Source organism: Triticum urartu, chromosome 1A (genome assembly GCF_056163025.1).
Source record: "Triticum urartu cultivar PI428250 chromosome 1A, HENAU_Tu73, whole genome shotgun sequence".
In the NCBI taxonomy this organism is placed as follows: Eukaryota; Viridiplantae; Streptophyta; class Magnoliopsida; order Poales; family Poaceae; genus Triticum; species Triticum urartu.
This window is the reverse complement of record NC_141873.1, coordinates 263,837,738-263,909,826: the sequence shown is the minus strand read 5'-3', so window position 1 is coordinate 263,909,826 and position 72,089 is coordinate 263,837,738. Positions and strand designations below refer to the sequence as shown.

Sequence of the window (72,089 nt, the reverse complement as noted above, 5' to 3'; positions counted from 1 at the left end):
CAATGCCTTCCCTTAGGCTCAAAGATGGTGAAGTGTCATGTAGTCGACGTTCACATAACACCACTAAGGGAAACAACAACATACATATCATCAAAATATCGAACGAATACCAAATTCACATGATTACTTATGACAAGACTTCTCCCATGTACTCAAGAACAAATGTAACTACTCACAAATCATATTCATGCTCAAGATCATAGGGGTATCGAATAACATCATGGATCTGAACATATGATCTTCCACCAAATAAACCAACAAGCATCAACTACGAGATGTAATCAACACTACTAGCAACCCACAGGTACCAATCTGAGGTTTTGAGACAAACATTGAATATAAGAGATGAACTAGAATTTGAGATGAGATGGTGCTGGTGAAGATGTTGATGAAGATTGGTCCTCCCACGATGAGAGGATCTTCGGTGACGATGATGGCTTCGATTCCCCACCCCGGAGGGAAGTTTCCTCGGCGAATCTCTCCGCTGAAGAGCAAAAGTGCTCCTGCCCAAATTCCACCTCGAGACGGTGGCGCTTCATCCTGAAACCTTCCTTTTGATTTTTTTTCAAGGGTAAAAGGCAGCATATAGGAGAAGATGGGCCCCGAAGGCCTGCCAGGGATGCCGCAAGCTCGGGGGGGGGGGGCGCCCCCCAGGCTTGTGGCTGCCTGGTGGATCCCCCTCTGGTATTTCTTTCGCCAATAATTTTAATATATTCCAAAATAATTCTCCCTAATTTTTCATCTCATTTGGAGATGTTCAGAAAAAGTGCCTCTGATGTAGCCCTTCCCGGTCCAGAATTCCAACTGCCGGCAATCTCCCTCTTCATGTGAAACTTGCAAAATAAGAGATAAAATGCATAATAATTGTATCATAAAGTGAAATAACAGTCCATAATGCAATAAATATTAACATAAAAATATGATGCAAAATGGACGTATCAACGATGCATTTTCTGGACATCACCACTGATGAGTGATATTTTTACACTCATTCACCCTTTTTTAAACCGACATATTTCATTAAAATAGAGATATTCGCTCTGGTATTGCTACTAATGACTAATTGAAAGGATCGATATAGTTGACTAGAGGGGGGTGAATAGGCAACTAACAATTTTTAGCTTTTCTTCACCAAATTAAACTTTGCATCAAAGTAGGTTGTCTAGATAAGCAACTAGGTGAGCAACCTATATGATGCAACAACAACAAGCACACAAGCAAGCAAGGGAAATAACAAAAATAAGCTTGCACAAGTAAAGGTACGAGATAACCAAGAGTGGAGCCGGTGAAGACGAGGATGTGTTACTGAAGTTCCTTCCTTTTGAGGGGAAGTATGTCTCCGTTGGAGTGGTGTGGAGGCACAATGCTCCCCAAGAAGCCACTAGGGCCACCGTATTCTCCTCACGCCCTCACACAATGCGAGATGTCGTGATTCCACTATTGGTGCTCTTGGAGGCGGCGACCGGACCTTTACAAACAAGGTTGGGGCAATCTCCACAACTTAATCGGAGGCTCCCAACAACACCATGAAGCTTCACCACAATGGAATATGGCTTCGCGGTGAACTCAACCGTCTAGGGTGCTCAAACACCCAAGAGTAACAAGATCGCAAGGGATTAGTGGGGGGGATCGAATTTCTCTTGGTGGAAGTGTAGATCGAGGCCTTCTCAACCAATCCCTAGAAAATCAACAAGTTTGATTGGCTAGGGAGAGAGACCGGGCGAAAACAGAGCTTGGAGCAACAATGGAGCTTAGGGTTAGAAGAGGTGGTCAACTCAGAGAAGAAGACACCCCTTATATAGTGGAGAGACAAATCCAACCGTTATCCTTAACCAGCCCGCGACCTGCGGTACTACCGCACCAACCAAGCGGTACTACCACAAGGGCTCACGGTACTACCGCAGTGAGCCGCGGTACTACCGTGGCCACGGCAGGAGCTAGCCCAGGCCTATAGCAACTAAGCTGGGGCGGTACTGCCGCTCGCGCGGTACTACCACACCCCCTTGCGGTACTATCGCAAGGTAGGATTGGACCAGCGTGGGAAGGGCGCGGACAAATAAAGAAACGTTCGTGGCAACTTCCGCTGATTTTCAAACAGTGCAAAAATCCGACACGGTACTACCGCTCAAGGCATGCGGTACTACCGCACGGGGAGCGGATGTAAAAAATTACATCCGCCCCTACTTCCGCTTATGGTGCTGTGCCGGACCAGGACTCACGGTACTACGGCTCCCAAGCAGCGGTACTACCATGACCACCTGCGGTACTACCGCTCCTAAGAGCAATACTACTGCAAGCCCCAGAACAGCAACACTAGGAATTCTTCTTTTTGCACAAACACGAAGAAACGGAGGATGTTCCAAAGTGCTAAGGGAAAGGTGATGCAAAGAGGAGTAAACGTGTACGTGACGATTCCACCCAAACCTTTCCAAAGCGGACCCCCTCTTAATAGTACGGTTTTCCTACGACTCAAATCCATTGAAAATGGAACGTAGAAAACGCCGTCTTCAATAATCTTCGAGGGGCTCCTAACCGTCTTGTGCCTAGTAATGAAATATCTAAAATACTCGAGGCACACGATTAGTTCGCAAATGCATTTTCATCAATCACCAAAACACCTTAGTTATGAATATGCCCTTACAATCTCCCCCTTTTTGGTGGATTAATGACAATAGGGGATTTGCATAAGGGAGAAAGTATAGAACATGAGCAAACCATACATCTCTAAAATATAGACGGCCCCCCTAGATGTGTGCTATTTAGATAAGTGCTTTGGACTGCACGACACACATACTAGGATCAACACTCCCCCTATATTTTATAGACATGGCATATCTTGCAATAATAATGCTAACACTAAGCAAGATAGTAAATAAGAGCATAAACTAAGTAGCACAATATATCATAAGCTCAAGAAGGTGCGATAGATAGAGTGCATATGTCTTACACCATATGATAGAAAAGTCTCACAAGCTCAGCCTTGTTTAGTCATCCATTCGGCCTCTGGAGTGATGTGCTCCTTGAAGCCGCCAGAAACATCCTCTCCAAAAACCCTCATGATCTTCTTGTCGCGGCGGCGACTCTCCTTGGAGGCAACGTGAGTCCGGTACTGCCCCTTGGCCTGCATGCAGAACAAGGCCTTCATCTTGGCCTTCAGCTTCTTAGCCCATGAGGGCTCAGTGGAGGGAGGTGCATATCCAGCAGAGCTGTCCTCAGCAATATTCTCCTCCGCAATCTCCTCCTCATCAACAACCCTCTTAGCAGCCTCAGCCTCGGCACGAGTAGTAGTGTTAGCCCACTAGGGCTTGATGCGGAGTCTGATGAGGTCATGACGGATCCAGTCAGGGGCCAAAAACTCCTCAGTGGGATAGAGCTTCTCCCAGGTCTTCGATATCAGGAGGAACAGATATGGACCATAGATGGGTACCTTGTAGGTGAACACCGTGAACCGAAGCTCGCACCACATGATGTGTGAGACATCAAGTGGTTGAGTCTGAGAAATGCGCGCCTCCTCACAAATGAGCAACATGTCCAAAAGATAGGCATGCACCTTGTCCTTGTCCCCAATGCGTGGAAAAAGGGAGTGACGGAAGATTCGATGCATGATGTCAAGGAATGGGTTGAGCACCCACGTCGACTTGTCATTGGCCAGTTTCTTCTCAACATAGTATGACTGAAGCTTATCCTTGCTAGCTGACTCAGTGTTGGCATGAGGGCGAACACCAACAGGCGTGTGGAGCCCCTCATCAGGTACTCTGAGCAAATCCATGAACTCCTTCCAAGTAGCAGTCAACTGACGTCCATTGGTCATCCACGTCATCCGCCGATCCTCACCAGTATGGAAGTGGACCGAAGCAAAGAACTGGGCCACCAGCTCGGGGTCAAAGTCCAGGTGGAAAGAGATCACATCTTCAATGGCAAACTGCTCCACCAGATCCAAGGCCTCACCAAAGTAAGCACGATGCTTCTCATCCCTCATGTGATTCATGTCAATCCAGTGCACATCCACATACATATTCTTCTTGGCCTTGATCATATCCAGGTAAATGAGATTCTATTGCTTGGTCCAGAACAGTTCATTCCCTCTGAAGTTTGCACGAGGATTTGCATAGGGGTTGATCTTCCTTCGAGAAACAAACTCAGCAAGAGGTATCTCATCCATGCCCTTTGAGGGTTCCTTGAACTTGCTTGCAGTGGTCTTGACATTGCGCTTGGGGGCATTGGAGCCCTCTGGAACTTCATCTTGGTTGCGCAGATGTTTGGAGCCCGTGTCACGGCTTGGTTTGGAACGACGAGCAGGGACACCGGAGCCACCACCTAAGACACACACAAACCACAAAAACACGAGAGCGAGAAGGATCAATGCAAAGACCACACCAAAACAGGTGAAACAAGTAGAATGCGCATTTGGTAATTGCCATGAAGAAGATTTGACAGCAGCGGTAGTACTGCCTATTTGTGCAGTACTAAAATTTTAGTGCCGCTCCTAGGCGCGGTAGTACCGCGCGGTGGCACGGTAGTATCGTGGCTTGGAGCGGTAGTAGAACTTTTAGTAATGCGGCTCGTGCGGTAGTACCGTGCCTGAGGAGCGGTAGTATCGCACCTGAGACGCGGTAGTACCGCACAGCATCAGATCCGAACCAACTGAATCTGAGAACAACCGCGACAACGAGGCGGTACTATGGTTGATCAAATCTACCACGGGACAACATATCAAGTACAATTTCTACGCATCACTACTCTCCTACATCCCACTCTTGCAAAGATTCGGCCTAAAATCGCAAGGTCAACAAGCATCTCCCCCAAAACCTAGAAGCGAAAGGACGAATAAAAGAGAGAGGGATTTGGGGAGAAACCTTGGTCCATGGCAAGAGGAAGTGGTGGGGAACGATCCGGCGAGGGTCTCCGACGCCTTTCTTGAGCGAGAGAGAGAGAGAGACCACGGGGGAGAAAAGGACGAATGGGTATGGGAGAGTTGGAACTCCCCTTGCCCGCTCTTAACCCCCACGAGCCCACGGCAGCGTGGTAGTACCGCACGTCATCGCGGTAGTACCGCACGGACGGAAGTACCGCACCAAGGACAGTAGTACCGCTCCCCCAGGCGGCGGTAAAAAATTACTGCCGCGCTGGGTGCGGAAGTACCGTGTGCTCCTTACGCGGTAGTACTGTGGCGGGCCGCGGTAGTACCGTGCGCTCAAGAAGATGCAGGTTTCAAGAAGGGGAAAACTAAGCCTTTGCACGGCAACCTTCAAGCGAACGGACACCCAAAAAGCTGACACATGAGATAACTCAAACAAAAACGGCACGACGAATGGAAGACAAGAGACGAGAAGGACTAAGACACTCAACACAACCTCTCTAAAGAGAGGGCGGTGGATGGAGCCACCTATGTTTGAGGCAATTAGTATGGCACCGCGAAGAATTATCCTTGGGACCATGACCAAAACTCGTCTTTGAAGCACAAGTACCATAAAAAATGGCTAATGTGAAAGAGTTGATTAATTTATGCCTAATGAGGGGAGGGAAAGTTCATTGAGAGAACAACACTCCCCCTATGTCCATGCCTACACCTAAACGAGATAACAAGTTGAGTATGGTGGGATGTGCACGGGTTCAAGCAACATTGCTCAAATCAATGATATTTAGCTCATGCCTTAACTCGCGAAATCTTGCTTCATCCAAGGGCTTCGTGAAGATATCTGCAAGGTTATCAAGAGTGTTGACATAGTTGAGGTCGATCTCCTCTCGCCTAATATGATCCCGGATGAAGTGATACCGGATCTCAATATGCTTCATCTTGAAGTGTTGCACCAGGTTGAGAGAAATCTTGATTGCACTTTCATTGTCACACCAAAGAGGCACTTTGTCACAAATGACACCGTAATCCTTTAAAGTTTGCCTCATCCATAAAAGTTGTGCACACAACTACCGGCCGCCACATACTCCGCTTCGGTGGACGAGAGAGACACACAACTTTGCTTCTTTGAAGACCAACTTACCAAAGAGCAACCAAGGAATTGGCACCCTCCGGAAGTGGACTTCCTATCCACTTTGTCTCCCGCCCAATCCGAGTCCGAATAACCTACAAGCTTGAAGTTTGATCCTCTTGGGTACCATAAGCCAAAGTTTGGGGTATGATCCAAATATCAAAAGATTCGCTTGACCGCCACAAAGTGACTTTCCTTAGGTGCGGCTTGAAACCGTGCGCAAATTCCCACACTCAACATGATATCCGGTCTAGATGCACAAAGGTAAAGCAAGGAGCCAATCATGGAGCGATATACCTTTTGATCCACCGCTTTACCATTGGGATCTATGTCAAGTTGGCATTTGGCGGGCATAGGAGTGGAAGCTGGCTTGACGTCATTTAGCTTGAATCTCTTGAGCATGTCTTGAGTGTATTTGGCTTGGTTGATGAAGGTTCCTTCTCTTCGTTGCTTGATTTCGAACCCGGGAAAGAACTTCAACTCTTCCATCATGGACATCTTGAACTTGGAGGTCATGAGTGCGGCAAATTCCTCATTGAAAGCTTTGTTAGGGGAGCCAAATATAATATCATCAACATATAGTTGGCACACAAACAACTCCCCTTTGACCTTCTTAGTAAAAAGAGTGGGCTCGATTTTCCCAATTTCAAACCCACGATCTTGCAACAACTCGGTAAGGTGGTCATACCACACACCTGGGGCTTGCTTAAGGCCATAGAGTGCCTTATCGAGTTGGTACACATGATCGGGAAAGTAGGGATCCTCGAACCCGGGGGGTTGCTTGACATATACCAACTCATTAATAGGACCATTAAGAAAAGCACTCTTCACATCCATTTGTTGTAACTTAAAGTTATGATGAGAAGCATATGCAATCAACATGCGAATGGATTCAAGGCGAGCAACAGGAGAAAAGGTTTCATCGTAGTCGATACCCTCGACTTGGGAGTAGCCTTGTGCTACCAAACGAACCTTGTTGCAAATGATAATACCATGAGCATCTTGCTTGTTCTTGAATATCCACTTGGTTCCAATGACATTATGGTTCCCTGTTGGCCTTGGCACCAATATCCACACCTTGTTGTGCTCGAAGTTGTTGAGTTCTTCATGCATGACACTGAGCCAATCCGGATCCTCGAGCGCCTCATAGACCTTTTGGGGTTCAACACAAGAGACAAACGCGTGATGTTCACAATAGTTTGCTAATTGTCTATGAGTGCTTACCCCCTTTATTAAGCTTCCAAGTACATTTGTCATGAGATGATCTTTGGTGGATAGCTTGGATGCGATCTTGGCGGCACGATGCTCTAATTCCTCCTCTGGAGAGAGTTGACGAGCGGTCACTTGATCTTGATCATCTTGAGCGTCTTCTTGAGCTCGTTCTTGATCTTGAGCTTGCTCTTGATCTTGGACTCGCTTGAAAGGTAGAACTTGACCTTGGGCATCACTTGGTGATTCAACACCATCTTGAGGTTGATCTTGCCCTTGGTCTTGTTCATGAGGTTGAGGGCCTTCACTTTGTTCTTCAGAAGCGTGTGGGCCTTGAGTTGGTGATGGTTCCACATGAGTGGAACACTGTCCTTCTCCTTCGGCCACAAGGGGATCATCAATGGGTAGGATAAAACCAACACCCATTCTTCTTATGGCTTGGGGAGGAATTTCATCACCTACATCACAAGTTCCACTTTGCTCCACTTGGGAGCTGTTATTCTCATCAAACTCCACATTACATGTCTCCTCAATAAGTCCCATGGACTTATTGAGGACACGGTAAGCATGGGAGTTTGTAGCATAACCAACAAATATGCCCTCATGAGCTCTAGCCTCAAAATTAGACAAACAAACACCTTTCTTGAGAATGAAACACTTACACCCGAACACCCGGAAGTACTTGAGGTTGGGCTTGTTACCGGTGAGTATCTCATATGGAGTCTTGTTCAAGCCTTTGCGGAGGTAGAGCCGATTGGATGCATGACACGCGGTGTTGATGGCTTCGGCCCAAAAGTTGTATGGAGACTTGAACTCTGCCATCATGGTCCTTGCCGCATCCATCAACGTCCGGTTCTTCCTCTCCGCTAAACCATTTTGTTGAGGGGTGTAAGGTGCGGAATATTGATGTTTGATCCCCTCATCACTAATCTTATTGTCAAGATCTTTGCATTGTGTTGACGTTGAGCTTCATTTGCAAAGTCAATGACGGTTTGTTGGGTCTCACTCTTCCTCTTGAAGAAATATACCCAAATGTATCTTGAATAATCATCCACAATCACCAAGCAATACTTCCTAACCCCAAGACTATCAAAAGATGGAGGCCCAAAGAGATCCATGTGAAGGAGATTCAAAGGCCTCTTTGAGTAAATGATAGTCGTGGGAGGGTGAGCCTTTTCATGTAGCTTTCCTTCGATACAAGCACTGCAAGCACGATCTTTGGCAAAACTAACATTTGTTAGTCCACGGACATGGTCCCCCTTGAGAAGACTTTGAAAAGATCTCATATTGACATGGGCTAAACGGCGATGCCAAAGCCATCCCACGTCAACTTTAGCCATTAGGCATGTCGCGGTCTTAGTGGGTCGCTCCAAAAAGTTAATCACATAGAGATCGTTCTCGACATGCCCAACAAAGTCTACTTTAAGAGTCTTGCTCCACAAGAGGGCCACGGTATCAACATCAAAGAAGGTGACAAAACCCATGAGTGCTAGTTGACGAATGGAAAGTAAATTGTATGTAAGGGACTCAACAAACATGACCTTCTCGATCTTAAGATCATGAGAAATGACAAACTTGCCGAGTCCCAATACCTTAGAGGACGAGGCGTCACCCCACTCGATGTTGGTGGGCATGGATGGAATCTTTTGCATGTCCACCACGAAGTCCTTGCTTCCGGTCATATGATTAGTAGCTCCACTATCGAGCAACCACGATCCCCCACCGGAAGCAAACACCTACAAGAGATCAATGCTTGGTTTTAGGTAACCATTTTGTGATGGGTCCTTTGATGTTAGTAACAAGGGCCTTAGGAACCCAAATAGACCATTCAATGTACTCATAAGGAGAACCAACAAATTTGGCATAAACATGCCCATCACTAGCATGGCACAACACATAAGAAGGGTTAAAGTCGCCGGCTTTGTTGGGAAGGGAAGCGTTGTCCTTCTTGGCATCACTACCCCTCACGGTGTACTTCTTCTTCTCCTTAGTAGCGCCCTCTCCCTCCTTCACAAAGGTTTGCTTGAGAGGAGGAGGTCGTTTGGCCTTGTCATTCTTCTTCTTGTTCTTGGACTTGGGCACGTACCCAATCCCTTCTTTGGCCACAACTTCCTTTTGGTTGCTCAAAAGGTCGTTGAGGTTCTTCTCGCCTTGTATGCAAGGCACAAGACCTTTCTCAAGTTGCTCCTTCAACTTAGCGTTCTCCTCAATAAGATGCACATGCTCACAACATGGGTTAGTAGCATTTGCATTATCAATTAACATCATATGAGGAAATGTGGCTTTTTCCTTGGTTAGTTTTACTTGAAGTTGATCATGATACTCTTTGAGGCTAGCATGAGCACCCTTCAAGACCTTGTGAGCCTTGTCAAGTAAGTCAAACTCCTCTTTGAGTCTAGCAAGATCAACCCCAAGCTTGTCCTTCTCGGAGTTTAGCACACGAGAAACAACAAGAGCATGATCAAAATCTTTCTTTAACTTAGCGTGATCAACGTTGTGTGACTCCTCAAGAGCCAAACAATGACCACGCTCTTCCTCAAGAGCATTGGAAAGATCCGAAATCTCATCGGCATAGTCACGACTATGCCCCTCCATCTTGGAGATAGTATCTTCGTGAGCCTCGATCATGTCATTGGCTTCACCAAGTTGTTCCAAGGGAGCAACGAAGTGCTTCTTGGATTTACCCTTGAGTTTACCCATAAAGGACTCAAACTCATTCTCCTCCACATTAGATCCCTCATATCCATCAATGCAATCCGTCAAAGAAGGATTATTAATGATGGTAGTTTTGATGTTGGGGGTTACCTTGTTGGTGGCTTTAGCCATGAGGCACTTGGCAGTGATGTTCTCATTGGGTGAGTCAAAGAGTGACACCCGTGGAGTTGTCGCAATGGCAACGGAGGCCATGACAACCAACTCACCATCTTCATCATCATCATCCTCATTGTACTCTTCTTGTACCAGCAACGCCTTGGAAGGAGTCTTCTTGGTGAAGTTGCTCTTGTTGGGGAAAGACTTGGCTTTGTCCTTTCGGATGAGCTTGCCACCATTGTCTTCCCTCTTCTCATAAGGGCATTCCGCAACAAAATGACTCACATTGCCACAATTATAGCAAGTCCTCATACGTTGCTTGACCTTCGCGTCACTTGAGTTGTTCTTGTTGAAGTTGGGCCTTGAGTTCTTCTTGCTCCAAAATTGCCTTGAAGCAAGAGCCATGTGTTCATGATAGGCATACTTTGTATCTTCAGGGTTGCTCTCCTCTTCTTGCTCTTCGTCCTCTTCTTCCACCCTAACCTTGGCTTTTAATGCAAGGTTGGGCTTCTTTGCTCTTTGAGAACATAGCACCGCATTGTCGGCAGTTTTGTCCAAGATGCTCATAGCCACAAATTCATCCAACACTTCACTTGAGGACAAGGTGTGGAAGTCCGGCCTTTGACAAATGACGGAGGACATGGCCCTGTGGTAAGGCATCATTGCCTTGAGGAATTTGCGCTTGATCAAATTGCCATCCGTGTCCTTGCTCCCATGATCTCGGAGTGAGACCGCGAGTTTGGTTACTCTCCGGTAAAGCTCATGAGGTTCTTCATCTTCCTTCATAGCAAACTCATCGGCTTCATCTTGCACCACTTCATAGTTGGAGCGTTGAATGCTTGTGCTTCCCCTGTAGAGGGAAACAACTTGGTGCCATGCATCTTTGGCCATGGCGAAGGGCCGGAGGTGAGGAAGATCTTCGGGTGGAATAGCATCTTGGATGATGAAGATAGCATTCTCATTGAATTGATTATCCGCGGCTTCTCCAGGAGTGAAGCTGCTTCGGTCATGCAGATAGAAACCTTCTTCAATGATTCTCCAAAGATTAGTATTCACATGATTTAAATGATGCTTAAAACGATAGACCCAAGAATCAAAGTCCTCATTTTTCACAATCTTGGGGGGAGGACCGGCATGATTCAAATGAGTGGAAGGAATCGGTCCACCATAAACAAGTGGAGGCTCCACATGGGCAAAGATGCCGGTGCCATTTTTACCACTAGAAGAAGGAACTTGATCACTAGTAGATTCCCCCTTGTCAGAGTTAGCATTCGTCACCTTGTTAGTAGGATCACCCACTCTCAATGGTGCGGTGGAAAGTTTAAGCCCTTCTATGAATTTGTTAAACAAGCTTTCAACCTCGATCGTCATGGAGGTCTTCAATGTGTCCAAGGCCACATTGAATTCCTCACGAGAGATCGTGGTTCCCCCATCGGCCGTAGACGAGATTGGATTCACACCAGAGTGTTTCTCCGCACCATCTACGGTGTCAACCATACTCTTGACGGCAAAGTCATTAGTAAAGAGATGAGGCTCTAATGCCAATTGAAAGGATCGATATAGTTGACTAGAGGGGGGGGGGGTGAATAGGCAACTAATAATTTTTAGCTTTTCTTTACCAAATTAAACTTTGCATCAAAGTAGGTTGTCTAGATAAGCAACTAGGTGAGCAACCTATATGATGCAACAACAACAAGCACACAAGCAAGCAAGGGAAATAACACAAATAAGCTTGCACAAGTAAAGGTATGAGATAACCAAGAGTGGAGCCGGTGAAGACGAGGATGTGTTACCGAAGTTCCTTCCTTTTGAGGGGAAGTACATCTCCGTTGGAGCGGTGTGGAGGCACAATGCTCCCCAAGAAGCCACTAGGGCCACCGTATTCTCCTCACGCCCTCCCACAATGTGAGATGCCGTGATTCCAGTATTGGTGCCCTTGGAGGCGGCGACCGGACCTTTACAAACAAGGTTGGGGCAATCTCCACAACTTAATCGGAGGCTCCCAACAACACCACGAAGCTTCACCACAATGGAATATGGCTTCGCGGTGACCTCAACCATCTAGGGTGCTCAAACACCCAAGAGTAACAAGATCCGCAAGGGATTAGTGGGGGGAATCGAATTTCTCTTGGTGGAAGTGTAGATCGATGCCTTCTCAACCAATCCCCAGAAAATCAACAAGTTTGATTGGCTAGGGAGAGAGATCGGGCGAAAACGGAGCTTGGAGCAACAATGGAGCTTAGGGTTAGAAGAGGTGGTCAACTCGGAGAAGAAGACACCCCTTATATAGTGGAGAGACAAATCCAACCGTTATCCACTTAACCAGCCCGCGACCCGCGGTACTACCGCACCAACCAAGCGGTACTACCGCAAGGGCTCATGGTACTACCACAGCGAGCCACGGTACTACCGTGGCCACGGCAGGAGCTAGCCCAGGCCTGTAGCAACGAAGCTGGGGCGGTACTGCTGCTCGCGCGGTACTACCGCACCCCCTTGTGGTACTACCGCAAGGCAGGATTGGACCAGCCTGGGAAGGGCACGGACAAATAAAGAAACGTCCGTGGCAACTTCCGCTGATTTTCAAACAGTGCAAAAATCCGACACGTTACTACCGCTCAAGGCACGCGGTACTACCGCACAGGGAGCGGATGTAAAAAATTACATCCATCCCTACTTCCGCTTATGGTGTTGTGCCGGACCAGGACTCACGGTACTACGTCTCCCAAGGAGCTGTACTATCGTGACCACCTGCGGTACTACCGCAAAGGCCTGCGGTACTATCGCAGGGGCCTGCGGTACTATCGCAGGGGCCTGCGGTACTACCGCTCCGAAGAGCAGTACTACCGCAAGCCCCAGAACAGCAACACTAGGAATTCTTCTTTTTGCACAAACATGAAGAAATGGAGGATGCTCCAAAGTGCTAAGGGAAAGGCGGTGCAAAGAGGAGTAAACGTGTACGTGATGATTCCACCCAAACCTTTCCAAGCGGACCCCCTCTTAATAGTACGGCTTTCCTACGACTCAAATCCACCGAAAAAGGAATGTAGAAAAACACCGTATTCAATAATCTTCGAGGGGCTCCTAACCGTCTTGTGCCTAGTAATGAAATATCTGAAATACTCGAGGCACATGATTAGTCCGCAAATGCATTGTCATCAATCACCAAAATACCTTAGGGATAAACATGCCCTTACACTAATGAATGCAAAGGATTGCACAAATCCTCTCTTTGATGGGGTTTCACAGGAAATGGGCTAAAAGGGGAAGAAATCCATGTGAACATGGAAAGGAGTGGAAATGGAGATATAAGAAATCATCAGGAGGCACACAAGCAAAGATAACACAAAAGACAGTGTTCCATACGGCCGCAAGCGCTCGTATGAGCGGTTGTATGGTGCGAATTCTGAGGTGCCTCCTCCACCTAAACAACTTCTATAAACAGGACCACATCGAGATGTCAACAGAACATCGTCGGTTGAAGCCAGAACAGAACCATCGTCATCACCCTTCACAAATCCTAGACGCCGCCATCACCATCATAGTCCATCTCCCTCTAGTTCATACTTGTAATCGTGCACCGCACAAGGCATTCATTGTAAGACATATTTGCATTCACCGATCTTCAAGATGTGTTGTTTAATGTGTTCTTCTTGCGATCCGATCTTCATGCGTAAGTAGTTCGATAAGGTATGGGTTGAGGCATAGGCCTTGCAACCCTTTGTATTTGTTGTAGGGATCAATGAAAGTGCTTTGAATTAACATCCCGTATGTGTGAACGAAATTGTTTCATAGATGTCTGTTGTCTCGTCCGCGATCTTCATCCTCGCAGGTATCCAGGATCATGGAGACCGAGCCACGAAGAGGCTAAGGACATGGAGAAGGTGAAGTGTTATTCTGAACACTAGTGACAGAAGGGTTTAGTACAGTAACACAGATCCAATCCTTGGGGATTCATGAGGTGTAGTCATTAACGCCTAAAGCTCCTGTCTGATTATTTTAATCTTAGTTATCGAGGCTTAATTATCGACGAATAGGGCCTGCGGTAGGACAACTTATTCTTGATGCAGGACTCGTGTCAGTTAAGATGTTATTCGGACACATCCCCCACTTTGATTCATAACAAGTACATCTCGATGGGTGACTTCCAGCGCATAAATTAAGACCATATTTGGTCCCAACACAAATACATGATTGTAAGCATTAAGACCTTATACTCGTACCTATTTTTATTACAAGTGTTTGAATCACCATTTGCTTGATTGTTATGGTCAAAAGCTGAAATTGATCCTTTAACGAAAGCTTGCTAGAGACCATCGCTTCAAGGAAGCCTTCCTCTCGTGGGTTCGATTATCCAGGGTCACCTATGAAAAGATGCATGATACTTTCTGTTACTTTACCGGATCACTAAAAGAAGGTATGGGCCATTGCACCCACAATCCCCTAGAACGTCGAGTTCATCGATGGCCCGACCATTGTTTCTGGCAGCAAATGGCTATTGCGTCCTTCAATGGCTGGTTTAGTGCATTTTTAAGCTCCGAACGACAGTGTACTCTAAGGTAAAACACGAGCAATACGTTTTTGGTTGTAATTTTATATTTTGCAGGTCGTTTTGTGTCATTTTAATTGTATCAACTACTCTTTCTTGATAATTATCTAACATAAGTTGCCCAATGTCTTCTTTGAAATAGAAATTCATTATTGAACAAAAGTGGCGTATTTCTAGGCTTTGTACAAGGCCTTGGTGATTGGCGATCCGGAACTAAGTAGCTGTCAACCCGAAACTTAGGGCCTGTTCTGAAACTGCCCAGCTTCCCCAAAACTTCCTAGATTTAGCTTCTCGTACCGCTTCTCACTTCAGGTGGCGATTTAAAAAGCGTTCAGAACACAACTTCAGCTTCTGTCGTTAGGCATAGGGTTGCTAGCCCATTTGGCAGGATTAGTCACGAGGCTGTGGCCTAGTTGAGGCCCAAAGCAAATGGGCAACGTGAGAAAGAGAGAGAGAGTTTGGGAAAGAAAATCAAACCGGTATGTGAAACTCACTTGGCAGTGGCAATCTGTCGTAATTAGCCTGAACTCCAACTTCTTGGTTTCTACAGATCTGGAAAAGGGCAGCTTCCTCAACTCCTTCCTTTTTGCACTAAAACGGGTCGCCGGCTTTCTGGAGTTAGAGCGTTCGGCTTAGCTTCATGCATGGAGTTAACGAAGCTGAGAGCTGGAGCGTTGCCGAGCAGGCCCTTAGTAGGGCTAGTCTTCATGAGCTTCATTCATTACTTGCGCCATCCAAAATTATTAATCCTCTTCGTACTTAGTGTCAAATTTGATCATACATTTGACTACTAGTAAATCCTAAGTTCATGTAATAAAAATTATATCATTTGAAACATTATTTAAACATGCATCCAATAATATAATTTTTGTTGTATATAATTATTTTTTGCTAATATAAAATCTATGATCAAAATTTTAACATAAATCCGAGGGAGATTATGAACCCGGACGTGGGGAAGAAGTGGTCTGCATCATCAATGGAGGGAGAGAACAAAACCAACTCGGGACCCCACCGCCGATCTTATCCTCGTCTAGTGAGCTCGGGCGGCTCGGATTCAACTCCAGTGTAGAATGGACGGCCACGGCCCCTCCAGCGTCCCGTTCGAAAACAACCGTCCGAGCTGTGTATGCATTCCCAAAATATCTACTTTTATCGGCCCACAGATCCACAAGGAAACCAAAACTCCCCACAAATTTGATCTGATCATTTCAAAATCCCACACCACCTCTTCCAAAATCGCGTCGTCACACCAAGAAGCTCTCGGAATTTCGAGTTCTCCTCCAATTTTTCCTGTCATCGGGCGCGCAGATTTTGACCAGTTATCAGCTGTTCTTCTCCAGTCCCTCGAAGCGCAGAATTTTGTTCCTTTTTCCGGCTGTTTTGATCCGACGGTTCTTCCGAATCACTCTCTCCGCAGCTGACGTCCCTTTTCCGGGTTTTGCTGTTGCTGGGGGCGTAAAATCCCTCAAGCTGGCGAATTCGGCGTGTCCATGGACCAGCCCGAGAGCTCTCTCCCCCATGCCGCGGTCCAGAAGGGGCAGACCCCACGCCACGAGGAGCTCGTGCGGCTCATCGCGCAGTCGCTCTACTCCCTCGGTTACCGGAAGGCGGCAGCCACGCTCGAGGCGGAGTCCGGTGTGCCACTGTACCCCCCGGAGCACGACCGCCTGCTGCTCGACGTAATGTCCGGCCGGTGGGACGCGTGCGCGGCCACTATTGACTCTCTTACCGGCATTACCGAGAGGAACCGTGCGGTTGCCGAGTTTTTGGTGTGGAGAGGGCACTTCCTGGAGCTGCTGGGCACTGGGGACGCTGGTCTACGCCTTGCAACGGAGGTGCTCTCGCGTCGGATCGCCCCTCTTGCCATCGACAGAAGATGTGTGCACTGGCTGGCACGCGCAGTGGTCACGTCCGAGGGCGCGGTTGCACCAGAGGCTGTGGCTGAGTGCAGGATTGGGCTTTTCTTGGATTTGGTTGAGGCGTTGCCGCCATGGTTCCGGGTGCCAAGTGGGCGGCTTGAGCATTTGGTGGAGACTGCGGTTATTCAGCAGGTTGCTTCGTGTATATACCATAATCTGCCGGATGAGGTCACTCTATTTGAGGATCACAAGTGCCATGAAGAGCAGATCCCTTCTGACTGTAGACAGGTGTGAGTTCTTGTAATTCTTGTTTTTTCTTACCAGCTTCTCGATAAATTTCATAGCCTGCCAAGAAAATGGGAAATCGTGCGCCATACTCAGAAACTAGAGTTATCGAAGCAGAAATTTGAATACGGCAACTTCTATTGAGTAGTTCGCTGAGCACACTCCAGCATGTCTATTTACATAAGGTCTTTAAATTTCTGTCCCATGATGTTGCTATATCTGCAGCTTCATCCCTCCCTGTGTTGACTATTGGAAGCATATAATTATCATTCAACCGGAACTTGTGCTTCAGAAGTACCACGTGCTCCTTTTCCATCGGCGAGGCAGGACTTGTATCATTTTGTAATCTTTACACTTGAAGTGTAGATTAATCTGCTTCATTCGCTTGTATGCTTTCCATAGCCACCATGCTAATTCACATAAAACTTACTGTTCAGTACAGGTTTACCCTGGGTTTCAAACATTGCTTAATCCTAAGTGACATGGTTATGATTTATAATATTTTAAAACCAATATCCACACAATTATTAATTTTGTTTATCAAAGGGGACGACTGTTTACGCACACTATTTGTGTATCCTAAATGAATAGACATAGTACATGCTTGGGTGCTGGGGCCGTATTGCAGAGATGGATACTTGAAATTTCTATGCCTGTTTGCAGATATTGTGTGCTCATAAAAACGAAGTTTGGTTTGTAAGGTTCTCAAATGATGGGAACTACCTGGCATCATCTTCAAGTGATTGTACTGCCATCATATGGAAGGTATAGTTTTACACACCCTAACATTGACCTGAAAAGTAACGTGCCTTGTTACTTGCATAAATAATGCTAAGATTATATCTATTTTTCCTGGCACTAGAATTTTGAAGCAGAACCATCAGATTCAGGGCACAATAGAATAGTCTTGTTTTTCTGCTCCCAGCTATACCTGACATCATTAAAATATAAAGTGAATAAACTGTTTTACTCTGACAGCACTATTTAACTCTTGGAGCATTGCTCAAACAAGCAGTGCAATACGACATACTCCCTCCGTTCCAAATTACTTGTCTTGGATTTGTCTAGATACGGAGGTATCTAGTACTAAAATGAGTCTAGATACATCTGTATCTAGACAAATCCAAGACAAGTAATTCGGAACGGAGGGAGTATTTATCAGTACAGAGCTTGCTCCAAACTCCCAGAGTTGTAGATAAGCTGACTGCATTAAGTACTATCCGCAGTGAGATACTCTTTCAGTTGAACTCTTGGAGGTGTAGTATTCACCGTGACACATTTATATTAAGGACGCTCTTTACCTCTGCTGAATCTGACTATGAATAGTTTACACTCTGTCAACCTTATCAGATATCCTTGTTACATATGATCGTTGGCTGATCATTACTAAGAACTTCATTCATGATGGATACATTTTATTCAAGGCAGTGCATAGGAGAAATATGCATCTTTCTCTTGCTTCTGGTTTGGCTCCTAGTAAAGCACCCAGCCACCTACTCCCTCCGTTCCTAAATATAAGTCTTTTTAGAGATTCCAATAAGAGACTACATATGGAGCAAAATGAGTGAACTACACTCTAAACTACGTCTATATACATCCGTATGTAGTCCATGGTGAAATCTCTAGAAAGACTTATATTTAGGAGGGCCATGAGCCCTCACCCTTGATTGGCCACCTGGGAGCTCATCTCCCATGTTTGCCATGGCTCTGGGGCCTGGTTGAAGAAAAGTGGGATTCTAGAGAGCTTCTGATTATTTTTTATTCTTTGCTTAAGAAAGGATAACTGTTCTGTGCTTAAGGAAAGTTTTGCCATTTCCCTGATAAAAAAATCCCTGAATAAAGTTATGCATTTAATTATTTTTCCAAATTAATTAGTTAGTTTCAGAGTTTTCTCTGAATAAGAAAAGTTTTGCCATTTTGATGTTACCAGGCTGGGCCACCCATGAACAAGTCAAAATACATGATGTTTTCGAGTACATGTAGTCAAACCATTTCGAATTTAGCCACTAATTTGTTCAATCTTTTTTATTATTACTTGTACGACATAACACTGAATTACTTCCATAGTATAGTAGTATTTTATAGTTTCGTTATTTTATATTGCTATGGATATCGATGTGAAAAGATGATTGTTGGAGACCATACTGATTTCCACCTACGACTGGCAGTAGTTTTTCCTGTTCATACTTTCATTGCTTTTGTTACGGCCTTTTCTGCCGTCCTCTTGTATCATATTCCCATCATTCATCATTGGCATATGCATATTACCACGATATCTCTCTTCAGATGATTAATGTCGTCTTCTCTTCCAATTTTTATGCTATGATAGGAAGATGGGACTATATTCAACTGAGTAGTGATACAAACCTGGGCTTGGGAAGATCATGCTTCTCATGTGAGATCTTGGTCTTCTTTCTGGTTTGTTCATATACTTCATTTTAACCGGACCTGTGAAGACTTAGGCTCAGTTTGCGGTTGCTGAACTGTGCTGCGATGTGCTTATTCTATAATCTGGGAAAATAGTCACTAAACTAGAGACAAGTTGGTTAAATAAACACTAAATGCGGTCACGTGCATTTGTGTCGTTATGAAGATCACTGCATAAGTTAACTGGGTTCATGAAAGATCATATAGGCGGGTCTATTTATGCTAATTGAACTTCGTTTGTACAAGGGGTGCATGGAAAATGTACATCTTGAGTGAAGTAAATGACATTTCATAGCTCTCATGTACGCACTGTAAGATGTGTCAAAAGCCTACCACTGTTGCCTATGTTCCCTTTTCTGTTGATCATCATTGATGTTTCCTATTCGAAGCTAGTGGAGAGATGAGGGTGTAAGTATGTTAAGTATATACATGCACCACAAGGTGTGAGGTTATGAGTTATGACTATGCGTCCTTTTGATTTTATTTATTTTTTATTTTTACAGCTCGTTTAAAGGTAGTAAGCGCGATTTATAATATGAATATTGTAACCAGCCTTTTGTAAAATCACATGTTTTCATCCACAAGAATATCCTGTTTTTTATTGGCATTCACATGTAGTCTTTATACAATTTATGTGTTATGTTAACTCATTTCCTCGCTTGTATTACAACTTCAAATTGTTGTCATGTCTAACCCCTGGAGATGATGTAGGTGGAAGAAGATGATACATTAACCAAGAAGTACTGCCTCGAGGGTCACAAAAGTCCTATTTCTTTTGTTGCTTGGAGCCCAAATGATAGAATGCTTCTCACTTGTGGTAATGGGGAATCTTTAAAACTGTGGAATGTTGATACTGGTGAATGCAATCTTAAATTTGGTGCTGCAGTAAAACACATCATCGCGTCATGTGCATGGTTTCCAAATTCAGAGAAAATAGTATGTGCCAGCTCTGAACCTGAAAGTTCTCCAAATATGATTTTCACTTGTGACCTAGAAGGCCAAGAACTGGAAATGTGGGCTGGAGAGAGAATACCCAAAGTTAGTGATCTTGCTGTGACACCTGATGGCAAACATCTAATCTGTGTATGTCCCAACGAAATTTGGATTCGAGAACTTCGGAAGGGGCGGGAATGGAAAATTCCTGAACGGCAGACAATTTCATCTCTTTCTCTTTCAGGTGATGGACAGTCAATGATTGTCAACCTTAATAGTCAGGAAATTCATTTGTGGAAAACCAATGGAAGTTCTAGAGTGCCCGATAAATTCAAGGGGCACAAGCAAGGAAAGTTTGTGATTAGATCATGCTTTGGGGGATCAGACTATCATTTCATTGCTAGCGGCAGTGAGGATTCACAGGTACACCCTCTTGAAGAGTTTAACCTTCCCTTCGAAGAAATCTTGGCCTGCTTCCATTTCAACTTCTTGCTTAGATTCCATTCTCAGCCTGCGTATGCAATATAATCAACCTCTCGTACCTGAGCCTGTTAGGTGGTATTTTGAAACAAGGAATGGCATTTGTTTAGAATAAAGCAGTACCATGCGTTTGGAGGTTTTATTCTCTTGCACTATACCTTCTCCGTGAGGAGCGATGCTGAATTTGCAGACTCGCATAGCCAGAAGTAGTATTCTTTCATACCTGAAATACCAGTATTCTTGCTGATCATTGCAGACTCACCAAGTTTGTGTTGAAGAGGGCATGCTTTGGTTTGCAGTTTTGCTAAATTAGCACTATTAACTAGTGGAAGCAGACACATTAGTTGGCATGTACTCCAATACATGCAAACAAACTTGGTGATATAGTAGAATTTTAGAGGACCACTACAGACAAACCAACACAAACTTTTGTGATCAATCACACTAATGTTTAAATCAACCTGCTGTATGACCTTTATTATCTATAGAAATGTAGGATACAAATAGCAAAACTCGTGTCGAATGCGAAACAATGGGAAGAGTTCACATCTGTTTTCTTGTGCTCTTGTTGAGCGTTTCTGTTTTGCTGATGCGTAGAGATAATGGGCAGGTGTACATTTGGCAAAGATGCATGGAGATGCCGATAAAGGTCCTATATGGGCACTCAATGACTGTAAATTGTGTAAGCTGGAACCCCGCGAGGCCCCAGATGCTGGCTTCCGCAAGTGATGACCGTACAGTTCGAATATGGCTAGGGCGCAAACCCCACAGTTTGACTTGAAAAGTTTTGTATGTTTTCCCTGTGAATAGTTGTACATTTTGACTGTATGCACAAACTAGTTGGGGATCCTTTTCCCTCGTAAAGAGCTTTTAGCTACTTGAGAGAGGTAAACTTTAAGCAGCCAGAGATAGCAGGATACGGGTAAGTTATTTATGAGATGGCGGTGCCGGTTGGAGTTTTGCCCGCACACTCTGTAAAGAAACACAGTTGCATCAGGGCCTTGTACGCATGAGTGCTGTTGTTTAGTCTGGATGGCTTGTGCTTGGGTAGATTCACTTCTATTCCTGCCTACTGCCTATCTTGCGTAGAAGAAACTGGGACAGCTGAATTTTGTATGTGAAAAGTCCGTCTGTCCTTCCGGGTCACGAATTGTTTTTTCGTTTTGGTTGCGGGGGGACTTTTTTTTTTGCGGGGGGACTTCAAAGTTTACATTGTGCACATTGAACTATTCTTTGCCTCTGTAAACTAATGTAAAATCTTTTGGATCAGTACTTTAACGATCCACAAAAGATCTTATATCAAAAGACACTGTTTATTCATATTTTTTTGGAATCGATAACTCCCGAACGCCCGCGTTCACAGCCCCTTGGTCCGAATGCGCTGATCGACGTACGTCCAGTTTGCACGAATCTTGACGCGAGCCGATGCCACGTAGGACAGCCAGCACCCGTTAGGGGTAACGGTCTCTCGGTCCGAACTCCCCTCCCCCACCCCACTTCTCCTTCCCCACCACTCCGCCGAGCAGTTGTCGTACACCACGGTGAAACCGCCGCCGCGCGCCCCCTTTTCCCCTCCCTATTCTCCAGTTGCTCGCATTTCCCATCCGCATTGCACCCCTCTCCCCGCCGCTCCCCCACCGCTCGCTGGGTGGTTTCAGTACCGCCCGCACACTTCGTTCTCTTCGGCGAGATCTGAGGCAGTCGGATCTCAGCCGGCCGCCGTTGTTCTCGGGGGGGGGGGGGGGGGGGGGGGGGGGGGGGGGGCGAACTGCGGCGGCGAGTGGATTGATTCGTCCGGAAGAAGCTATCCAGCGGAGGTTGCGTGCGAGGTGACGGCGATTTTTCGTCGGAGATTGGGTGTACAAGCGCTTGCTCACCGGAGCTACTCCTCGGCGGATTTCAATATGTACAGACAATTGATGCTACCTTTGCAACATACACAAAGTACGTTTTTATCGTGTCTCTCTGCGATGTGAGATTCCTTTCATTCCTAGTGTTCACCCCGTTCATGCTGATGGCAAGTTTCTGACGTTACTACTGTCAACTACAATTTCGTACATATATACGTGTGACTTTCAGAGAGAGTGAATCGTGCGAACTATGTTTCCGCTTTCTTTATCTGCTGACTACGGCTTAGTCGATGGCAATTTACCACATGTCCCATCTATACTGTGGATGGAACTACAGTGCTATCATACCTGTTTGTCTTGTTTTTTTGCAGATATATTTCCATTTTTGATGGCAACTTTTGCATACTTAACATATGTACATGTCCTAGTTCTTCTGCATGTCATTTCTCACCACCTGCCGCACTGTTAGTGTGACTTCACCATCAGCCACATGGCAACATTCTTACTATTTGTGCTTCACATTTCTGAGCTGTCATCTTCTAGTACACATACTTAGTTCACGCTTTAGGATGGCAACTTTATTACCACTCAGGGTGCACTGACGTTTCGTGTTGACATTTTTTGGCAGCACTATGGTTCGGAACGCCCCTGACTCTGACGATGATGACTTCATGCCTCCCAGAGCTGAAGTTGCGGGTGCTGCTAACGGGAATGCAAAGAAGGTATGTACAGTCCACATGCCTCTATCTTTCTTTTTCATGTTAAACATGTTTTTGTCTGTGATGGTACCAACCCCTAAGCCCATATTATCACCTTTTCTAACTTAAATTTTTGCACATGTGTTTAACAGCAGAAAGCCGCACGCAATAGGGGATCACATGAACGCCTAACGGGACTGTATGAAGATTTCGATGATGCCCAGAAAGAAGCTGCAAAGGAAATCGGTATGCAGGCATTGATGAACATTCAGTGCACTAACTTAAATAACCCCATGTGTGACTGGTTTGCGAGGTTATACCATCCGGACAAGAGGGAATTTGTCATACCAGGACGTGGTAGGATTCCACTTGATGAGGAATCTGTTTTCAATACACTTGGTGTCCCCAATGGCGGCATGGATGTCCCATACAAGATCGATACGGAAGTGCAATCACGTCTTTTTCCTGAGATGTTCCCTGGTCTTACATCCCTCCCGGTGAACTCTGCTTTCGCGAACATGCTTGCTGCGATGGAAGCTGCTTATGTACCTCATCTCAAATGTGTTTGCTCCCATGACATCGTTATGGCCCAGCAGCAGATGCTTCCCTGTTTTGGTATGAACTTTTTGCCATGTACCCCGCGTGCACCTTACCTGCTTAGTCATTCATTTTCATTTGTTAGCTTTGAAGACCATTACCTCCTTTTTTTCACCAAAATAATGCCGCAGCTTACGCTTTTTTCCTTGTTCTTTTGTCATTTCCTCCATCTCACAGGACCAGATAGGGAATGTCGCCAACATGAACTGGTGCAAGTTCATAGTTGGTTTCCTTCACACTTGACTGTCAAACAAAGCGTTCAACAAAGGCTGTCGGCTGCATCTGATGGCAAGTTTACTTAATGCCATACCATCTTTCTTTTATATTCTTATTCGCACCCCCTCCCCATACTCGACTCTGCTTTCTTACTTATTTTACGCATTACAATTTTTTTTCTATGCCAGTGGCTTGACCTGCATGTCTCACACATTCTCTTCAGCTCATGTATGTCGATAAGCTTGACATCAACACTGTCAAACTTAACCCGGTTGGTGGACTGCCTGCACCTCACAGATTTGCTGCGTGTGCTTGGACTGATGCTGCAATCAAGGCTGTTCTCGCTGCGGACAGGAAGCCCGATGGGACATTTGGCAAGCTACAGGCTAGTCCTTCTATCCGAACTATACTTTATGGCCCATGGCCCAATTCTTTCCTGTCTTATCGTTAGCAATTTACTTTTCTACATAAATCATAAATTTTACTATACATTTACCCCATGGCAACTTTAACTCAGCTCACATGGCTTCATTGCCATGCTGTTGTACATCTATACAATTGCCCCTTACAATTATCACTTCAACAAGGCACACTTAGAAAGTTCTCCTGCATCATGGCAAACTCGCCGTCCATCAAATAGTTGCGACCATTTTTCACATTTTTCTTGCCATGAAAAATGACCGCTAATTGCCACTTCAAACGATAACTTCAACATGGGAAATTCAGTTATTTCACCATTGCAAATGCATTTTATCGATCATGGTCAATTTCATAATTGACCATGCCAAATTTAGTTCTCACATTTCATTGATGAATTTAGTTTACTTTCATCTTTTTACCGACTTTTCAAACTTGCCACCTTTTCTTCTTTTTTTCAGCTTATGGGAGAGCACAATGTTGACTACAACATCTTTGGGCCCCCCGACAACTTCGGCAAATGGATGGACAGTCACACAAACGATGCATGCCCTTTAACTGTTAGTACCACACAACTTTTTCTTATGCAGCAATTTTTCCAACATAACTCATACCCTTTGCTGAGCATTTTTGGCCTCTTCCATTTTTTCTTTCTGTGTTTTCCAAATGCAAGCGCGAAGTAACGTCGAGAATCTCGTTGGACAGTTTGCGTCCGGTATGACCAACCTCCTTGGCAACCTTGTATGGGGCTGGACTGCAATGTCGGCTGGTGACAGAGAAGAAGTTGCCAACCAGTTTCGTTCTTTTGTTCGCGGTGGCACTTCTCGTCCAACTGGGTCTAGTGGTAGATATGACCACAACGATTCGCAAGAGATACCCCCTAGCAATGAAGACTTATCAGTTGACGATAGTGACTTCAACGACGATGAACCGCAAGACGAAGCCCGTAATGATGGCGATAACAGAATGGACGGCAACGAGCATGACACGTCGCCTGAGCACAATTGCGGAGGTGCTGAGACATCCATCGTATAGGGTTTGGGCGGTCGTTCTGGTACTCAAGCCTCGAAAAGGGTTAGGGAAGCACAAGATGCCGACCTACAAGCTGCTTCTAAAAGGACAAAGTTGGACCCCGTTGCTGCTAGAAAGCGGTATACTTTCCTCTTCACCACTGCTTCTTGCAATTTTAAATCATTTATTTATTTATTACATCTATTTTCTGCTTCATACTTCCCACTCGGCAACTAATGCTTTTTTGTTTTTCTCGTAGGGAGGCAACCGCTGGCGGAAGAGTAACCACCGAGAAAATCGCCCAACAGCCTCCCAGATCTTCTGCTCGTGCAGGCAAGGCTCAGATGACTATACGTTCATCTCCTCGCTTCGTGTCCTCCAACACGGGAGATTCGGTTGTCCTTGAGGACATGAGGGGTGTGGCTAAAAGGTTAGCACTACGACATATGTACATTTTTTAAGTGTTATGTTTTTGTATGTCTACCTTTACATACATTTACATGATAACTTTTAGTTGTCCATACATGGCAACCTTTTACCTTGCACACTTATGTCACCCCCACTTTTTTGCTCTCATACCTGCTAAGGTGGCAACTTTACTTCATTACATTTTTCTTCTACCACATGTCCCAACTTTCGGGGTACCCTCCATGTGGTAACTTGAACCCCTACAGAAATGCCTTTTCATTACTACCTACTGATCCACATCATGTGCACTTTCTATTTCTGCTTCATCTTATCTTCGTTCATAGTTACAAATTATTAACCACATGGCAACTTTTCTGCTTCTTTCATACTTCCAACTTTTCCCCCTCTGTTTTGCAGTCCTTTAACCTTCATTTTACACCACAGTCAATTTTTTCACTTATGACTTTCATGCACGGCAACTTACAGCCTTTATTTGTTACTACCTTACTTACATGCAGGCTAAAGAAGAGAAGCAATGTGTCTGCTCATACGACTAAACATTCCAAGAAAGACCCCTTGCAGCGCATGCATGCTAAGCTTGCTTCATCTGACAATGTGGACTTTGTTAAAGCATCTGCTGCCACTAGTTCTCATGCAGCAGCCAAGTTGTTGTCATCTGTTGTTGCTGTGTTGACCGGCAATGAAGGTGCAACATCAGGGGGCTCTAATGAATTGATCTCCCCAAGATCAGCTGACGTTGCGCCGGCATTGGTATCGATGAGGCAAGGGCTCGAAGGTAGCCCACTACTGTCTGATCTTCCACACCAACCACACCAGCCTAAGGTGAATGCACCAAACTCCACTGTTGATACGTCTGACAAACCTTAGTCAGTAGGTAAAGATTGCACAAGTTTGGCTGCCTCAATTGCTGTTCAAAACAAGGGTCCGGCAGTCACGCAACAAGGACATCAGGCTGGCCCGCATGATCGTGCTGCTCATACGCACACTGTTTCCAAAGCTGCTCCACACGTTGCTGACAAGAAATCAGCTAAACAGGCAGTCGGTACCAGGAAGAGCACTCGGAACAAAGCTGATCAGCCAGGCAACGTGCATCGTCAGGACATAGGGTATGTGTCTGCGTCAACCTTCTTCCCGCCTGCCCCCAGGGCAAGATCGTCGATCTAGTTCAGACAAATGTACTTGGAGGTGGAAGGTCCAGGAACCGATAGTCCCTCAGAAAGAAAAGATTCATCCAAATCCAACGCTCAAGCACACACGTGTCCCACTAGATATGGGGGTCCCTTACACTCCAAGAGTTAACCATCAGTGAAAGGGACAACCAAGAAGGTGCCTATCGATATTCCGGACATGACTCCGCGCCCCACTTCCAATCCTAAGGATGCTGGATCAGTTGACAAGGACGTCTTTGTTGATCTGTCTCCGTTGGCAGCGTCTCTTGGTGTGACCGAGAAGCAGAATGAGCGCGAGTTCAGGCACCCTATTGTTTTCACGCCACCACCGTTCAGCCTCGAAATTGATTTGAGCCAGCCAATTGAGCCTGTTGATGCTATCCCAGTGTCTTATGCATTCCCGTCACAACCGGAGCAGATGATGGCGCAGCCAATTGTTGATGGCAGAAAGGCTGTCAAATTTGCCGAGCCTATTGTTCAAGGTACTATCCACATATCACTTTTTGCGGTGGCAACCTCATTTTTTTTCTTTTGTTGGCAATTCCAAGATGTTGTACTCCATGTGTCCATTGCCCTATTTTGTCATCTTTTTCTTTCTATTAACTGCATGGCTGTTTACAAATTGCCTTCCTGACAAGTTTGTTTACCACACGCAGGATCACCTATGGAGATATCATCATCAATGGATGAAGCCCTATGCAAGATGGAGCAGGATGTGCTCCTCCAGAAAAAAATGCAGCCAAAAGCCCCTTCTAGCTCACCTGTCGCACACGCTACCACTTCTGTAGATGTGCAGAGCAGCGCCACCCCAGGTTCTGTGCGGCAGGCAAGGGTTGTGCAACCCCCCCGGAAGTGGACTATGAACCTCCAATAAAGGCCACAAAGCAACAACAAGCACTTTACGAAATCATTAGGCGTTTTGGAAATGCGTGAAGCAATAGCAAGCATATGAATGCAATCAGAGAGTAAGTTTCTGCTCATCCTCCACTTCTTGTGTAGCGACCCGACCTTAAACGGTCAAGTCTCTGTGCTTCAGTGTCATCCCTGGATCGGTAATGCTGACACACAGTATTTGAAGGATTTATAACAGAGTAGCAATCACACACTTATTACATCGAATGTCTCAAAAGAGAACTTATTACAATAATATGGTTTAAGGCCATCTAATGCGATAATAACGGAAGACTTGGAAGATAAGTAAGTCCATCAACTCCAACGGCATAGCTGAGTTGCACGACAACGACCTAACAAACCTTACTCCTCGTCTGAAAAGTCTGCAACATAATACGTTGCAGCCCGAGAATGGGTCAGCATATTCCATGTGCTGACAATGTAACATAGTAAAGCAAGAACAGAATAATGCTATCACTATATGCATATTTAGCTGGTGGAAAGCTCTATGGTTATAATTTTTGCAAAAAGCCAATTTTTCCCTACAACAAAGGAATAGATTTTAATTTAACTATCTTAGTGGTTGAACAAATATTGAGAAGGTAACCCCAACTCAATCCCAATTAAGTAATTAACAACCCAGCAATATCCTTCTTCATACCAGTCCACCAGAAACGTTCCTTCAAATCCAAATACATCTTGGTGTTTCCGGGGTGTATCGAGTATGGTGAGTCATGAGCCTCCTGAAGTATTAACTTCCTGATCTCTGGGTTATTGGGTACATAAACTCGGTCCTCAAACCATAAGGTATCGTGCTCATCCTCACGAAAACCTTTGGCCTTTACTTGGCTCATCATGCTCATAAAATAGGCAGGGGCGTTAGTCAGTCCAAACGACATGACTGTATATTCGTATAATCCATACCGCGTGGTGAACGCCGTCTTTGGTATATCCTTCTATCGAATCTTCAACTGATGGTATCCCGATCATAAATCAATCTTCGAAAACACTTTAGCTCCTTGCAGCTGATCAAACAGATCATTGATCATCGACAGTGGGTACTTATTCTTGATCGTCACTTCATTCAAAGCCCGATAATCAACAACCATCCTTAGGGATTTATCCTTCTCCACCAAAAGTACTGGGGCTCCCAAGGTGACGAGCTTCTTCGAATGTAACCTTTCTCTAATAACTCCTTGATCTGTTTCTTAATTTCCTCTAGATCATTTGCGGGCATCCGATAGGGTCTCTTGGATATTGGCCCTGTACCTGGCAATAGCTCTATCAAAAACTCAATGTCTCTATCCGGTGGCATGCTTGGTAACTCTTCTAGAAAAACATCCGGAAAATCCTTCACTACAGGCACTTCCTCCTGAACAACTCCCGTGAGGGCATTCACTTGGCTCCTCCTAGGCACACGCCTAGATACATACTTAATCCTTTTTCCCTCCAGGGTGGTGAGATAAATCGACTTACTAGCACAGTCAATGCTTCCTCCATACTTTGACATCCAGTCCATACCTAATATCACATCCAATCCTTGTGACTCCAAGATAATTAGGTCGAACGGAAAAACATGTGTACCAATGGTTAGGGGTATCTGGTTGCACCATCGGCTAGCCATGTACTCTGCTCCAGGTGAACTCACTAGGAGAGGGGTCCTAAGGGTTTGGGTTGGTAGTTTAAACTTATCCACAAATTCCCTTGATATGTATGAATGCGATGCACCAGTATTGAAAAGAACAAGAGATGTAAATGACTTAACCAAAAACTTACCTATTACCGCGTTCGGCTGCTCTTCAACCTCCTCCATGTTAACGTGGTTCACTTGTCCTTTGTTGAATGGATTAAGCTTCTTCCCAGCGCTCCCTTTCTGTTTCCATTCCTTCCTTCAGGGCAATCATTGGCATAGTGCCTGTCTTCCCGCACTTAAAGCAAGTAACTTGACTTAGGTCTCTTTTGGCGAGTGTGGCTGGGTTGGAGCGGTTCTAATTGTTATTAGCTCCGTTCCCATTTTCATTCTTAGCACCATTGTGATTATGCGATCCTCCTCCAGTGTGGTTGTGACCTCCATGGTTATGAACAAGTCCTCCTGAGTTCGGGGTTAGGCGGGGTTTCTGCTGAGCTCCTGAGTTATACTTCCCTTGTTCGTACTTTCTCTTACGGCTCTCAATCTGCTGCTTCTTCCCTTCAATTATAAGAGCCTTATCTACCAACTCCTGGTAGTTGTTGAAGGTTGCTACCATCAACTGCATGCTCATCTCATCATTCAGCCCTTCCATAAACTTCTCCTACTTCGTGGCATCTGTGGCCACATCATCAGGGGCATAACGAGATAACTTGCTAAACTCATCCACGTACTGAGCCACAGTACGGTTCCCCTGGCGTAAGTTGCGGAACTCCCGCTTCTTCATTTGCATAGCTCCAGTCGAGACATGAGCTATGCGAAAAGCTTGCTGAAATTGGTCCCATGTCACCGTGGCTATGGGGTAGGTGACAGTGTAATTCTTCCACCATGATGCTGCTGGTCCATCCAACTGATGTGCGGCAAAACGCACCTTCTCAGCATCAGTGCATCCTGCAGTGGTTAACTCCCTTCCAATCCCGCGGAGCCAATCATCTGCAACTATAGGCTCAGTGCTACTGGAAAACACCGACGGTTGTAACCTTAGAAAGCGGGCTAGGTTGTCCACTGGTGGCGGGTTTTTGTTGTTGTTGCCCTGGTTCTGAACTAGCAATTGCATCAAAGTATTTTGCTGCTGGATCAACTGGGTGAGCTCCGGCAGGAATGCAAATCCGGAGTCACGTCTCAGAGGCATCTGATGGGTTTAGATGGAAGAGATCAGAATAAAAAGGGGGTCTAATGAGAAAGCACTACCCATATGCACATGAGACAAACACAATCATTTCACTCAATCAATCAAGCAAGGGCATACAAGCGGTCTAGAACTATCGCAAAAGTGATCAACTACTACTAAATACATGGGGGAATACTATTGATATATGGTGGTCATCTAGAAATTTTGATCGGTGGAAGACTCCATGATGTCTGCTCCAGCTTCGTCTTCAAAGTCATCCTCACTAGGATCAGAATCGGTGTCGTCGATGATGATGTAGTTGTCCGGGCAAGTGGAATCGTCGTCTTCTACTCCCGGTGCTGGTCCTCCCATGAATACTCTGATCTTCTTAACTAGGTCGTCATTCTTCTCCAGTAGTGTCTTGATGTCCTCCTCATATCCATCGCGTGTAAACTTGAGTTCTTCCTCCAGCTCGATGATCCTAGTCTTCGCCTTCTTCAAGTCTATCATGTCTGCGCACATCTAGTTCTCCTGACGTCGAATGTGCTGGTTTAACTCCTGGATGAAAGCTGCAATGGATCTATCCTTCTTGGTGCTGATAACTTCCCATTGCTCGTCTCGGCGCCCACATATTTGGTAGATAGTGTCCTTAAGTTCCCTGTTGTAGACTTCTCCAATGCGTCCCATGGTGATGTGAGCTGCCATACTCTTTCCTAAACTCCAGGTTGGTGCATCGAAGGAAACTCTATGGGTTTAGTGACTGGCGTGAAGGTCCTTCCTGGAACTTGTACTTGAATCATCCAGCGCTCCTCCTCTGGTAAGGTGGCGTTGTACGTCCCGGTGAAGCTTGGTATTCCAATGTTCAAGTACCTAGTGACTTCCTTCAGGTGGCGTCCAAATGGTGTGTCTTCATCCGGTTGTGCAAACTTGTTCCTTGCATCCGCCATCCTAGAGAGTAGAAAATGGAGAGGAGTCAGAAATGAGAAGAGAAGTGTGACCTATGGTTTAGCTTAGTGGTCATGTCCTACACTCAGCATGTGCTCTCATACCATCTTGTAGCGACCCGACCTCAAATGGTCAAGTCTCTGTGCTTCAGTGTCATCCTTGGATCGGTAATGCTGACACACACAGTACTCGAAGGATTTATAACAGAGTAGCAATCACACACTTATTACATCGAATGTCTCAAAACAGAACTTATTACAATAATATGGCTTAAGGCCACCTAATGCGATAACAGCGGAAGGCTTGGAAGATAAGTGAGTCCATCAACTCCAACGGCATAGCCGAGCTGCACGACAATGACCTAACGAACCTTACTCCTCGTCTGAACAGTCTGCAACATAATACGTTGCAGCCCGAGAACGGGTTAGCACATGGAATATGCTGGCAATGTAACACAGTAAAGCAAGAACAGAATAATGCTATCACTACATGCATATTTGGCTGGTGGAAAGCTCTATGGTTATAGTTTTTGCGAAAAGCCAATTTTCCCTACAACAAAGGAATAAATTTTAATTTAACTATCTTGGTGGTTGAACAAATATTGAGAAGGTAACCCCAACTCAATCCCAATTAAGTAATTAACAACCCAACAATATTAATTAAGAGTGATGAGATACATGTGATAACCCAAGTACTAGATACTCAAGATTGTCCATAACCGGGGACACGGCTAACCATGATTAGATTGTACACTCTACAGAGGTTTGCACACTTTTCCCCACAAGACTCGATCGCCTCCGTTGTATTTCTCGCACTACACGGTGTTTGAGAAACGGATGACCGAGACACAGTCTTTCAGAAACATTAACTCTCTACTCCGGGTAGACCATACCAAACCTACAAAACCCACTACCTGCTGATCCACCTCTTCGAGAGCTTCACGCAACTTACTCAACTATGGTAGAGCCCATAATAGCTTGTGGCTGCACACGGAAGTTTCTAGCATGAATCATCCCAGTTCCCTTTGAGCCTGGGTGGCGGTCCATAGGAAGATCACACGGGTACCCCGGGATTTCCAAAAAAAAACAGGCAACACTGGGTTCCCCAGGTGCCTCAATCCACCCAGATGTGTATTCAAGTTGCCACCTTAAGTTGAACCATTAATTAATAATCTCACATCTGTCATGGATTTCACTCAAATCCAAACCACGTCTACGAGCATAGCATAGCAATAAGCAACGCGCAGAAATAACTCCCAAGGGTTTGATAGTAACAGGGTAATAGGTTCTACCTCAACAACTACTTCCCAACCCACAAGTTAATGACTTCCTAATCATGCAATGTGTGAGGATTGGAACTAATGCAATAAAACTAGGTATGAAAAGAGTATGATCAATGTGCTACTTGCCTTGCTGACGATCCGCAAAACCTAGAGACTCGTAGTAACACGCTTCACACTTCGGGTGTTCTATCGCAAACAAACACTAACATACATAAGCAACAAGCAAAGATGCACAATCAAAACTCAAATAAGAGGGGTTGACCAGAAAGTTCAACTTAAGAACTCCGGTACGCAAAAAGAATCAAATCAAACGGAGCAACGAAATTTAAACGGCAAAAGAAACAAGATCCGTTTACTAATCTGAACTAAGGTCAAATTTTACAATAGCAAAAACTTGTGCAAGTTGGTTAAACAGAAAGAGGGTCTCGAGACGAAGATCCAGGCGCTTGAATCGCCTGATTCCGACTAACGAGCGAAAAGATAAACATAAACTAAGATCGGATCAGAAATCACGATCGAGAAAACCGCAGATAAATCCGATAAAAAGAAAACTGACGAACAGTCTAACGAATGAGCGTTCGTTAGCTGTGACTAACGGGCGAAAACCGTTCGTTAAAACGAACGTACGGACGAATGCCCGCTAAATAGAAGAACCAAGAAGAACCGGTGAACCAATAAAAAAATGAACTAGGGTTTCTAAAAAAACCCGAACGGTTTAAAAAAAACCGGCGGCTCGGGATCCTGTGCGGTACCTCCGGTGAGGGGCTCCGGTGTGGCGGGGTTGGGCGGCGTGGCGGCGGCTCGCGGGGCGGTGGCGGCGGCGGCTTGCGCGGGCGGCGGTGGCTGACGGGCGGCGCAGGCGGCTGTGGTGGTGGTGGGGGTGGGGGGGGTGGCGCGTATATAAAGGGGGAGGGGGCGATGACTTGGGGAAGGGGGCAAGGCGCGGCGGAGGCGGAGTCGGCTCGGACTCCGGTCCGAGCTCGGCGGCGGCGGCTTGGGCCAGCGGCCCGGCTGGGTTCGGCCCAGTCGGTTGGAGAGATTTTTTTAAAACAATTTCGTCGACAGAAATAAAATCCTAGGAAATAAAATAAAAATCTAAAAATGCCAAAACAAATTTTCTCCATCTAAATAAAATATTTAGAACGAGATGAACATTTTCTTGGCCCTAAAATGCAGTTTCGAAAACGTGTAATTTTCTAATGCAAATAAAATCCAAATAAAATCGAATAAAAACAAAATAAATGATTTTAATGTTTTTCCTCCAATATTTCAATTATTTTGGAGAAGTCATATTATCTCCTCTCTTATATTTTAATACGAAATATTTTTTGGAGAGAAAAATTGTTAAAATCAAAATCCTCCTTTCATTATTTGATAAAAAATCAAATATGAAAACCTGGAAATCCCCAACTCTCTCCGAGGGTCCTTGAGTTGCTTAGGATTTCGAGGATTGCGAAAACGAAAATGCAATAAAATATAATATGCATGCATGACCTATGTATAACATTCCAAATTGAAAATTTGGGATGTTACATCTTGCTACAACCTTTTTAGTTCAGACCTTTCTTCATCTGTACCAGTCTTTTTTATTTTTTTATTGCTCATTTATTCCAGCTCATGTTTGGACAGAACTAAGGTCATCGACTGCTATGAGACGTTTGTTCACATGGATGATCTCGTTGAGTCCCTGATGCCTATTGGGAGACTATCTCAGAATGTTATCTCTGCGGGTATTGGCTTCATCATCAGCCACGTTGACATCCATCCCGATAAGATCATTATGAGCACAACCATCACGAGGAGGATTTTTTATGGCGACTTCTCTCACAAATAAATTCGTAAAGCGTTTGCCCAGCATGGGGACTTCAAGCTCACAATGAAGAAATTTGTATGTAGCCTCTCCTTTTTGGCCTGTCACACTGCTGTTATTCTTAGTATCACCTCCCTGTTTTGTAAACTATCCCTTATGGTTCTTTTACCTTTTACACTTTCCCCCCGCGTATTGTGGAGGTGATGTTCGCGATGTTTCAATAGCTTACTCCCGAGGACCCACGCGAGAAAACTGGTCACTACTACACAATTTGCATCAACTTGGCGAAGCAACGCTTCGAAGTTCTCGACTCAATCCGTTCGGGAGATGACGAGTCGCTTCGCTCCCACGCAGATTTTTTCATCAACAACTTGAAGGAAACCTGGGCGCGTCACTACAGTGGCTCGAAGGTCCAGATCAAACATTTCCCTATCGAGTATGTGAAGTCCATAAGCAGGGAAACACGTAAGCTTCTGCCCTTCTTTTGTCTTTAAACCTTGACAACTTCGATTAAATGAACATGGCAACTTCACTACATTTTACATGGAAACTTTACTACATACTGCATGACAACTTCAGTTTTAGACCCATGGCAACTTAGCTACATATTACATGGCAACTTCACTACATACTGCATGGCAACTTTAGTTCTAGGCCCATGGCAACTTCACTTCTTCATTCTACATTACACCCTACAACTACAATAACATGCCAACTCCAACACATCCTACATGGCAACTTCAACCCCCCAATAGATGCCATGGCTTCATTCATAGGGTCAAGCCAATTTCTGCCAAGATCACTAACCCTTTTGCAACATGCTACGAAACCCCCTTCCAACGTTACTTCCACCCTTTCTCCTGTGCTTACTATGAATAGTATACTACATATAAAATGTCATTTTTTCTAATCCACTTCACACGACAATTTTTCTGTCTAACTGCGTTCTCCAACATTTACTACTCTGTTGCTTCCATTCTCACAACCATTTCATTTTCAAATTTATAAACATGCTACTTTTCTCACTACCACAATGTTTACTTACTCATCACACACCATCATTTTTTGCACTTGCCCCCATGCCATAATAATCTTCTAGTACCATATTTTTTTGCTTCTTTTAGCATGGCAACTTCTAATTTATTTTACCCTTTGTTCTCACAATGATAACTGAAAACAGCTATGACTGTGGTGTCTATACCCTCGAATATCTTGCATTGTGGGAAGGCAGGAAGGTGCCAACTTTGAACAAGGAAATAGCTGCAGAGCTTAGGAAGATCTATTTGTGGAATTGGGTCACAACTGTCAATTTCAACAAGCGGGAGGGTGCGCTAGCTTGGTTGGAGTCTGACGTCAAAGCTGCTATCAAGAGATACAAGTGACTGCATAAGATAACAAAACACCACTTTCTTTTATCTATGTACTTACATTCAATGTTCTGATGAATGTAAGGTACCACGCCTCTCCTTTTTTTCCTTTTTTCACTGTCACTGTTGTTATTGTAAACGCAAGACCATCGTCTATCTGTCGTGAACCTTTTGTGGTTGTAATTTGCAACATATAACTTCAATGTCAGACCTCGTTTCCGTAAGTGTTTCGGCTTGTCACGCTTGTGCTAACATTTTGTTTTTGTTCTTATAACACTTTAGGATCACACAATTTGCCATGAGGGTGTTAGTTTTTTTCTACATTTCTGTTCCGTAAAGGCCCGTTCTCACAACGGTGTAGTTTCTTCAAAATGACAAACAAACATTAGTTGGTTACTGCAACACTTTTTTGCAACTATCTCTTTATTTTTTTACGTTCATCATAGTTCCAATTTAGTGGCACCTTTTCCTCAAAAAGTCACACCTCTAAGCCAGTGTGAGTTTAATACATTTGTCAAGCAGCATGGCAACTCCTCATGTCTGCTCACAATGTCACCTATGTTTTTTGATTTTTGAAATGCTAAAAGTCACCCAATTGACGCAGACGCACGTAGAGTTGACGATAAGCACAATCATTCCAAATTATACAAACACATACCCCGTTAGTTGCCCCATTTTTCACACAACCCCATCTTACTGTTATTCTTTGCCACAGTCGAATAACTACATTTTATTTACAACAATGTGGCAACTTTTATGACTTTTTTTGATACCACAACAAATGTCTTTAATTTTAACGGCAAACTGCACCAAAATGCCACGGACGAAGCTACAGTGTACCATTCGGCCAACCATTGCACATTTTCAACACACACAACCTGCTAGCTATCTCACTTTTCTAAGTAGCCCAAGCTTCCGCCGCTGTCTTCTTTGTAGGCTTCTTGTGCTTTGCTTGGATCTCGAGTGCTGACTTGTACCTTATCTGCTTTGGTTGCCCTTTAGTGACTGTCCTTGGAGGGTTCCTCACGTGCACGTGCGTGTTGGATGCGCCGGAACCTACCTATGAGTTGTCTGTTGGTGGCCCTGTTGACGTAGGAGCGGTCTTGCTTTTCTTTGGGAATCGATGCAGTGCCTCCTCCTCCATTCTCCTCTTAATTAACTCCAACTCTCTTTCAAGCGCATTTGTGTGTCTCTCAACTGCCCTACTCATCACATCATTCTTGTAAGCCTCATCTGATGTGTTTGTAAATCTCCTTGTCATCACCACACGCCTGACTGTTTCCATGGTTGTGTTGGCCCCATCTTCATGCTCTACGAGTACTTGCTGTGATCCATGCTGGCAGAGTGCTTCATCTGCGTTCCAAGACCAACGCTGAAGGATGTACCTTGGTGGCACGTGTTTCACGCCATTCATGTCCATCACCCTCAGAATATGGTAGCAAATCATACCATCTCTTTCAAACTTGCAGCATTGACAGTAATACACCCCTTATGCTATGTACGCCGTCACCATGTAGTTTCTTCCCTTGTCCAGGTCTTAGGCTTCGGAGTCCGACATGTCCCTCATGGTGCAAACCTTGTACGTGAAGTCGCCGACTTGAAACACGGTGTAACCGGTTGACAGCCTTAGCTCCCATCGGAACCTGCAATTTTTATTATTTTCCATTGCAAGTTAGGTCATGGAATACCAGCTACATACGTGCGCGGCCGCACCGTGCACTCATGGCAATTTCATTCAATCACACATGGCAACTCCAGACATTCATTTTTAATGGCAACTTATGATATCCAAACATTTGCATTTTCCACTCTTGCCATCATTACAAGCCTTACCATTACAAGAAGCATGGCAACTTAATTCCTCTATTCATGATATCTTTCATAGTACTACACCCATGACAGATTTAAATTTGTTGCAGCTACGATGGCAACTTCTAGCTAATTCTTCCTACAAACATGGCAACTAACACTTCTGCTTGATGGCAACTATAGACATTCAGACAAGGCAATTTCACACAAAAAAATTCAACAATTTCAAGTCATGCATCTGTCCATCGGACACGAACATGGTAACTTTTTGGCTACATCAGCAGCGCAAGTTTTACTTTGTTAGAGCAATAATGCCAACTCTCTCACCATACAACGCATGGCATGGGTTTGCTGCCAAAGTCACAACAAATTCCATTGCCAAAGCATGGCAATTTTAGATCAAACTCTACACACATACATGGCAAATACTGCTTCTACAGAATGGCAACTAAGGTCAGTCATGCATGGCAAATTCACATGTCTACTTTCAAGAAGTATCCTTCATCTTTATCGTTCATCTACCATGCAGCTGACATTCAAACAACAAATGGTAACCATTGTTCAAACCAGCATGGCATACACACGTGCATGCAACATGCCAATCATTTCTACTAACAAGCAAGTCAATACCATTCCGCACCCAACATGGCAACTACCTTTAAACTACTAAGCAAACCAACTTTTGTCCTTTACAAACCCCCCATAAGCATGAATGCAAAGACAACTTACTTGTGGAATATTTGTCGGGTATAAACCTTCATCATTTGTCTCTCCATTGGGTTGCAGGTGAGCATCCTTGCGTTCTTCAAAGCTGTGTTTGCCAATGTTTGTAGCTCTACGCCCAATTTTTTTTGCTGAATAGCATTGTACTACTGTACAAACCTAAGAATTGAGTTCCCTGGGTTCACATATCTCTTCAGCACTGCGTTGAAACCTTCGCCACGCTGGGTTGTTTGGAAAAAGGGGTAGAAGCACTGCATGAAATAAGCTGGCACCCAAAACTTCATCTTCTCCCATAGGTTTTGTAGTGTTTTGTTGTCTTGAACCTAGTAATTATCTATCATTGCCTTCCAGCTCTGCTCGAATTCTTCTGGTGTCAAACTGTGGTCAACATACAATTCAAATGCTTTGTGTAGTTCCGGTCTTTCAACAAAAAAGGGACCCAATGTTTCTTCTGCTTTCTTAATAACATGCCACCTACAGTGCCTATGTATCGTGTTAGGGAACACTTCCTCAATACCTGTGCGCATACCAAAATCTTGGTCTGTTATGATGTTCATTGGTTCAAGCCCGCCCATGCATTCTTTGAAAGTCTTGAATAGCCAAATATAACTACCAGCATCCTCGTTCCTAATAAACCCACACCCGAATTGCAGCGATTGGCTGTGGTTGTTTATGCCAATGAACGGAGCACATGGCATCTTGTACATATTGGTGAGATATGTAGCATCAAAGGACACACAGTCACGAAAGTGCTTGTATGCTTTGCGCGCTGCACCATCTATCCAATACATGTTCATCACACGGTCCTCCGCATCCAGCTTGATTTTGTAGAAGAAATCAGGGTCATCCTTCTCTTTTTGCATGAAGTATGCAATTGTGTCCTCCATATCCGCCAGTTGACTTTCCCTTTGATACTTTGCCACTAGGTTAACGACATCTGAAGGAAGATACGGCATGCTGTTGAGCTTCCTTGTTTTGCTGTGTATCATTGATAGGATTTGGACCATTCTCCCAGGTTGGAGGTTGCAATCATGGAGCAGCTTCACAAACTGCTGCTCCTCTGGTGTGAACCCACGGTGAGCACTCAGAAACCTAACCAGGTCAAAGTTCTTAATCATTTCATGGTTGTGATGTCCCACATACTTTGTTACCACCCACCAGGCCCCTTCGACGTTCAGCTTCATCTTGGCAGCGCAATTTGTTTTGACCACAATGTCTCTTCGTCTCTGTCCGATGACTGGACCATTTCCTTTCTTCTTCTTCTTATTCCTTCTTGACTTGAAACACCTCAACTCAGCTCGGTTGTACTTTCCTGTTTTTACTAGTTTTCTGCGATGGTCAGTGTATACTGCAAAACCATTGGACTTTGCATAACTCTGGTAGTACTCCTTTGCATCTTCAAATGTAGCAAATTTCATGTGCACATAAGGAGGTGCTGGAGGTGCTAGGGATGATTGCAACTCATCCTCATGCGGCTCACCCTGTACCCCATCACCATCTTGTTCGCAATCATGCTCATGTGTCTCATCCTCCTCTTGATCACCATCTTCTTCATCTTCATCCTCATCATCACCAGCTGTCTCCGCATCTGAGTTTGAGTCGTCTGCTCTTGAGTTGCTAGATCAGATTCAAGACTGTTGTTTCTTCTGGTTATCAACGCTCCTGCTTTGCCTATGACAGTCTGCTCGGTGTAGTTCGGTTGAGAAGTTTGGTATGCGTGTGACTCTGGAATAGCAAGTAGCTCCCCAAGTGGTAGTAGCTGCGTCCGGAGGCCCTGCATTTCATTCATGCACAAATTAGTCAGCATTTTTTTATCATGGTACTGACATGATCCAGGTACCATTAACATCTAAATACTTTACACTAAACACAAAGGTTTGGTAGACAACAAGTTCATTTGTTTTACGGATGGCAGTTTCACTCATTTCCATCCACGTTTACATCATCATGGCAATATGGACGACAACTTATATTTTGTGAGTGTAATATGGAAGCTATCGCCATGTTATGCTTTCTTTGTTGGCTATTTTGTTCCATTTTTTGTCGATATAAATGCATGCGTAATTTTGCAGAAACACATGGTATTCACGGTTTCACACTTACTAGCACTCGACGTACTTGCGGTTGCTTCTGGTGTTAGCTGCTCGGCTAATCCTGATCCTATAAATGAGCCATGTATGTGCAGCCGGTTTCTTGGGTGTGACAGACTGCTTGGCTCTCCCTGATCATTCGTCCATCCACATCCGGTATGCGTGCTTCCACCCAATGCCCCTGCTTTATACATTTTATCCACACTAAGCACTTTTCATTTTTTGACAATCATGTTGCACTTTTTTTCTATGTTCACAAAAGAACAATGTACCTATGTCCAAGTACTGCTGCAGTAGTGGCAACAAAGGGCCAGTCGAGTTTAGCTCGTCATAACCATGCAAATCCCATGACGGTGCTTGTAAAGAACCGTACAACCAGGGATTCCCGCCATTTCCCGAATCCACTCCTTGTCCTCCTTTTTTGATCTGCACAACCAAAGCAGCCACAATCAATTACCCGCGCACTCACGCGCCAACAACCCATACAATGCCCACGGCAACAAACTATAGCATGCAGATGGCAACAAACCATCCAATTCACATGGCAACAACTATGCCATCAAGATGGCAACAACTAAGTCATACAGATGGCAACAAACTACATGATGGCAACAAACCATCCAGTGCACATGGTAACAATTGTGCCATTCAGATGGCAACAACTACACCATTCAGATGGCAAAAACTACGCCATGCTGATGGCAACAAGTTACATCATGGCATCAAACCATGCAATGTGCGCGGCAAAGCACCTATACCATGTAGATGGCAACAACTACGCGACGCAGATGGCAAGAACTAAGCCTTGCATATGGCAACAACAACACCTTGCAGATGGCAACAACTACACAACGCTGAAAGCACCACTTGCATCATGCACACAATGCTATCCACTACATCACACACATACTTCCAACTATAGGGCATGCACATGCCAACACCCACATGAAGCACATTGTTGGGGAACGCAGTAATTTCAAAAAAAATTCCTACGCACACACAAGATCATGGTGATGTACATCAATGAGAGGGGAGAGTATCGTTTACGTACCCTCTTAGACCGTAAGCAGAAGCGTTATGACAACGCGGTTGATGTAGTCCTACGTCTTCACGATCTACCGATCTAGTACCGAAGATACGACACTTCCGTGATCTGCACACATTCGGCTCGGTGACGTCCCGTGAACTCACGATCTAGTAGAGCTTCGAGGGAGAGCTTCATCAGCACGACGGCGTGATGACAGTGATGATGTTGCTACTGGAACAGGGCTTCACCTAAGCACCACTACGATATTACCGAGGTGGATTATGGTGGAGGGGTGCACCGCAGACGGATAAAGATCAATGATCAACTTGTGTGTCTATGGGGTGCCCCCTCCCCCGCATATAAAGGAGTGGAGGAGGGGGAGGGGGCCAGCCTCTCTAGGCGCGCCCCAAGGGAGTCCTACTCCTACCGGGTGTAGGATTCCCCCTTCCCTTTGTTGGTTCTAGGAGAGAAGGAAGGAGGAGGAAGAAGGAAGGAAAGGGGGGCCGACCCCCTCCCAATTTGGATTGGGCTTGGGGGGGGGGTGCACCCTCCTTTGCTTCTTTTCCCTCTCTTCCACTAAGGCCCAATAAGGCCCATATACCTCCCGGGGGGTTCCGGTAACCTCCCGGTGCTCTGGTATACTCTCGATTTCACCCGGAACCATTCCGATGTCCAAACATAGGCTTCCAATATATTGATCTTTACATCTCAACCATTTCAAGACTCCTCGTCATGTCCTTGATCAAATCCAGGACTCCGAACTACTTTCGGTACATCAAAACACATAAACTCGTAATACCGATCGTCACCGAACGTTAAGCGTGCGGACACTACAGGTTCGAGAACTATGTAGACATGACCGAGACATGTCTCCGGTCAATAACCAATAGCGGAACCTAGATGCTCATATTGGTTCCTACATATTCTACGAAGATCTTTATCGGTCAAACCAAATAACGATATACGTTGTTCCCTTTGTCATCGGTATGTTACTTGCTTGAGATTAGGTCGTCGGTATCTCAATACCTAGTTCAATCTCATTACCAGCAAGTCTCTTTACTCGTTCCGTAATGCTACATCCCGTAACTAACTCATTAGCTACATTGCTTGCAAGGCTTATAGTGATGTACATTACCGAGAGGGCCTAGAGATACCTCTCTGATACACGGAGTGAAAATCCTAATCTCGATCTATGCCAACTCAACAAACACCATTGGAGACACTTTTAGAGCATCTTTATAATCACCCAGTTACGTTGTGACATTTGATAGCACACAAGGTGTTCCTCCGGTATTCGGGAGTTGCATAATCTCATAGTTAGAGGAACATGTATAAGTTATGAAGAAAGCATTAGCAATAAAACTGAACGATCATTATGCTAAGCTAACGGATGGGTCTTGTCCATCACATCATTCTATAATGATGTGACCCTGTTCATCAAATGAAAACACATGTCCATGGCTAGGAAACTTAACTATCTTTGATTAACGAGCTAGTCAAGTAGAGGCATACTAGGGACACTATGTTTTTCTATGTATTCACACATTTACTAAGTTTCTGGTTGATACAATTCTAGCATGAATAATAAACATTTATCATGATATATGGAAATATAAATAACAACTTTATTATTGCCTCTAGGGCATATTTCCTTCAGTCTCCCACATGCACTAGAGTCAATAATCTAGTTCACATCGTCATGTGATTTAACACCAATAGTTCACATCTTTATGTGATTAGTTCACATCTCCATGTGACTAACACCCAAAGGGTTTACTAGAGTCAATAATATAGTTCACATCACTGTGTGATTAACACCCAAAGAGTGATCATGTTTTGCTTGTGAGAGAAATTGAGTCAATGGGTCTGCCACATTCAGAGCCGTATGTATTTTGCAAATTTCTATGTCTACAATGCTTTGCATGGAGCTACTCTAGCTAATTGCTCCCACTTTTGATATGTATCTAGATCGAGACTTAGATTCATCCAGACCGGTGTCAAAGCTTGCATCGACGTAACTCTTTACGACGAACTCTTTGTCACCTCCATAATCGAGAAACATTTCCTTATTCCACTAAGGATATTTTTGACCGCTGTCCAGTGATCCACTCCTGGATCACTATTGTACCCTCTTGCCAAACTTATGGTGAGGTACACAATAGGTCTGGTACACAGCATAGAATACTTTATAGAACCTATGACTGAGGCATAGGGAATGACTTTTCATTCTCTTTCAATTTTCTGCCATGGTCGGGTTTTGAGTCTTTACTCAACTTCACACCTTACAACACAGGCAAGAACTCCTTCTTTGACTTTTCCATTTTGAACTACTTCAAAATCTTGTCAAGGTATTTACTCATTGAAAATATATCAAGTGTCTTGATCTATCTCTATAGATCTTGATGCTCAATATGTAAGTAGCTTCATCGAGGTCTTGCTTTGAAAAACTCTTTTCAAACACTCCTTTATGCTTTCTAGAAAATTCTACATTATTTCCGATCAACAATATGTCATTCACATATACTTATTAGAAATGCTGTAGTTCTCCCACTCACTTTCTTGTAAATACAAGCTTCATCACAAGTCTGTATAAAACCATATGCTTTGGTCACTTTATCAAAGTATATATTCCAACTCCGAGATGCTTGCACCAGTCCATAGATGGATCGCTGGAGCTTGAACACTTTGTTAGCACCTTTTGGATCGACAAAACCTTCTGGTTGCATCATATACAACTCTTCTTTAAGATATCCATTAAGGAATGCAGTTTTGACATCCATTTGCCAAATTTCATAATCATAAAATGCGGCAATTGCTAAAATGATTCGGACGGACTTAAGCATCGCTACGGGTGAGAATGTCTCATCGTAGTCAACTCCTTGAACTTGTCGAAAACCTTTTGCAACAAGTTGAGCTTTGTAGACAGTCACATTACTGTCAACGTCAGTCTTCTTCTTGAAGATCCATTTATTCTCTATGGCTTGCCAATCATCGGGCAAGTCAACCAAAGTCCACACCTTGTTCTCATACATGGATCCCATCTCAGATTTCATGGCCTCAAGCCATTTTGCGAAATCTAGGCTCATCATCGCTTCGTCATAGTTCGTAGGTTCATCATGGTCAAGTAACATGACCTCCAGAACAGGATTACCATACCACTTTGGTGTGGATCTTACTCTGGTAGACCTATGAGGTTCAGTAGTAACTTGATCAGAAGTTTCATGATCATCATCATAAGCTTCCTCACTGGTGTAGGAATCACTGGAACTGATTTCTGTGATGAACTACTTTCCAATAAGGGAGTAGGTACAATTACGTTGTCAAGTTCTACTTTCCTCCCACTCACTTCTTTCGAGAGAAACTCCTTCTCTAGAAAGGATCCATTCTTAGCAATGAATATCTTGCCTTCGGATCTGTGATAGAAGGTGTACCCAACAATCTCCTTTGGGTATCCTATGAAGACACATTTCTTCGATTTGGGTTCGAGCTTATCAGGTTGAAGCTTTTTCACATAAGCATCGCAGCCCCAAACTTTAAGAAACGACAACTTGGGTTTCTTGCCAAACCACAGTTCATAAGGTGTCATCTCGATGAATTTAGATGGTGCCCTATTTAACGTGAATGCAGCCGTCTCTAAAGCATAACCCCAAAATGATAGCAGTAAATCAGTGAGAGACATCACAGATCGCACCATATCTAATAAAGTGTGGTTACGACATTCGGACACACCATTACGTTGTGGTGTTCCAGGTGGCATGAGTTGCGAAACTATTCCACATTGTTTCAAATGAAGACCAAACTCGTAACTCAAATATTATCCTTCATGATCAGATTGCAAAAACTTTATTTTCTTGTTACAATGATTTTCCACTTCACTCTGAAATTCTTTGAACTTTTCAAATGTTTCAGACTTATGTTTCATCAAGTAGATATACCCATATCTTCTCAAATCATCTGTGAAGATAGAAAATAATGATGCCCGCCGTGAGCCTCAACACTCATCGGATTGCATACATCAGCATGTATTATTTCCAATAAGTCAGTTGCTTGCTCCATTGTTCTGGAGAGCGGAGTTTTAGTCATCTTGCCCACGAGGCATGGTTTGCAAGCATCAAATGATTCATAATCAAGTGATTCCAAAAGCCCATCAACATGGAGTTTCCTCATGCGCTTTACACCAATATGACCTAAACGGCAGTGCCACTTATAAGTTGCACTATCATTATTAACTTTGCATCTTTTGGCTTCAATATTATGAACATGTGTATCACTACTATCAAGATTTAGTAAAAATAGACTACTCATCAAGGGTGCATGACCATAAAAGATATTACTCATATAAATAGAACAACCATTATTCTCTGATTTAAATGAATAATTGTCTCGCATTAAACAAGATCCAGATATAATGTTCATGCTCAACGCTGGCACCAAATAACAATTATTCAGGTCTAAAACTAATCCCGAAGGTAGATGTAGAGGTAGCGTGCCGACGGTGATCACATCGACTTTGGAACCATTTCCCACACGCATCGTCACCTTGCCCTTAACTAGTCTCTGTTTATTTTGCAACTCCCGTTTTGAGTTACTACTCTTAGTAACTGAACCAGTATCAAATACTGAGGTGTTGTTATAAACACTAGTAAAGTACACATCAATAACATGTATATCAAATATATACTTTTGTCCACTTTGCCATCCTTCTTATCCGCCAAGTATCTAGGGCAGTTCCACTTCCAGTGACCATTTCCTTTGCAGTAGAAGCACTCAGTTCTAGGCTTGGGTCTAGCTTTGAGCTTCTTCATGGGAGCAGCAACTTTCTTACTATTCTTCTTTGAAGTTCCTCTTTCTTTCTCTTTTCCCTTTTTCTTGAAACTAGTGGTCTTGTTGACCATCGACACTTGATGCTATTTCTTGATTTCTACCTTCGCAGATTTCAGCATCGCGAAGAGCTTGGGAATTACTTTTGTTATCCCTTGCATATTATAGTTCATCACTAACACTACAAAAAAATACACTTCCGTGATGATACGTGTTTGTCACAGTAGGTCACTTTTTTTGTCACGCATGTACATCCATGACAAATTTATGACAGAATCAAGATAGTCATACCTGTACTGTCATAGAAGTGTTCCATGACATTACCAAAATTATCATCACGGAAGTGTCCACTTCCATGACGATAAATCGCGCGTCACAGAAGTGCTTTCGTCAAGGGTGACCGACACGTGGCATCCATCGTAACAGAACGCGGTTAAGCTATCGGGTCGGGTTTTGGATCCGATAACCCGTTAACAGCCCCGACCAATGGGGATTTTCCATGTGTAAAATCACCATTGGCTGGAGGAAACACGTGTCGGCTCATCGTTGGGACAGATGTCAACCACTCATTGGACGGAAGGCGCCTATGATACGTCGACACGTGGCACAGCCTAACAGAGGCCCATTCCTGTGAAAAGGCCGGCCCGTTTGACTTGGTCAAAAGGTGGCGGGCCGGCCCATGGAAAGCCTGTTAACGGCATGTTCGCATATAGCCCATTTACAACCCGCTAACCCAAGGCTCGTTACGCCCTATCCGAATTAGGCCCAGTAGCGTCATCTGGGCCATCCAATATGATTCCATCCCGTTTTCATTTCTGGCCCATGTATGGCCCATGACGTCTTTCGGCCCATATGAGGCCCTATGTAACTCTTGGCCTATTAACGGCCCGTGGTGAAACTAGCCCGTAATGAACAGTGTATCACTTTACACCCATTAACGGCCCGTGGTGAAACTGGCTCGTAATGAACATTGTATCACTTTATACCCATTAACGGCCCGTTATTCCATTGGGCCGTTTCCAGCCCATGTTATCTTTCGGCCTTCTCAGAGCCCATTTATTCTTGGGCTCATTTACAGCATTCTTTTACTTACGGCCCGTTACTGTCATTTTCTGCTTGTGGGCCAAATTCAGCCCGTGGTTACAGTCGGCCCGTTTGTGGTCCGTTAATACGTTGGGCCATTTTCATAGCGTCATCAAATACGGCCTATTAACGATGGCCCGTTACGGTCGGCCCATGAACGGACGATTCCAACTCTAGCCCATTTACGGCCATAATGCGGCCTGTTAGTGGCCCATGTTTGGCCAATCGATCATACGGCCCGTATAAGGCCCATTGATAATACATCCCATAGAAGGGCCATTGTTTCTACAGCCCGTAGAAGGCCTACTATTTCTATGGCCCGTAGAAGGCCCACTGTTTCTACGGCCCGTAGGAGGCCCAGTGTCACTACAATAAATATTAGCCCATGGTTATTGTGGCCTAGTTTTAAAAAATAGGTTATTGCAGCCACTAGTTAACTGCGGAAAAAGAATTGCAATGACTACAAGCAAAAAAATAAACAAGACAACAAGGAAATAAATAAGCAAGCAACTAACGCTAGGCTATCACGGCTATTACACATATTACATCCACTGGGCATCAAAGTTCGCCACCAATGCAAATATAGGGAAGAAAGCAGCATATCATATACACTGGCCGTCAAAATTGGCCACCAGGGCAAATAAACGCGGTAGCAAAACAAGAGCATAACTGAAACAACTTCAGAAGAGCTCAAGAAATGTTATCTTGGGTATCCACCATGCTGGCAATAAGCTTAGCAAGCTGATTAGCTTTGTCCTGTTTGGCGCAAAAATCCTCCAACGCTTGTTGTTGCACCAGAAAGTATGCATCTGAATGCTCCAGGGAATTCCGCAGTCCTTCCGCTTCTTGTCGCAGCACAGCTGATCGATGTCTTTCAGCTTGTAGTTGAGACTCAAGAAACCACACTGATTCAGACAGTGAGTTTGAATAGCTTGTGCAAGAGGTAGTGGCGAGTAACTCCAACACTAAACCAAGACAAGATGTGTCACTATCCTGAACCTTATCCGCATTACTTCCTTTACCGTTGCTTAATAAGGCACTCTTCCCCAATATTCTGTCAGCATTGTAAAAGAAGAAACAAGCAGACACATAACAAGTTTAGCATGTACTAGTATATGAAACTCATTTCGGTGAACCAGTTCATTAGTAAGGTGGACAGGATTAAACTACCAAGTCTTCTATTGCCAAGTACTAGTACATAATAAAAGCATCAAACAAACATATATCTATGTCCTATGGTAGCAATGGAATCTTAAATTAGAACAGTTGTTCTTCAGGTTTAGGCACTTGTTCTACATGAACAGAGTATAGTAAGACGCAAGAATATAATACTTAAAAATAGAAAATGAGCTCATAGACCTTACCACATTCTTAGTTCGGGACCAGTACAGAACAAGGCGTTCCCAGTCATCGCCCAGTAAATGTGTCTCAGGAGAACGTAAGGGAATTTGATGAGTTTCTTTGCCAGTGAAGTACGTTTTCTTCAGGTAATTCCGATACTGCCACCAAGCATTCTTGAAGATAGCAGAGGTATTAGCACAGGTTACCTCATCCTGAGTTTCCAAATCGGTCCTTCTCTATAGAGAAAAATGGGAAAATTTGCTGTATTATAACCATCATGGAGGTAGGATGTATGGGATGAAGCAAAGTAATTACCATGAATAACATTACTTACACATAACTCCTGGACAAACACCTGCAACTGGCATTTTCCTTCATCTTCTGTATAATATTTCCAAGATGGGAAGATACGCACATACGATTTAACAACATCAAATGCGATAGATGCTAAACTACGACTAGTTGGTTGTGCTTCCTCCGCAGGAATAGGCGTACTAACTGGTGGAGTTGGGGTTCACCGTGATAGTACTGGCCCTTTGGGCACTGGAGCTGCCTTAATAACTGCTCTTATTTGGGAGCTCTGTGGTGGAGATGGTGCTGTGTCAACAGGAACTGGGTTACTATCGGCTGGGGTTGGGTTTAGATTGGGTGAAGCTGGTTCTCTGTCCATCATAGTAGGGGTACAATCTGCGAGAGTTTGGGTTATGTGTGGTAGGCCTGGTTCTTGTGCATGTACAACCGGGGTGCTATCTCCACCAAGAGGTAGCGCTGTTTTATTTGAAGACCGTGTTTTTAGTCCGCTAGATACTGGCATCACCCGCTCCAATTCAAATGGCTGATAAACAGGAAACATAGTTGAATGTACAGACATTGTATGAGAGACAGATGCAATAGATAGTGTGGAAAAAAGAGGGCATGAAATAGTTGACATGTATATTGTTTAACTAAAACGGGTAGCATGACATAATTTCACATATATGATGTCTATCTAAACTGGATAGCATAGCATAACATAATTCAAAGATATGATGAATAACTAAACAGGATCGCATGACATAATTCACCTACATGTTATCTAAGTAATCAGGATCGCATCATTTAATTCACATATGTGATTTATATGCTAAACAGAGGGCATTCGATATGATGTCTGAACTAAGAACATGGTGTTGAATATTGTGTATATGATGTCTAAACTATGCAATGCAAGACACCGTATGCATGATATGAGCAGTATAACCGTGCCAAGTTAGATCATACACCTCAGTGGGGGAATAGGACTGGTCATCTGTCTCTGAATCCATCTCTGAGGAGCTATCGAGACCCAACAAGAGATCTGCTTCGACAGGTAGCACTGTCTGCTCTGAAGGCCTTGTTTTCACTCCAGATTTTTCCATCTCCCACCCAAATGGCTGATTCACAGGAAGAGTAGTTTAATGTACAAACATTGTCGACAAATGGAAATGTAATGAAGAAAAAGATGGGCAAGATATCATTCAAATATATGATGCCTGGTTAAACAGGATGGCATTGCACATTTCACATATATTATGGCTGGCTAAAAGACATGAGACTGCATAATTCCCATATATGATATAGAAACTAAACAGGTGGCATTACAGAACATGTCTAAACTAAGCAGATGACATATATGATGTCAAAAGTAGGCACTGCAAGGCAACATATGCATGATATGACTAACATCATCATGCCAAGGTAGAGCAAACACCTTGGGGGGTAAATAGGAGTGGTCAGCGGCGTCCGAATGCGCCTCAGAACAGATATCTTCCTCTGGATTACAATCTGGAGAGGGGTGGGGAGGGTTTGCCATTGAACCCACCATGGAGCGGTGTCTGCATGACATTGTATTGCCGCGCAAAACTCTTCTCTTTTTCTCTACATGTTCAGCATGACTGTGTACAATATCTGACATGCATACGAAAAAAATATGGTGAGATTATGTAAGGAGAGCATGTAGAAATTTAGAGTGATGGTAACAACCAGTGGATCGATGTTTTTCCGTTGAACTAAAATAGCCCTAATGGATCGACGTGAATGTATAGTAATAAGTGATGCAACAAGTGTACAACCTATTTGCCGTAGCCGTGTCGATCTCAGCATCATTGGGTTGGTCGCTGAAGCGGTTGAGGCAGAGGTGGCTGTCGGAGGTGTGCAGGAAGATCTGAGGGCGATGTAGACAGCGTCCAGGGCACTGCTCTGTTGTGATGGATCATTCTGTCGTTGGAGCAGCTCCGGTGAGCCGTAAGACGTCAAGGCTGAAGCAGCACAAGACATACATCGTCAATCTCAAGTGGGATTCTAATAGCATCTCCAATAGATGATGTAAAATGGATGTAAAATTAACATCACCAAAAACCACCTGACTACAATAGATGAGGTAAAAACTGTTGACTCTGAACTTAACTGTCGAAACTGAAATTTACTGTGGAATCTGAATGCTACTGTCGAAACTGAACGCAATGGTAGCAGAGAGGCACTTGACATGTAGTTTAGGGAGGGCATGCAGTTCATCTTCAACCTGCACCACCCTGACCCGCCAGCCATCACCGGCCGAACCCCCGGCCCCAGCGCCGCCTCACCACCCCGAAACAACTCGGCACCGCCGCCCCGGCCAGCCCTCTAGGCCCCCCGCCCCCCACCCTGAACCCTAAGATATATAGTGGGGTACCTCTCCGGCGAGCCCCCGTCCCCGCTGCGGGTGGTTCTTCCTTAACTCCGGCGAGCCCCCCAACCCTTGAAAATCGACTGACCCAAAAGTCGATTTAGTCGACTGAAGTGTGGCTTAATCGGAGCAAAGCAGCAGCACGAGCGAGGGGGAGAGCAGCAACAGCAGCTGGGCGAGCGAGCGATCAAGCGAGAGCCGGAGCAGCAGCAGATCCGGCTGGTATGGACGCCGCCGCCGAAGGGGCCTCGCACTGGGGGAGAGCCGCCATGGAAATGTCGCCCGCGGCGCCGGCTTCAAGGTAGCCGCTCCATGGGGGTGCGGGATGGAGCACCGTCGGCGCCGGGAGGTCGAGTTAAGGAGAAGGTGCGATGCGATGAGTGTACAACCTCTTTGGTGGCGTCGAGTAGGCCTCGGCTTCGTCCGAGGAGTCAGTGAGGATGATGCGGTTCCGGTGGAGCAGGTTAAGGCGGCGCTGTGGGGATGGAGCAGCCCCGATAGACGAGGCGATCGTCGGAGCAGCTCCTTGGAGGTGGAGGACGGGGCGGCTGAACCGGCGGGACGGCGAGATGGACGACGGATCCTCATCTGGGGATTTGGACGAGGGGCGTCGAGCTGTTGCGGTGGACGATGTTGTCGAGGAAGAGGCTCCGGCTGGGCAGCGGTGACGTGGCGGACGGAGGAGGGTGGGGTTTCGCGACTGGAGCGGAGAGGTTATGGCGGCCTGGGATTTCGAATGGCGAAAAGGGGGCGATGGGAGGGGGTGAAGCATGACTTAGGAACGCGCTTGTCCAAAATGTAGGGTGTGTTACAAAAGTACCCCCCACCGATTTGAACTAGCGGCCCTTTCGACTCAGGGTTATAAGGGGGATTTCGTGTGTCGTTATTTGCCAGCTGGAGGGAGTTTTCGCGCGCGTTGTAATTTCGGGATAGCAAGGCGCGGGTTGTGAAGGCACCAGTTTTGGGAGCACGATATCTGAATTTTTGGGATATAACAAGACGCGGGTTGAATTTTAGGGACAAGGCTAACGTGTAGTAATATTGTACTTGTACGTACCAAATCAATTCGCACTTCCCTCAACCAAAAAGAAAACGAAAAAATAAAACTATTCACACCACACAAAGAGAGAGTCTTGCCCCGTTTTACTATACAAATGCTATTCAAAGCTACTCCCTCCTTCCATCTATATAGGGCCTAATGCGTTTTTCGATGCTAACTTTGACCAAATATTAGAGCAATGATATATGACATGTAACTTACACAAAGCACACCGTTAAATTCGTCTGTGAAAGGTTCTTTCAATGATATAATTTTCACATTGTGCATGTCATGTACTATTAATCTTGTCAATAGTCAAAGGCGGTCTTAAAAATCTCATTACGCCCTATATAGATGGAAGGAGGGAGTATGAATCCATGTTATGTCCGATTAAATTTTTTCGCTTGCTGTATAATGCATGTAACCTACTCATACCAACATTTTAGTGCATTCCAAATGTCTATACTACCGCTGCAATTCGAACTAAATTTGAATTCGTTTCTCTATTTCAATAAGAATCTACAATCATGATTGTTGCCAACTTCAACCATCATAGTTTCCTTGCTATTCGCCGGATATAAATCAGACGGCCTATAATGCAGGATGGCAGGCACACCATCATCAACAACTCCGTTTTTTATAAGAATAGAGATAAAATATATTAAATGTAGTATACCATGTTCATAACCACACCATGTGTATCACCGTTATATATATTCACACATCCGTCGGTTTGCACTATGATAAATTCTTCAAATATCTGAATTCTCTTTTTATAATGAAGTATATATGATCTCTATTCGTTTTTTACACCCACACAACCCTCTTATCTTTGTAGCTAGTGCTAACTTTCTCTTATGCATGCACACGCCCGCATCCCTCTCACCCTCCCTCAGCATTCTCTAGCTCCATCGCGCAAATTCGTCTTTTCACTTTAGGTCGTTCACCCACGGTGTATGTAGGCCCCCCAGCTCCTTCTTTACAGCACACGTCGATCGATATGCCTCTCTAGCCAGGTGTGCCTAGCAAAAACACAAGCTTCCCCTCTTCTCTTGTCACCGTCCATGCCTCACTCCCACCACTCTTTTCATCGTTCTCGTACTCGCACACTCCTCCCCCTCGATATAGTATGCCTCTTGTACCACCTCCTACATGCATCCCTCTCTCTCTATCCTTCTCCTCGTGCCTCATTTGCTTCTAACACACACATGCATGTATACCGATCGATCTCCCAACATATACCTAGATCGACTTTAACTACCCCCCCATCGATCGACGTACCTCACAAGTTATGTCTCTCCTTTCTCTTACAAAGGGCGATTGATCTTCCTATGTAGTTACGTCTGCTTACCATAGACACATCGTCCCCCCTCATCATTCGTGCATGCCTCCTGACCCGTCTCTCACATGCACGTGCACAGACAACAAGCAGCCATCTCCTCTCTTATTGATCTTGCGGGCGTGCCCTCCGTTTGTCTAGCAAGCCTATCCCACCATTTGTTAGAAGCAACTCCACTACCACCCCCTCCAACACTCTAGCTCTGTCTCTCTCCCAACCTTATTCATCTCCTGCACATATGCATGGATGCCGATCGATCTCCCTTAATACATGAGGCAGATCGATCTCCTTAATACATGAGGTAGGCCTCTCTCCTCCTCCACACATATACCAGCCATTGTACCTCTATAGTTAATTGGGCCTCCCTCTTCCCCCACCACACACCGATAGTCGAGCGCTGCAGGTAGGTATCCATGCCACAGAGACAAACTGCACATGTCCCATCTCACGTTCCAGTAGGCCAACCACTCTATATCTTTGACGTGGGCACACAAAAATTCGATGGCACTCTTTATCGATCGCGCGCGCACACACACACACATCATCCCTCTCTTCGATTCTATGGACACCTCAAGCCGATGATACCTCCACTCTCTTCTCGTGGATCGCCCCCTCTATATATATGTTATATCCAGGACTCTATTTCACACACATTGCATATGTTAAAATTTTTGATTGACCCCCCCCCCCCCACAAAAAAACTCTCAAGAACCCACACACTATATCTCTCTAGGTTTTTATCTATCTCACACAACCCCACGCAGGTGGTGTACGTATACAAGAAGAGAATAGGTGCACCGTGCACGTACTCACGCTTCATGCCCAGCCACACCTGCGCGGGTACACGGTGGAGCTCATTTCTTTACGAAATGGCAGCCCACGTGCTAATTTCAACGCCTGTAGTGGTTGTTTACCTAGGGAGGTCGTGTACCACGCGTGCACGAAACAAAGTTCGACTTGACGCGTTGTCGCATTATTTTTAAATAAAGTTATAGTGCTCAATGGCACGTACACAGAATATAAAACGATTTTTATGGAGGAAAAGGTAGTCCGCTCTTCAGAGTATCTCACACAAGGCTCCAGTGGCCTCTCTCTCTCTCACCGTTGGTCACTGATCCGGCCGCATCCCGTCCGCCGAGGGAAAGGGAGTGCGGTGGCCTCTCTCTCTCACGTTGGTCACTGATCCAGCCGCATCCCGTCCGCCGGGGGAAAGGGAGTGCGGTGGCCTCTCTCTCTCGCCGTTGGTCACTGATCCGGCCGCATCCCGCCCGCCGGGGGAAAGGGAGGAAGTGCATCGTTTCTCCGTTCGACGGTGCCGAGGCAGCATGTCCCGATCTGCGGTACACGCTGTTCTCTCTGACCAAGCTCCGGCGCGGCAGGGCTTACGCCACCTGCTCGCAGATTCCGCCCGCTGCCGCTCACCTAGTTACATCCCGACGACCTCCAGGTATCCCCTCCGGCCTTGCTCCACTGCTTGTTTTACCCGTCGCTGCATGTGGATCTTCCATAGTTCTTTGCCCAAAACGTAGCTCGTCCGGCGTACTTTCCATATTGCATTCTCGTCCTCACACTGTTTTAGACAAACACAACCGTGTTGTTATCTTCCCTTATGACAAGGAATATGCTTCTTTTTTGTCATCGCATGTGTCATCAACTGTTATTGGCCAGTAATTGTTTCCTTTCTACCTCTTTTTTGCAAACATGGCTATCCATTTCACGTCATTGCTATTGCGACCTTTTGGTGAACTGCACAAATCACTTTTTTCTTAAGAGTGTTTTGTGAAGTTGTACTAAAATGTCACACGGGCAACGTCTCTACATTTCAGTGCGACTGCACAAAGGGAGATTGGTTTTGCTCTATCCTCCTCATCCAACTCTGAGCCTAATCTTCTCCAACTAATTAGTCTTAAGAGAGACTCCAAAGGTGACCGGCTTCTATTTGTGTGTTTATTGTTTCATCAGCAGTCCTCTATTATCATAATCACACTTGATATCTTTGGAACAGGGACGCTCAGCTCTATTTTTAGTGGAACTGCACAAAATGATCGGAATGTTGCATGCTCCAGACATCTACTTTTTTTCCCAACATGCCTTATTGATTTAGACAGAGCTGGGAGGACGTTGCTGCTAATGAAAGTATGGATCAATTTTAATTTAACACCTTCTCACAACTTTGTCTTCAGTTGTGATGTAATTATTAGCTCCGATCTGCTAATAATTTACATGCATTAGCAAGGAAGTTAGTTTTTTATTGTTTCCGAAAGAGCATCGATGGCAAGACATGCAAAACAAAAGCTGAAAGCTCACATCATTGTACAATTTCATGTCGCTGGAAAATTATTTGTATAGTACGTCAATTATGTAAACAAGTGATGGAAGCTTGATAGCATTTCCAGAAGCCTCTTCATCATCCGGGTCCATGTGCCATGCACAAAATTATACTCCTTCGTTCCTAAATATTTGTCTTTTTACAAATTTCAAACGGGCATATTTTACAGTGTATTCACTCATTTTGCTTCGTATGTGTACTCCCTCCGTTCCTAAATATCCTATTCGTCTTAACAGAGATTTCAACAAGCGACTACATATGGAGAAAAATGAGTGAATCTACACTCTAAAATATGTCTATATACATCTGTATGTGCCAGTCCATTTGAAATCTCTAAAAAGACAAATATTTGAGTAGTCACTCATTGAAATCTCTAGAAAGACAAATACTCTGGAGTATATTTAAGAACCGAGGGGGTAGTGCACAACCGCATGGGAGACTCGGCCCGGTCGTTGCGCCACATTAATAGTGAGTAATGAGCAGTCAAATCATAAGCCCCACCTTTCCCACTGTAAGTTGCTCTGAAGAAACAACCATCAATACGCTCTTCTTTGAATCCGCTCATACTACTCCATCCGTCACTGTTTATACAGCGCGGTTCAGAAAAAAGAAAAAAAATCTGTGGGACCAAGGCGACTAGCGATCGGCCTGAAAAATAGCATTGGTAGTTATAGCACGACGTCTATTACTAGAGGGAATAATGCGTACACACATGCATGCAGTGCTTCCACCCCGGGTACACACATGCATGCACTCCGTAGTAGTACAGTACATGAAGAGAAAATCATGGACTTGATTGCGGGTACCATGCCCTAATTAATTGAGCATTATACCAAACGCATCTAAAGTCTCTATAGCGGTGGAAATGCATTGAGAGAAATGCATCATAATGAAGCGCGCCCTGTAAACTGTGACGGAGGGTGGAGTAGTATGAAGGTGCAAAACCAAGTATGCGTATTATTGCGCTTGGCTCTTCGCCCCTTCGTGAAGTCGAACAATGATGGTACTCCGCATGTTGGGTACTACAGTGTATGCCTCTGACAATCTGACACCGAATGGACTGATGCATGTCCACAGAGGGTAGGTTGCATTAGTCAAAAGGCGTAAGCGAGCTTCACCTTGTCCTACAAGCTTCTCCTCGTTCTACGAGTTGACGGGACACACCAAAAAGTAGTGCTAGTCCATACTCCCTCCTTTCTGGTTAATATGGCTTAATCTTTTTTGCGGGTAAATGAGAGAGCTTTATTCATATATAAGCATTCTTAGGACGATCAGCCAAGACACTGGTCACTAGGAAGCGAGGTACCCCGCAAAAAAAGAAGTAGGAAGCGAGGTGTTTCATCAAGCCAGCTCTCGGCCACATTCAAAGTGCAGCAAGCACGGTTCGCACGAAGATGCGCCGCAAGGTTTGCTGACCTGTTTACATGCTGAATAAACAAAAAAGAGGAAATATTACTGAGCGCTACTATTTGTAACAGGATATGAGCCAGAATTAAGCGAGAATTGTGGCGAGTGTTCCATGCAATCAACTTCCATTATCACATGCGAGAACCCTCGAAGAGAACCAAATGTCTTGAAGATTGCTTTATCACATTTTAAAATTATAATAAGAGTGCAGACGCTCCTCCATCCGGTTCCTAGTACTAGTATAGTATGTACCTTTATGGACTATAGTAGTAGTACTAGTAAACTTTGCGCTTGGCTGTTCGGGAAGTCGAACAATAATAGCACTAGTAGTATAGTGTATGCTTCTGGCAATCTGACACCGAATTAACTGTTGCACGTCCACCGCCTGAGCGAGGGAGAGCTTGCATTAGTCAAAAGTTTCTCCTTGTCCTGCGAGCCACCGCACGCAAGCTTCTCCCACCCTGCAACCTTCTCCTCGTTCGGCAAGTTGACGGGACACAGCAAAGTAATGCTAGTCCATGCTGCCTCCTCTCCGGTTAATATGGCTTAATTCCAAACGAGATAAATACACTGTCTGTCACTGTATATTTGTAAAAATACGGTCGGTGGACTTCATAATACGCTCATTGCGCTCAATATATATATTTTCCGGTGTTCATACGGTCACTAGCTCACCCTGACTAAGTATGTGTGTGCATGCACGTGTAGGTTGAGCACTTGAGCGTGACCGTGTGTGTTCCGTCGTGTGCTCGAACATGCATGCATTAGGGCGTCGCGCGCGTTTTTGCGTCCATGTGTACGTGTGACTGTTGCATACACGTAGGGGGAGTACGTGTAGGGGCCACTAAGGAGCAGTCAAATCACACAGTAAGTTAGTTGGAAGAAGCAACCATCATTTCACTCTTGAATGACACGTACGCAATATAAAACGGTTGATATGGAGAGAAAAAGAAAACCACTATATATACACTAGCAGGAGCCTAAGCTACAAGCCTGCTTGCTTAGGTTGCTCTCTTCACAAGCATAGAATGACAGGCCTGATCCCGCAGCTGGGGGAAGGGAACAATGTTCTGCGTAGACGCAGTCAACATCGGCGAGGGAGAAAACCCACAGTCGGTGCGTCCCAATCAGGGGTCACCATGGTATGGGCCGATGCCGCGTCCCAACCGCCCTTCTAGCTACAGCCCGACGTCCCAGGTAGTCCATCTTCCTTTTGGAGCCGGCTTGCTCCACTGTCGTAGCTCCATCTCCATGTCGATCTTTCTCTACTTCTACCGGCTTCTATTTGTGATGAGTTTATGTCTCATGAACTAGTGCCAGTACTATTATTCTAATCACACTTCTTCAATATCTTTGCCATCAGGGATGCTCAGGTCGATTTTAGTGGAACTGCACAAAAGCATCGTATGATCCGAGGGTGCCAGCTGTCTTTCCTTCCTGACATGGAAAGTGCTATGGAACAAGAGGTACCAGAAGGTGGAGAACCAAAGAGTGCTGCTTCTATTGTTACTGACATTCTCACTAAAGAATCTCCCTCTAGCACATTCCTTCGACAGGTTCTACCTAGCCAGGAAATTAAATCATGTTTAGGGTTTAGGGTTTAAGTTGTAGTGACCCCATCAGTAGTTTTTCTATCGTACACGCTATCACAACTTTTTTCTTTAGTTGTGAAGTAAATATTGGTTATGATCTGTGAATCATTGAGATGCATCAGCATGCGTGTTAGTTTTCCTTTGTATTTGATGGAATGTTGTAACGGGGCAACCTTGGAATAGGAATGAAAATGGAGTGGAAAAGTTTCCGTTCTTCCGGAGAAAAAATGGAAACGGAGAGAACCAACGTTTCATTTCGTTGGATCACGCCATCGAGCAAAACCAACGTTTAAATCACGTCTGTCGTGTTCGTGTCTCACCCTCCTCCACGGCTCGACCCCACACGGTCGCTCGGCATGCCACTCACCGCAAACCGAGTAGTATACCATAACTTTCCCGCCTGCATGTCGATGGATCGCGCCATGGAGTACTAGCACTACTGGAAGAGATTGACGAGTTGGGGGAGGATAGCTAGCTGTAGCACGGACTCCCAAGAACTTACTACTGGAAGAGATCGCGGATGTTGTAGCCGGCTATTGCGACCTTTGAACGTGGAGCAGCCGCGTGCACCCGGAAGTGGCACGGGCGACACTCTCTCGGCCGGCGCGCCGCAATCAATGTCGGCGCCAGTGAGAGGTCGCGTCCGCTCTAGCCGGGCATGAATGCGGCACTGACCGTTTCGGGCGAGAAGCACGCGCGGGTGATGAAGAGGGTTCGGGTTGGTCAGGACCGGCCGTGGCAGCGGTCCGGACGTGTGCAAACAAGAGATGTTGTACGTTAATATTGCTGCGTATATAATTAACAACGTAAATAATGTGCCAGTTGGACAAATATGATTGGAGATGGAGATGGAAATGGAATTTTACGTAAACACGGATATGCATGTCTATGTCTATGTGTGTGTGCGCGACGACTCTCGCGACCTGGAAGCGGGGGCGTGTTTTTGATCGAGTTTTCTTTCTTGGTACATTAGAAAATCAGTTTGTCTAATTCACATCTAGATGTTATTTAAGGATATCACATCTAAGCTCCCACAAGTATATAATGTAGCAACAAGAAACAAAAAAACTAGGAAAAGACCACAAACAGAGTGGACATCAACTTATATGTGACATAACTATGTCACATCTAGATGTGTCCTAGACAGACCCTTAAAAATTGTCCGCCAGTTTTCATTTCTTTTTTCTAGGAACGCGCGTATTCTATTTAAAACCACTGCTATGGAGAGATTTTTTACTCCATTATAGCCTCTTGTTTGATAGAGTTTCTCACGTCTCGCTCTCTCACCCTCTCCATATCAAAACAAGATGACAGTGTCCACTCTATCTCTCTCCTCACCGGTGGTCACAGATCCGGCCGAATCCCGTCCACTGTAGGAGGTGAGGAGGTGCAGCATTGACGTTGTCGCCGTCGGTGACGGAGGAAGCCGATGCGCACCGTCCTCTCGGAGCCGGCACTGGCGTGGACGAAGATCCTCCGCGCCCTTGTTCGCTGCTGTCGTGTGGGCAGATCCCGCCTGCCCGTCTAAATGACATCTCGCCCACCTGAGGTATAACTTCTTGTACTGGTCCAGCTCCCCAGGTCGCTGCGTGCGGGTTTTCTTCTATGCGACTACTCCCCAGCTCCCCATGCATAGTAGCTAGGGTTCGTCGGCTGGTCCAACATCACCTACTAGTACTATTATAGAGGAAATGCCACTCAAAAAGTTGTCCTAATTTATGCCTCGGTGGAGGTATACATGTTGTTTCGACAAAAAAGTACATGGTGGTTGTGCGGTCATTGTCCATATGGTGGTAGTACTATCACTGGTTAAATGAAGAAATGCTTTTTTTCTCGGGTATCCTGGTTTAGTTCCCATCAAGATAATTATGATGCTTCTGTTTGTTGGTGTACTTTTCATTAATTCTTATTGACAATTGAGATGTCGTTGCTAACCCTTTTTTATATTTTTGGAAACAGCGATGCGTGTCTCCATACCCGGGCATGTCTTCCTAAATTTTAGTGGAACTGCACAAAATTGGATGGCCATTGTTGTTCCACCTCACTGTCCTCTGCCACGTGGTTCTTCCTTCCTCGAGCTTGATTACTGAGAAGAAACAGACCACAGTGAGGATTTGTCGAACTTCTTAGGTGCCTCACCCAAACTTGATGCCAAATGGATGATTCATCACCACGATGACCTATCGATGCTCATGGTTGCGCCTCATGGTTGCGTCGGCTGGTGAAGCTGATCGATTTTCGACGAAAAACAAGCTGTCTTCCATCAGTGCTCTTTGCTTGTTATGCACAAAGATGATATCCTTCGTCAGTTCACCTTGGTTGCGTTGGAGACGCGGTCGTCTTTCACGTTGGTGCAATTTTCGCCAGGGTTTTACGACAGGTGGGCCCAAAATGTGGCTAGCTCACCTGTCATACAGCCAAAAGCAGGTGCAGTGAAGGCACCGGAGCTTAGTCCGTACTATAGTAGTATATATATAAGAGGGAGCCTCAGCGCTTGTTCGCTAGGGTTTGCACTCTCCACACGCTTGCCGCACTACATATATGTTACTCCCTCTGTTCCGAATTACTTGTCTTAGATTTGTCTAGATACAGAGGTATCTAGCACTAAAATGAGTCTAGATACATTTTCTAGGGTTTGCTATATTCACAGTCTCTCACCCTCTCTTCACCAGATCTAAACAAGACTGCGTTGGCCTCTTGTCTCTCTCTCCCCCCTCACAGCTGGCGAAGGAGGCGTCCGTATCCCGTCGCACCGGGAAGGGGAGGAGGTGCAGCGTTCACTCTATCGCCTTCGGCGAGGGAGGCAATCCACTGCCGGCTGCGCTGTTCTCTTTCACCCAGCGCCTGTGCGGGAGGGCCACCGACCCCTTCTTCCTCGCTGTCGTACTTAGTGTGGGCAGATCCGGCCTCCCACCGCACGCCTTGCCACATCCCGATGACCCTAAGGTATAAGTTTCTTTGAAACACCGTCGTTGCTCTAGCTGCATGTGGGTCTTTTTCAATCTGTAGTCGAATCTAGGTCTTGGTTCAAAGAGGAAAGAAGGGTGCGGTGGGATGGAGCAAGAATCTAGGACGTGGTTCAATGAGGAAAGGAGGGCGGAAAGTAGTATAGACTGGCTATCCAGCCGCTTTGTAGGTCGAAAAGGGAAAAAGGGGGTAACCCAGTACACACATCTGTAAGGAACCGATCTCTTTGTTGAAAAGGGAAAGAAACTGGGGGGTCGGGTAGTTTGTGCACGACTAGATTTACTGCCCTCACATAGGAAGAAGGTTCAAAGAGAACAAATATGGGACCAGCGGATATATGTTGCTTGGCTACATACTCTGCATCACCCATTTATACGTGTGGACGCACATGGTGCTGGCATGTCCCATGCAACTATTTTGTTGTTGTTAATCTCAGAATTAACTACTGATCTATTTTAAAAGAATTTCTCTATTAATATGAATCAATGCAACTGTTTTAGAAATGCTACTGTCCTATACTTTGTTTTCCATCAAGATAAGGTAGATGCTTCTTTTTGTGGCCGCATGTTTCATCCTCCTTTATTGGCCAGTAATTGTTTTCTTTTTTGCCTCTTAAAACAGGGATATCTATTCAAATTGTTGCTATAGAAAACTTAAATGTCACACCAGCAACTTTGCTTGATTTCAGGGCAACTGCACAAAACTTGATTGGATTTCCTATTCGTGTTGGTAGATCCGTATTTTATGTTGGTCGTCTCATGAAAGGTCAGTACAGGCCTTCATCCACATGATTGTGCAGTGTGCTTTGAGATGCTGTGCTACTTGTATTGGTACTGTTTTAAATAAATGATGAATTGAAGCTATTGTATTGCTGTCTTTTCCCATTTAGTGAACAAAAATGGGACCAACCCAGACATGATGCTTGTTGCTTTGTTACAACAAATTCAGCATCACCCCCTTTATAAGCCAGTAATTGATGCCACTCTCAGAATTAACTACTGAATCTTATTTCAAAACTGCAACACTTGTTAGGGATTGGCGGGATTACCATTTTTGTGGCCGCATGTTTCATCCTCCTTTATTAGCCAGTAATTGATTCCTTTTTTGCCTTTGTTTATACAGGGATATCTATTCAACTTGTTGCTATTGTGACATTTTGCTTCGCTATGCGAAACACTTTGCTTGATTTCAGTGCAACTGCACAAAACGAGATTGGATTTCCTATTCGTGTTGGCAGATTCGTACGTGATCTTGTGTGTGTCATGACAGGTTGGTACTTGCCTTCATCCACATGATCGTGCAGTGTGTTTTGAGATGTTGTGCTACTTGTATTGGTACTGTTTTAAATAAATGATGAATTGAAGCTATTGTATTGCTGTCTTTTCCCATTAAGTAGTGAACAAAAATGGGACCAACCCAGACATGATGCTTGTTGCTTTGTTACAACAAATTCAGCATCACCCCCTTTATAAGCCAGTAATTGATGCCACTCTCAGAATTAACTACTGAATCTTATTTCAAAACTGCAACACTTGTTAGGGATTGGCAGGATTACCATTTTTGTGGCCGCATGTTTCATCCTCCTTGATGAGCCAGTAATTGATTCCTTTTTTGCCTTTGTTTATACAGGGATATCTATTCAACTTGTTGCTATTGTGACATTTTGCTTCGCTACGCGAAACACTTTGCTTGATTTCAGTGCAACTGCACAAAACGAGATTGGATTTCCTATTCGTGTTGGCAGATTCGTACGTGATCTTGTGTGCGTCATGACAGGTTGGTACTTGCCTTCATCCACATGATAGTGCAGTGTGTTTTGAGATGCTGTGCTACTTGTATCGGTACTGTTTTAAATAAATGATGAATTTAAGCTATTGTATTGCTGTCTTTTCCCATTAAGTAGTGAACAAAAATGGGACCAACCTAGACATGATGCTTGTTGCTTTGTTACAACAAATTCAGCATCACCCCCTTTATAAGCTTTGTCATTATTTATACATGTTGAAACAAGGCATTGTTAAGATAATGTCTCAGTCAATATGAATGAATCACATTGATGGAGAATTGCTACTCTCCTGCTTTGTTTCCCATTAAGATAAAGTAGATCAGCAGATGCTTTTCTTCTGGGAGTACAAGTCATCAACCGTTATTTCTTAGTAATTGTTTCCCTTATACCTATTGTTGCTTACATGGATATCAAAATTAAAGCTCGGTTTTATTCTGACTTCGATTTTAGTTGAACTGCACAAAAGGAGCCAATGTATAAGGCAAACTGCTGCATTACTGGGTCTAGTTGGTCGTTCCACTTTGCAGAAAGAAGCAGTCACTGTTTGCGCTACATTACAGAAGGAATGACCGAGAAGCTTTACAGAGTATTATTAGACACCGGTGACATGACTAGTCTGCAGAGACCATTGGCAATTTAATAATACATGGAGTGCCCTGGGCAAAAAGTGCCCAAACAAGTATAAAAGCTACGACAGGACTCCACGATCATAGGCATTGCATATTTTGAATGGGAAAAGCTTGTCAAAGTTTAATCATTGATGGTAGCAAGAATACGTTAGTTTAATATATTGGAATACGAAAACCTTGTCAAAATTTGCTCATTGATGTTAGCCAGAAGACATGCATTTGATATTTTTGAGTGGGACGCCCTTGCTGTGAGCAGCGTCGAGTGTTTTTTCCTATTCCTGTGTTCAGTTTAGAAGTAAATAGTTACTCTGCTGAGATATTCCTGTGTTAAGAGTTTGTTCTGAATATTGTCTATGTAATGCCAGGCCTTGTGTTTGATTGCAAAGTTGAGCTTGGAATGTTGTGGCATGCGGCATCACGAGCTGTTCACCGTGCCTCCTGAGAATAATGCTTCGTATTGTTTTGCATGTCGATCTAATGCCAGTTATTTGCTTGTTAAGAAGATCATCCTCTTCTGTTGTTTCCGTGCTTAAGAAGTTCATCGTCTGATGTTTCATTCATATCCTATATGACATGTCGGGTAGTTTAGACGTGAAACCATATGATCTTCCGACCAACTCATGATATTAGGTCGTGATTGGATCGTCGTTTTCCAACCAAAACCGCTTGTAAAACTGACGCTTGTAAATTAAAGCAGATGGTCTCAGGCGAAGGCGCTTGGTTGGTCGATTTCGACTAGTAAAATATTGGAAGTACTTGACACGCGATAAAAACACTGAACGACACTCGGACGATTGCTAATCCAGCCGTTAGTTGCTGTTTCAGCCTTGCCCATGGATGGCATGATACGCACGTCGTGCATGTATCGTCTGGTAATGTCGTCCATATAGCAGTGCTCGTAAAATATACACTGGTCTCTCAAATTACACGCGTAACCCGCCGGTTTTACTTACAGACCTCGTGCCCTCGGTTTCATTACGCCTGTATTTTACGCGTTGTTTTCGATGACGAGTAAATTACACTTGTATGTTAATACATGTTTGAAATAAACCAGAGCTCCCAAGCGCGGCCTTACCGTTTCATGCCGTCTCAGTTTATCGAAGGTGCTCATAGGTGTTCGATGATCCTGGCTTCCTGAATGAGCAGCGGGCGCTGTATCAGACCATCCGTAGGGCCCGCGAGGCCCTCTTCGTTGTCCTTCGAGTTGTTGCGCTCGCCGTGGCGCCGAGCATTGTTAACATCATCAACGAACATGAGGATTCAGGAGATGACTTTATTTTGACTGGCTGACACTAGGGACCCACTAGGGCCATAGCCGTACGTACGCAAGTGCCTCCTTATTATGTACAACTATATTTTTTTTGCTTTCTCCTGGTTTCCTGACATCACGGTCCCACACCATTGTCAACTATGTAGTCAATATAACCGAGATAATTGCACAAGGTGCGGCCGACAGCTGGGACCAAGCAGCTCGAGCAGTATTTGTGTTTTTGAGGCATGATCACTGCAGAGTTTTTCTTGGCGATGATTTCGTTGTTGTTCAGAGGAGAGCAGGGTATTAACTGGGCGGGCTGTGGCCCGTCTAGCCCAGGCCAGATATCCAGCCCAGATACTAATTTTTTCAAGATGAAAATGGCTAGCCCAACTATACGTCTTTTTGAGGAATACCCAGGCAAGGTCAACTTGTTATTCTCTGGCCCGCTGGGCTGCAAATCTTTCCTAGGAGGGATGCATTAGGCTTAACAGGAAAATGGGCTTTAAAAATAATAAATGGGATGTAATTATAAAAACTGGGTAGTAACTATAAAAAATGCACCAAACACGAAATTAGTTTATTAAATATTATTTATGGATTTTGAAAATCTTAAATTTTCATTGTTGCGCGCGCAATGTTTCGTTGGATTTTTACGTAATACAAATTTATATTCTGACTAGAAATTTCGGGATAAAAATATTTAGGAGCCCATCAAAATGTGGGAAATTTTATTGAATTCTGTCTTCAACAGTTGGTTGAAATTATTAATCATTGTCCTAGCTAGAAAATGGGCTGTACTTTTAACAAACTGTAAATGGGCTGTTGTAAATTCCATTAGAATTCCAAAATGGGTTGTACATTCTTACAAAACGCAAATGAGCTATAAGTTCTCTGCCACACACTTGTGGGCCTACTAAGTGACGCGTCCCCTAAAAAAATAAGTTGACGCGTATGCAAGGCTTTGCCAACTTATTATAGTCAACATACGGTTCTAGCAGCAGTGGCCGTTGGATGTCTATCCAACGGATGTCGTGCTTCTTCTTCAATCTCGGATATTCTTAGCTTCGGCCGCCCAAAAAATGATTCCTCCCCCTGACATCTGGGGCGCACCGTTTCGGAGGCTGACCTATGGGCCTACTAAGTTGGAGCGTACCAAGGGCTTTGTCAACTTAGTCAATAATAAACGTTTCTAGCTTCAGTGACCGTACGATGTCCATCCAACGGCCGTAGTGCTTCTTCAACCTCTGGTCTTCTTGGTCCAGCCGCCCAAAGCAGCGTCGGTCGTGCCGCCTGCTCCTGCCTCCCGTGGCCGGCTGTGCTGTCGCGGAGGCCTCACCGCCCCCATACTACTCCCACCGCTGGCCAGGCCATCCCTCCACTCACCCACACCCCCTGTTATTCTGTGGCGATGACAGCCTCACACCGCAGCCGAACCAGTGAACCCTCGTACTCCTCTCCGCGCGGGCTTCCACTACTGCGTCTTCCCTGGCTTCGCGTTGTCCCCTTCCTAGGCCTCTCCGTCGTCCAGACCACCGCCCTGGTGCTCTCGGCGCGGTGTGGTCAACGACCGACTTCCATTGGAAGAGTACTGTACATGGAGAGGCTGACAGCTGGGTCTAGGCGGCCGCAAGGAAGTGCCTCCTTATTACGCGCAAAATAATCATTCCTCCACCTTACAGCAGGAACCCACCGGACGGGCCACCTTATTTCGTGAAAAAACGTTTTCCCCCTGACTGCTCGGACCCACCGTACGGGCCAACGTATTTCATGAAAAAAACGTTCCCCCAGTTGTCAGCTTGGACCCACCTGAAGTGCCTCCTTATTACGCACAAAAAAATGAATACTCCCCCTGCTAGCTGGGACCCACCATGGTGGGAGGCTGACTTGTGGGCCTACTAAGTTGACTGGGACGGGGGCCTTTGTCAACTTTAGTCAATATGAACGATTCTAACTCCAGTGACCGTACGATGTCCATCCAACGGCCGTAGTGCTTCTTCAACCTCTGGTCTTCTTGCTCCAGCCGCCCAAAGCAGCGCCGGTCGTGCTGCATGCTCCTGCCTCCCGTGGTCGGCTGTGCTTCCGCGGAGGCCTCACCACCCCTACTATTCCCATCGCTGGCCAGGCCCTGCGGCGATGGCAGCCTCACACCGCAGCCGAACCAGTGAACCCTCGTACTCCTCTCCGCGCGGGCTTCCACTGCCGCGTCTTCCCCGGCTCCTTGTCGTCCCCTTCCTAGGCCTCGCCATCGTCCACTACCTTGGTGCTCTCGGCGCGGCGTGGTCAACGTGGTCAAGGAACGACTTCCATAGGACGTGGACTGTACGTGGAGAGGCTGACAGCTGGGTCCACGGCCGCAGCAAGGAAGTGCCTCCTTATTACGTGCAAAATAATTATTCCTCCACCTGGCTGCTGGGACCCACCAGCTACACCTTCGCACGCAAGGAAGTGCGTCCGGGCAAAAAAAAACGATTCGCCCCCCTGAGTGCTAGGACCCACCAGCTACATCTTCGCACGCAAGGAAATGCGTGACAGTCGGGACCCACCTGGTCGAAGCGTACGTAGCGTTGTCATTCTGGTCGCGAACGTGTATGTACATATATACTGGTCGATGTAGAGGCGCGCACGTGTCGTAGTAGAGGCGCGCACGTAGCATGTACACGTACGTACAGCGGTCAGGGTGCAAGAAAGAAAATACGGCCACAGATGTGTACATACGGGTGGGGTCTCGAACGCCTACTCGCGCATACGTATGGCGAGGGCTCATGTACATGGCTGGGTCGGAACAGAGAAACAACGTCATCGTCGTGTTCATGGGGAGGCAACAGAATGTGTCGTGTTCATGGGGAGGCAACGAAATGCGTCATGTTCATCGGTAGGGCTTGGACGGAACAGGCGATGGAAACGAGGCCTGGCGTACCGCAGAACGGAGGAAACGGCCTTGTGTTCGACCGGCCACGTTCGAAATGGGATCATGTTCATCGAGAGGGGTGTGGCGTACCGCAAAACAGAGGAAACGGACCTCCTACGGTCGAAATGGGGGTCCTGTTGATCGGGAGGGGTGTGGCGTACCGCAAAACGGAGGAAACGGACTTGTGTTGAAGCGCTACTGTAACACCCCGGATATAATTTACCCAATATCTACTCCTACTCTTGCCGTTTCTGGCATTAAGTTATTTTATTTTCTCGGGTTCGGGTTTTTGTCTCCGTGTGTTGTTGTCGTTGTCATGCATCTCATATCAGGTCATCATGTGCATTGCATTTGCATACGTGTTCATCTCATGCATTCGAGCATTTTCCCCGTTGTCCGTTTTGCATTCCGGCGCTTCGTTCTCCTCCGGTGGTCAATTCTACCTTTCTTTCGTGTGTGGGGATTAAACATTTCCGTATTGGACCGAGACTTGCCAAGCGGCCTTGGTTTACTGCCGGTAGACCGCCTGTCAAGTTTTGTACCATTTGAACTTCGTTTGATACTCCAACGGTTAATCGAGGGACCGAAAAGGCCTCGTGTGTGTTGCAGCCCAACACCCCTCCATTTTGGCCCAAAACCCACCAAAACCCTCTCCATCATCTAGAGCATTCGATCACGATCGCGTGGCCGAAAACCACACCTCATTTGGACTCTCCTAGCTCCTCCTATGCCTATAAATAGACCCCCCACGAAAAATCCGGATCTCTTCCCCGTCCAAACCCTAAAATCGCCCCGCCGCCACCGGACACGTCCGGCCGCCGCCGGACGAAGTCGCCACCGCCACCCGCCGCCACTGGCAGAGCGCCACATGGCCCGGCCATCCCCCACCACCGCCGGCCCGCTCGGGCCCGAGGCCGGCCCCCGCGGCCCACCTCTCCGCCGACGCCGCCCGCGGGAGACCGCGCGCCCCCGCCGCCGTCCGGCCACCCGAGGCGCCCAGCGCCGCCGCCTCCGCCGCGCTCCGCCGCCCGTCGCCTCCAGCCCCGGCGAGGGAGCAGCTCTTGTGGCCCGCGCCGAGGTCGCCAAGCCGCCGCCCGGCCCGCTCGCCGCCCTCGGCTTCCATGCCCGACCACCACTCCGGCCACCTCGTCGGCGAGCCCATCCTCCCGGCCGGCAAGTCCCCCGACGACTCCGGCGACCTCCTGCTACAGTGCTCCGGCGGACCTCGTAAATCATGCCCGGATCCCGATCTGGATCTAGATCTCGGTTGACTTTCTCCCGAAACCCTAGTTCATATTGCCATGTTCGTCATGCTATAACTTTGCATCCATAGCTCTGTTTTGGGCATATAGCATATCAAAATGTTCGTCTCAGAGAGTATATCGTTTCATCTCATTGCATCATATTCATTTGAGTTCATCTTGATGCCCTAAATGCTGTTAGAAGTATGCTATTTGAGATATTTGTCAGATCTGCTGCTCCAATTAGTTATTTGTCATTTTTGCCATGATTATTGTGTGCATGATATGCCCCTGAGCTCTTCATGAGTTTTGTTATATGTTTTGCCATCTATCCAGAGGTGCAACCCATGTATTTTTGTGATGTGTGTGGTGACTAACACAAGCTTGCAAAGTGGAGCATTCGTTAATGCTGATTTCAGGGACTTAGCATTTCCACCAAGTCCTTGGACTGTTTATCTCATATTGCCATATGTCCATGTTGTTTCCTAGTGATCCGTGCCTATTTTGATGATGATCAGTAAGGATATTTTGTTAATCTTGTAGTGCTCTGTCCATCCATGTCTTTGTTTGCAATTATGGAGCACCCTAGCTTGAGTCAATCGAGCTCTACTTGTCATTTCGTGAATCTGGGCAGATTGTCTACTTGTTAGCAATTTTGCCGAGGATGTTGTAGTTGATCCGTGCATGCTATGTTATTGTTCTTGCCATGTCTAGCTTGTATTTTGTGTATTCTTGATGGGGGCATTCTTAGATTGTCATGACTTGCTCTGTAGTGAGTGCATCGAGCTCGTAAACATGCCTACTTGATATCTGTTTCAGCATGCTCCAGTTTTCACCAAGTCTGAGAACTGATTATGTTTTTGCCATGTTCACATGCTTGAAAATGTATTTTCTGATCCTTTTTGGCTCAAGGTCACTAAGGGACTTTTGTTAAGCTCTTTGAGTGTGCAAGCGTCTGGCCAGTTGAATTCGTCATTGATCTTGAGCCTGGCACGGAACCAGTGTGCAAGCGTCCTTACAAGCTCGGACCTGAAGAGTTGAAGGAGCTGAAGAAGCAACTCGATGTTCAAGAGAGAATGGGTCTCATCCGGCCTAATTCTTCTCCATGGGGTTGTGGTGTTCTTTTTGTGAAGAAGAAGGATGGAACGGACCGACTTTGTGTTGACTACCGTCCATTGAACAAGAAGACCATCAAGAACAAGTATCCACTTCCCAACATCAATGAGCTGTTCGAACAACTCAAAGGTGCCCAAGTATTCTCCAAGCTTGATCTCCGTATGGGTTATCATCAGATTCGAATCCGTGAGCAAGATATTCCCAAGACGGCTTTCAGGACAAGCTATGGTTCATATGAATACACTTTCATGTATTTTGGCCTCGTCAACGCTCCTCCGACTTTGTCTCGCATGATGAACTTCATCTTCAACGCCTACACCAGTGACTTCGTTTTGGTCTATCTCGACGAGATTCTGGTCTTTTCGAAGAACAAGGAAGATCATGCCAAGCACTTGCGTTTGGTGCTCGATAAGCTCAGAGAACACAAGTTCTACGCCAAGTTCTCCAAGTGTGAATTTTGGCTCGATGAGGTTCTTTATCTTGGTCATATCATCTCTGCCAAGGGCATTGCGGTGAATCCTGAGAAGGTGTCTGCAATTGTGAATTGGGAACCTCCTCAGAACGTGAAGCAACTCCGTAGCTTCCTCGGTCTCGCAAGCTATTGCCGAAGATTCGTTGAAAACTTTTCTAAGATTGCGAAGCCTCTCTCAAATCTTCTCCAGAAGCACATCAAGTACGTTTGGTCTCCAGAGTGTGACATTGCTTTCAACACTTTGAAAGAGAAATTGATCACTGCTCCAGTTCTGACTCCGCCTGATGAATCCAAACCGTACGAGGTCTTTTGTGATGCCTCTCTCCAAGGTCTTGGCGCAGTGTTGATGCAAGAGAAGAAAATTGTGGCTTATACCTCTCGCCAGTTGAATCCCAATGAGAAGAACTACCCC

General features: G+C 45.2%; 2 protein-coding genes across 9 annotated transcripts; one reads left to right on the top strand and one right to left on the bottom strand.

Annotated features, from left to right (window-relative positions):
• The first annotated feature begins 15,610 nt into the window (after positions 1-15,610).
• LOC125532841 (transducin family protein / WD-40 repeat family protein) lies at positions 15,611-28,041 on the top strand. Of its 8 annotated transcripts, none has more exons than XM_087518407.1 (13): positions 15,615-16,703; positions 17,364-17,465; positions 19,839-20,483; positions 21,151-22,484; positions 23,019-23,112; positions 23,241-23,703; positions 23,863-23,973; positions 24,125-24,286; positions 24,780-24,878; positions 25,024-25,469; positions 25,589-25,759; positions 26,256-27,409; positions 27,584-28,041. In XM_087518407.1, the coding sequence occupies exons 1-4, from the start codon at positions 16,047-16,049 to the stop codon at positions 21,319-21,321; spliced, it is 1,575 nt and encodes a 524-aa protein (XP_087374533.1). In that variant the 5' UTR covers positions 15,615-16,046; the 3' UTR covers positions 21,322-22,484; positions 23,019-23,112; positions 23,241-23,703; positions 23,863-23,973; positions 24,125-24,286; positions 24,780-24,878; positions 25,024-25,469; positions 25,589-25,759; positions 26,256-27,409; positions 27,584-28,041. The 8 variants fall into 8 exon arrangements, with proteins under 8 accessions (XP_087374539.1, XP_087374538.1, XP_087374533.1 ...); XM_087518405.1 differs by having other exon boundaries at positions 24,999-25,469; XM_087518404.1 differs by having other exon boundaries at positions 24,992-25,469.
• A 10,834-nt stretch (positions 28,042-38,875) lies between these two features.
• On the bottom strand, positions 38,876-69,971 carry LOC147990797 (protein FAR1-RELATED SEQUENCE 5-like). The gene is made up of 2 exons (XM_087538398.1): positions 69,676-69,971; positions 38,876-40,169 (listed from the first exon to the last, which is right to left on the bottom strand). Exons 1-2 carry the CDS (start codon positions 69,969-69,971, stop codon positions 38,876-38,878), a joined length of 1,590 nt encoding a protein of 529 aa, XP_087394524.1.
• Positions 69,972-72,089: the final 2,118 nt, after the last annotated feature.

What these genes read in the sequence shown, in the direction of transcription:
- LOC125532841 (XM_087518386.1), top strand. Translation starts at nt 16,047, where the DNA reads ATGGACCAGCCCGAGAGCTCTCTCCCCCATGCCGCGGTCCAGAAGGGG. An exon ending in TCCCTTCTGACTGTAGACAG is followed by an intron (nt 16,704 to 17,363) that starts GTGTGAGTTCTT and finishes GCCTGTTTGCAG; the next exon opens with ATATTGTGTGCTCATAAAAA. An exon ending in GCGGCAGTGAGGATTCACAG is followed by an intron (nt 20,484 to 21,150) that starts GTACACCCTCTT and finishes GATAATGGGCAG; the next exon opens with GTGTACATTTGGCAAAGATG.
- LOC147990797 (XM_087538398.1), bottom strand. Translation starts at nt 69,971, where the DNA reads ATGGAAGCCGAGGGCGGCGAGCGGGCCGGGCGGCGGCTTGGCGACCTC. An exon ending in CGGGTGGCGGTGGCGACTTC is followed by an intron (nt 40,170 to 69,675) that starts GTCCGGCGGCGG and finishes AATCTGATCTAG; the next exon opens with CAACTCAAGAGCAGACGACT.